This window comes from Borostomias antarcticus (assembly GCF_949987555.1).
Source record: "Borostomias antarcticus genome assembly, chromosome: 2".
Classification (NCBI taxonomy): Eukaryota; Metazoa; Chordata; class Actinopteri; order Stomiiformes; family Stomiidae; genus Borostomias; species Borostomias antarcticus.
Genome location: NC_140235.1, coordinates 33,573,135 through 33,638,678, shown reverse-complemented (window position 1 = coordinate 33,638,678; position 65,544 = coordinate 33,573,135). Strand labels below are relative to the sequence as shown.

At 42.9% G+C, this 65,544-nt stretch overlaps 3 protein-coding genes across 3 annotated transcripts; 2 read left to right on the top strand and 1 right to left on the bottom strand.

Moving 5' to 3' along the window:
* The first annotated feature begins 10,673 nt into the window (after nt 1-10,673).
* On the top strand, nt 10,674-11,455 carry uqcr10 (ubiquinol-cytochrome c reductase, complex III subunit X). Its single transcript, XM_084460911.1, has 2 exons — nt 10,674-10,859; nt 11,128-11,455. The coding sequence occupies exons 1-2, from the start codon at nt 10,719-10,721 to the stop codon at nt 11,176-11,178; spliced, it is 192 nt and encodes a 63-aa protein (XP_084317037.1). The 5' UTR covers nt 10,674-10,718; the 3' UTR covers nt 11,179-11,455.
* A 5,745-nt stretch (nt 11,456-17,200) lies between these two features.
* On the bottom strand, nt 17,201-23,060 carry LOC311319359 (scavenger receptor class F member 2-like; the record flags this gene model as incomplete). The annotated part of the gene is made up of 11 exons (XM_084450891.1): nt 22,938-23,060; nt 22,254-22,312; nt 22,004-22,105; nt 21,340-21,859; nt 20,819-21,037; nt 20,562-20,690; nt 20,330-20,433; nt 20,079-20,193; nt 19,827-19,930; nt 19,140-19,279; nt 17,201-18,313 (listed from the first exon to the last, which is right to left on the bottom strand). Exons 1-11 carry the CDS (start codon nt 23,042-23,044, stop codon nt 17,201-17,203), a joined length of 2,712 nt encoding a protein of 903 aa, XP_084307017.1. The 5' UTR covers nt 23,045-23,060.
* Nucleotides 23,061-24,705: 1,645 nt separating this feature from the next.
* prodha (proline dehydrogenase (oxidase) 1a) lies at nt 24,706-44,380 on the top strand. Its single transcript, XM_084461054.1, has 14 exons — nt 24,706-25,178; nt 25,549-25,757; nt 29,175-29,209; nt 31,142-31,291; nt 31,403-31,467; nt 32,382-32,498; nt 32,796-32,875; nt 33,066-33,147; nt 33,365-33,457; nt 36,573-36,719; nt 38,603-38,778; nt 38,994-39,092; nt 39,299-39,387; nt 42,668-44,380. The coding sequence occupies exons 1-14, from the start codon at nt 24,831-24,833 to the stop codon at nt 42,865-42,867; spliced, it is 1,890 nt and encodes a 629-aa protein (XP_084317180.1). The 5' UTR covers nt 24,706-24,830; the 3' UTR covers nt 42,868-44,380.
* The last annotated feature ends 21,164 nt before the right edge of the window (nt 44,381-65,544 follow it).

The following is a 65,544-nucleotide window of genomic DNA, read 5'->3' as shown; positions in this document are numbered from 1 at the left end:
CCTAATACGGTGAAGTTAGGTGCGTCTTCACGATTGAGCCGTCGCGCATCGACAAGATAAAATCCTGCCATAAGGTTAACTTGAATACTTATTGCTACTGCCTGAGCTACAGTACGCAGTTTCCACCTCCTTTCTCTATCATTCGAAGCGGCTGAGATACTACAGTACACAGCCCCTCCCTTCTCTCTCAGAGATGTTGAGCTTGTGTTCGCATACTTAACTTCCTGTCTCCAGTGAAAAGAAAACATTACTTGCCGAGCTGAGAGAAGAGGAGCCAGCAAAAGGAATCAAAGAAATACTCCCAGGGGGCGCTGTGGAGCAGTGACATGTAAAGACGTAGTTTTAACGATCTCCCGCTCAGGGCAATACAGATTTCATTAATTATTCTGTTTATTACATTTGGATCAAAGCCATGGATGTATTAATAGAATCATACTCCGTCGAAACATCAAGATTCTAGAACGGGGTTAGTCAATTTCAATCGATTACGCCGTTAAGCACCAGTTTGATCGCAGAAATTCAGAAAAACTAAATGGTCAAGAAGAAGGCCGCAGAAGCCCAGGACTCCCCTGAGGCCATGCAGTCCAGCGAGGGTACAACCGACCTAGTAATGCTAATGGCGGCTATCCAGAAATCAGAGGTCTCAGTAATTAAGAGACTTGATGAAAGTGCTGCTTCCCTGTCGAGCTCACTGAATGAGAAAATTGACTCCTCCTCCACTGACCTACTAACAAATTGAGCTGTCGGCAGCCATTGAGAAAGTTGCCCCGGATTGTGCAGCGCATGAGTCTTGCTTGAACAGTGTGGAAGAGGCGGCCAACGACTACTCGGACAGGGTCGTAATGTTGGAGGGAAAACTGACTCAACTCCCTTCTCAAGTCGCCAAACTCACAGCGAAAACGGAAGATTTGGAGTCCAGACAACAGAGATCTAATTGCCGTATTTTTGGGGTGAAGGAATCTGGTGCTTTTAACTCAGTGGCATCTGTAGCTAAACTGCTTCAAGATATACTGGGCCTGGATTACATGCCTACACTTGACCGGGTGCACAGAAGTCTCCAGCCAGAACCGAGAGACGGCGAACCGCCCAGACCCATCATTGTCAAGTTCCACTATTTCCAGCAGAAAGTGGAAGTGCTACAGAAGGCATCACGCGCCAGCCCCATTCTCCACAACGGCCAGAAGATCAGAATCTACCCGGACTACACAGCTTCGGTGATGAGGAAGAGAGCAGCCTTGAGAGGGCTTCTGCATCGCTGTCGGAACACCAAGTTTGACATCCTTTATCCAGCGATACTGAAAATGACCACCTCAGCCGGACTGGAGAAATCTTTCGACGACCCAGCCAAGGCAAAGGATTATATTCTCACGCACCTGCAGCCCTCGGGCTGATGGACTATGGTCCTCCGGTAAGGTAGACCTGCAGCCCTCGGGCTGATGGACCATGGTCCTCCAGTAAGGTAGACCTACAGCCCTCAGGCTGATGGACCATGGTCCTCCAGTAAGGTAGACCTACAGCCCTCGGGCTGATGGACCATGGTCCTCCGGTAAGGTAGACCTGCAGCCCTCGGGCTGACGGACCATGGTCCTCCGGTAAGGTAGACTGCCATTGCTGAGAAGTAGCCCACAATAGCCTATGAGCCCCGTCAAGCCGTAATATGTGCAGCTGGACTCATTTCCTTGTTCATATATTGAGAACTGCCCCATGTTCTTTGCAGCGCTGTTTGTTTTCTATAGTGTTGTTTGTTGGGCGTATAAAATAGGCGAGAGATTTGGCTTTTGGCAATCCTCACATGGACACGGTTTGAACCAGGGGACGGGACACGCATAGCGCTAACTGTTGCTCTTTAATAGCTCAATAGCCCATAATGTTCGGTCTAGCTATCGTCACACAGTACGTTACCAGACGGTGCATAATAACACTCAATGGCGAACAGAACGGTTGCGTTGTGAATGTAGTCTACACAATTTATTAAAATGCTCTGAGTGGAGTAGGCTAGTACTAAGGTTTAGCTTTATTTGACATGTTAGTATTAAGCTCTAGTTCGGAAGGGTTAGCTGCGGCCTCATATGTAGGCCGGCAGAACAGTTTGTTTGGTTTAGCCCATATGGCTTTTCATATGGAATTTTTTTTAATCAATTATTATCATTATTATTATTGTGGTTTTTTTCTATGCAAGCATCCAAATTCACCGACTCGTTGACCACTTCTATTTTCTACTATCTATTTCTGATTGTAATCACTATATCACTTTCCCTCAAATCAAGTTTTATTTGGATTTCTATGGGTAAGCCAGGATTACCCTGGCTTATAGGACCTATCGCCACTGGTAGGGGTACCAATAATTTGCAACACTTGGGACAATTTAATTGTTCCTATCAAAACGTAAACAACTATAATTCCGCACCAAAACGAAGTCCATTAGGCTACGACAACTCGTGCTCAAACACCACAACACCTTTTATCAAACTGAAATAGCCCTGCCAGTGCTAACCATCTCTGGGCTACTGTATTTAACATAATAACATTGCATTCATAAGCCATCGTTCTGACACCATAAGGGGAAGCTTGTCAACGACATGCGACAACAGGTCCTTATCTCTCACATACTGTAGCAGCAAATTCACACACATTGCCAACATGATCAATCTGAAATGCATACGGTTGCATGTTCACCGAGAAGCTGTATTTTAGGGCGCTATAGGGACGAGAAAATAACTTACCTGATATAAAATGGGCACCGCAAACACGGGCATTTCTGATTATGTCCTCAGTCCAGTCCGTAGGCTATGCTTAGCCACGGGCAACTCCATTTCTGAAAAGGCCGGTTTCCTCTTGAAACGAATAAAGTTTGTCATTAGAGCGCCGATTTGTAGCCTACACCCGTAGACGCAACAGCCAGACATATTGATGGTATATAAAATACTAGTCTTTGCACTAAAATACGGCTCGCTCTGAACTCGTCTGTCTCCACCTGCTTCTGTTTCAAGAATGCCCGCGCATACATAGCTGGGTCTATAATGAACAAATATGACCCAAGCTCTATTTTAACAAATGCTGGGTTCTGAAGCCTCGGCGCTACCAATAAATAACTTATTTAGACGCGTTCTGTCCGAGTGAAATTATTTTTCCGAGGTCTTCTTCTGTGGTGGTGGCGGTGCTTTGAAACTTCAACCCAGCATTTGTTAAAATAAGTAAGTTAAGTTTCATGTTTATCTGACACTTGTAGGCTAAATATGAGCGCCTCTCCTAACTAGGCCGACACCGATTTATTTTGACGGAAAAGTGAATGGACCAGCAAAGGACTGTTGTCTGGCATGAGCGAGCGGAATGCGACAACGGGACTGAGAAAGGCTACATTTCAACCAGACATTCCAGTGAAACCAGGTAGTCAAAATAACTTACCTGATATAAAATGGGCACCGCAAACGCAGGCATTTCTGATGATTTCCTCAGTCTAGTACGCTTAATAATGGCGATTTCGTCTGTCTTCCTCTGCTACTGTTTCAAGAATGTGCGCGCATAGGCTACTTGTGCTGACTAGGCTCTAAAAGGGTCTATAATTAACAAATATGCTCGTTACATAACTTCTACAACATCCAGTGAAAAAATATGTCATGGTACCTTGGTATGTCCACACCAAGGATTGAACTCACAACCTTCGTGGTGATAGGCAGCACACTATCCACTCGCACTATCCACTCGGCCACCGCTGACCTTGGAATTCTGTGGAGTCTTTTGGTTTTGATGTTCTGGGACCACTGCCTCTTGTGGTAGCAACAATGGAACTGCAGGTCAACAACACAACGGAAAGAGGAAGGGAGTGACAAATAGGATTCCCTCTTCTTGGTGTCGGCTTACAGCCAACACACAAAAATACACCCCGGCTAAATTTGTTTATTAACCCTCCTAGATGATGAATCCATTGAGAAACAGACCTTCGCTCTCCACGGTCACGGAAGTGCCACAGATGACCCAACTATTAAGCCGGGCACATCTTTACAGAGCCCCATTGTTAAATCATCCCTGAAAATTTGGTCTCAATTTAGGAAACATTTTGACCTCTGTCAAACCAGTACTTTTTCCCCATTGTCTTCTAATCATCTTTTCCCATCTTCACTAATTGATACAGCATTTAAATTATGGCATAGAAATGTCCTTGTCTTCTTTGGTGATCTTTTTATTGATGGTGTTTTTGCCTCTTTTGACACTCTAGGTAAAGATTACAATATCCCCAAATCTCATTTCTTAAGATACCTACAAGCCCGCAGTTTTGCCAGTAAACATTTCCCCTCATTCCCACAACGACCTACCAAGCAATTTAATTTTGTTTTGAAACTTAATCCCTCTCTTAAAGGTGCAGTCTCCAGAATGTATGGCATGATCCAAAATATAAACCCTCCATCATGGATGAAAACTAAATCTGCATGGGAACAGGACATTAGCTGTGACTTACCTGATGACACATGGCAGTGCAGTATAAGATGTATACATACTTCATCCTTCTGTATAAGGCATGGTCTCATTCAATTTAAAGTTCTTCATCGCCTTCATCTTTCCAATGAGAGATTGGCCAAAATATATCCATCAGTAGATCCCCAGTGTTTGCGATGTCACCAGAGCCCGGCTACTTTGTGTCACATGTTCTGGTCGTGTCCACGTCTGGTTGATTTTTGGACATCTGTTTTTGAGTGTTTTTCAATTATGTCTAATATTACTATTGATCCAAATCCAATCACAGCTATTTTTGGTGTCTGTCCTGTAGAAAGCGGGGATAGACAAATGCAATTGCTTTTGCCTCGCCATCTCATTCTTTTTGGTTGGAAGTCGGAAAAGCCTCCATCTTTCTTACAGTGGGTGAAAGAAGTTATGTTAAACTTGAATCTTAAGAAGCTGATATGCACCATGCATGGATCCTGTAAAAAAAATGTAACATGGATTGTTTAACATGCATTGAACAAGTATGGAGGCCCTCTATGGAATTTGTAGAGAAGCTATCCTTTGCATAACCACTGTCCTGATAAATTTCACATGGTATGGCCCTTCCTTATGGAGTTTGTAGAGAATAGAAAGCTATCCTTTGCATAACCACAGTCATGATTTTGTGATGATGTGATTGTACAAGTGACAACAACAGATATGGCATCTATTGGATGTTTTATTTTATTTAGGTGGGCTAGCTTGTAGCGATAGTGATATTCCCACTATTGAGTGGGAATATCGGAGTGATATTCCCACTATTTCTTTCTTTATTATTATTCTCCCCAGTTTTTGTCTCCTTTCTAACTTCTTCATACTTTGTGTTAGAAACTAAATTAAAATTTTTAAATGTTCACAATGTTTAGCTCTTTAACAGATGTATTGAGATTTTTTTTTATTTTTTATATAGATATAGTTTTTTTTAGCAATTTAACTTTTAGTAATTTTTGTGCCATTGAAACTGCTGGTGAAATGTTCAGTATCATTATGTTTTTAGAGTGGTGGCAGCTGTTGCTTTGAAAATATTCACACATTTTGTAAACTGCTGGCACTCCTACAGTTTTGAAAGCTCACACACATATTATACATCAAAACGTTCACACACCTGTGCTGATTCGTAGAATGTAAGTATCTAAGCTGTGTGACTTACAGTTTCTGAGGTATGACGATTTGTTTGGCAACTGTGCTCCCCATTGAAACGTATGGCAACGCACTAACTTTTGAGCTGCTAATTTTGCATTATTACTCTTTTTCTAATTTGTCGCAGTTTTAACAGCTCATACACATATTATATATTGAAATGTTCACACAACTGTGCTGATTTGTACAATGTAAGTATCTAAGCTGTGTGACTTATAATTTTCGCTGTATGACGATTTGTTCGGCAACTGCGCTCCCCATTGAAACGTATAGCGAGTGAGTCAGCAAATTCTGTGTCTTCTATGCTTTGGTGCTGTACAGCTGTGCTGCTGCTCTGTGGTTGCTATGGTGACAGTTCACAGGAGAGAGCCTGAAGCAATCAATATCCTGATTCATACAAGATCTAAGCTGTGAAATTTATAGTTTTTGCTTTATGACCATTTGTTTGAAGACCATGCTCACCATTCAAACTAATGGCACTCCACTCTAGCTTTTGAGTTGCTAATTTCTGAATTCCTACCTTTTTTCTAACCTGTCACCACTCCTACAGTTAAGCTAAATGGATATATTATACCTCAAAATGTTCAGCTGGTTCCCAGGATTCCTATGATGTAAACCTCTAAGTGTTGACATTTATACTTTCTGAGCTGGAGCTGTCTGAAGCTGGTCATTCTTTCCCCTTGCAAACAATTGATGGAATGTTCAAAATGTCAGTTGGGATTTGAATTTGGGTGCATGGGCAGCCTGTTTAAGGTACAGACACCCTTGGACCACACAACTCAGCCCGTGAGTGGGCTAGCGACACACGGTCTTCACTGGTGAAGGCAGGTGGGTGGCCCGGAGAGGGCTACACTGTCCATGACCTGCTATGCCATGAGGAGGTGGAGTCTCGCCACCACGCCACTATCCACGCCACAGGCCCCACAACTCAGCCCCTGAGTGGGCTAGAGACACACGGTCTTCGCCAGAGGGTGCATGGAGATTGCCTGGGGCCTCATTTATAAACATTGCGTAGAATCCACGTAACTAAGTTAGCTTAGCTAAGTGATTACTAAAATATACGCACAAAAAATCTCTGATTTATAAAACGCTGCGTATCACAACCCATGTTCACTCAGGCACGCCTACGCCAGCTGCCCTTTATAAATCACAATCAACACTTAACGAACGTGAACGCGCGTTCTGATCACACCCCAATTAACGCCCACAATTGCCTATAAATGGTCAGTGATACGCCTATACATATGCAACGACAATGTAGCCGAGTGCAAAAGGCAGAAAGAGAAAGATACATTTTACCGATGCGAGGTGGAGGTATTGGTCAACGAGGTAGAGACGCCGCAAAAGTATCTTTTCGGAACGATGATTTCACATGTGCACGACTGATAAGAGCATCTGTTAGGCCTGAGTGGTCTGTTAGATAATGAATTATCTATCATGCAGGCTATATTGGCATTCGTTTAGTGCGGTAGGCCTTATATAGGTGGCTGCTTATATCCAAACTGATAATCATTATAAGCCTATAGTGTTGTTGCATGGGTAATGGGGTTTGGATCTATATTGCACGTAATCTAATGCTTCACAGGGTGGCCCATGAATAAAATGCCTAACTTATCAACGTATAAACGGGTCAATTTACAATGACACCCATAACAATGCAAACATGTAGGCCTATAGTGACTACTTAAGGCAAGTATCCCCAATTTAACTGTACGACAGATCTGAGGGTTCTTTGCAGCAGCCAATTTGTGTATTTTCCGGGATATCATGCATTTCACATACTTTCTCAAAACATTCTGTAGGCATATAGAAGCTGCGTGTTCTAATGGATGTTGCGGGATAGCCAAGCACATATTAGAACATCTGCCAAGTACCGGCATATCCAAGGCCCCGTGCGTCATGGCCTACTATAATCCAGCTATATCAGTGCCTGTATCGAGGTCTTGTAAATATATGGGGTCCATGGATGAGTTTCATGTGATTCTATAAAGCGTAATTATAGCTACACACATTACGAATCGTCATTCAAATTAATAATTTGAATGGTCTTGCTAACTTGCTCCCTTGTGTTCTTACAACTTGGAGACGCATCACCTATGCGCTGTTTTGCGCACAGCTAATTCTACCAAAGCGGCATGTGAGCATTGGGATGACATGCGTTTTTAGGCCCACATTCCTCGTATGCCTGCTACATGACAATCATAAGACAATATGAGGATATATGATGATGTACAATATAGCCTAATGTAGCCTACAGTTGCCTCAAGTAGGACATTTCCATTCACCGCTCAACATCATTGTAATTGCGGCTTGCCTCAGTGGTCATTCGGGTTTACATAAAAGCCTAATCAAATATACATAAATACATTAACGAATGAATAGGTGGATAATTAAACATACGAATAATTAACTAAATAAATGATTAACTGAATAAATATACTTCAACGCCGAATGCAACATTTGTTTGGTGCGGTATAGGCCTTATAGTTGTAGGCTAACGACATACGGAATCATTACTATGATAAACTATAGGCTCGTGTCGTGTTGTGTTAACGTAATGTGGCTTTTATTCATAGGCTACTGCCCGTGATGCTTCTCGGGATAGCCTATAAATGAATAGGCCTACAACATAACATTATATTATGACACAAATGGGTAAATTCACAGACACATCCAAAGCAATGCCGACATTATTTCGTGATTAGGCTACGGTGGCGATTGATTCCGTTTAAACTGTGTGACACATTGGAGGGTTTCTTGCAGCGACCGATGTATTTATTATTCAATATGTCATGTGTTTCGCAGACTTTCCCGAGTTTCATCCCTCTGCCATCGGAGTCGCGTTTTCCCCTTTCTCCAGAAACGTGCTTATCGTAGTTAAAGGAGGGTCGAAGTGTGCGTAGAGTTACGCACACCTTCCGCCAACTTATCGCTCAGCTTGTTTTTTATAAATACCGAAAGTTGCGTAGAAAGTTGCTCAGCATGGGTTACGCACGCTTTTGTACTTACGCAACGTTTATAAATGAGGCCCCTGGTCTGTAGTAGTACTAGCAGTAGCTGTTACATACAGCTGCAGCAGCTAGCCCACCTCACATTTTCTCCAGGAAATGTACTTTCTAGTTTATCATTGTTATTATTTTTTCTACTAGCTTTGATTTGTATTTTTGTATATTTGAAAATCTGAAAATAAAGTACTTAAAAAAAGAAAAAAAGAAAAACTCTCGCCCCATACACTGGGAGACTAACAAAGCCAAGGAGAAGACAATATGTCCCAGCTAGACCAGAAAACCTTGAACGCTGGGCTGAGAAGGTGAAACATCCACGTGATGTAGAGATAGACAAGACATGGGATGAACTCAAAAAACTGCGGGGGGTTTATGACCTTGACCTCTTTGATGGCATATCCATTCCGAGTCACAGGATGACCGCGACAGACAGAAGCTCTAAAGGCAAAGATCACCACCTCCCTAGGTGAAGAGGGAGCTGATTTCCATGCTGGATGGAAGGATGGGCACGACTGGATACAGAACGGAGCCAAGGTAGCTGTAAGTTGGAACAAAGTGACACTCTGTTTCCAACACAAGACTGAGAGGTTCTCTGAATTTGAAAGGTGGAGGGTGACACTGCTGAGGCACGGGGGTCTTCGCATCATCGATGAGGAGACCCTGCCAGCCACCAGAGTCAAGGTGGTCACGCAAACGTTCGTCAGAGCGCTCACCCCAAGACTGAGAAATGCCCTGTCGTTTCACTAAGTAGTAAGTAGACTGCTCCCAGTCGTTTCTCTAAGTTAAAGTTTAAGTCCAACTGATTGTCACACCTGAGTGTGTGAAATTTGTTCTCCGAATTTGACCCATCCCCTGGGGGAGCGGTGAGCAGCAGCAGCACCGCGCTCGGGAATCATTTGGTGATCTAAGTAGTAAACAGCAGGTGACAAACCTGACTGGGCCGACATGAGTTACGAAGAACTGAGGGAGAAGTTGGCTCTTCTGGACCAGAACCTACTGTAGGTGTGGCCAAGGAAGAGAAGAATAACAAAAATGATGGCTCACCAGCTGCACAGGGAGAGAGGAAGAAGAGAACCGTGAGGTGCCATTACTTTGGCCGGCCTGCTCACTGGGAAACTGTGCAGGAAGAAGATGCATGATGTGAGAGTCAGAGGAGGTGCAGCTGTGGTCCAACCAGAGCCACCTGCAGTCCAGACGGCGCCAGCTGTTGACTTGGTTTATGCTCAGCAGGCTGCCCATGTCATGGCTCTCCCTCCGCAGCAACAAGCCATGCTCAATACTGCCAACTCCTCCCCAACACAGGCCTTCGCTACTGCTCCGCCTGCTGCTCACCCTTTTCAGTAAAGCCCTCGCTCCCTGCCCTTCAGGCCGCTGTCTCCCCAGAAAGCCTGTACATAACAGCGACTTTAAATGGGCACAAAGATGTGGATTTTCTGCTTGACACCGGAGCAGTGGCTACAGTGGTTCCTCACCATTACATCAATGGGACAGACGTTCAACTGTGCAGCAGACAAGACAGCATGTACGGAGCGGGGGGAGAACCAATACCCGTGACACAGACTCAACCTTTGTAGGTGTAGGGTTAGGGGTTAGGGTTAAGGTTCGCCAGTCTTCATCAGGGCAAGCCGTCAGTGTGTCCTTGATCAATCAGTTTGTGCGAGCTGAGATTGGGTCAGAGGATGTGTTTTCCCTCAGGGAGCACATTCAGGAAACACAGTATGGAATTGACAACCACCATTTTCTGCTCTTGTCAGTAGTTGTGTTTGTCTTCCACAAACTAAGGCTGCATCACATAGCAAAACTGAACAGTCTTAAACTACAGAGTGGCAGCTCCCGAAAAATGTTATGCAAAACAGTTCTGTTCCAAAGGTTTTAGCTTCGGAATCATGGATGTTTTAATAGAACTGTATTATTAGGAATGCACGTTTCAGCCCATACTCTTATTTTGAAAAGAAGCTCTAGCGCGTTCGGTGCCAAAACCGGATATGCCGTTGAGGCTCGAGCGTTTCCAACAGTCATCGTCATTTCCTGTTTCCCCGTTCTCTACTCGCCGCCCAGCAGCAACCATCATCAAAAATAATAGTGCTAGCCATCATGTCACTAGCAAGAGGCGTCTACAACTTGCTCTTCAGAAGAACATCTACTTTTGCCGTAACTATTATAGTCGGAGCCGTGTTCTTCGAGCGAATGTTTGACCAAGGAGGAGACGCTATATTCGAGCAAATGAATCGGGGGGTAAGCACCAAAGCCCCTTGTTGACCTTCTTAGCTAGCTATCATGTAGCACCTTGCTAACAGAGGACAACCGGCCTCTGACGCGCTAGCCTGCGGACTGCTCTTCCTGTGTTGATCATGAAGCTACAATATGGTCTTGATGCTAACCAGAAAAGTTGCCTGTTAAAAGGCCATTTTAGCATATTCTCCGAAACATTAAGTGATAAAAAAAAAAAAAAGTTTAATATATATTAGCTTGCTAATTTTCACAACCATGTTCTTATGCCTAGAAACTCTGGAAACACATCAAGCACAACTACGAGGAGAAGGACGAGGAATAGAAAGTGGATCAATGATGCGGCGGAAGGAGAGCCAACGCCACTTCAATGTCCCATTCCTCTGAGCCTCATCTTCTTCCTGATCCATCACCATGACATTGTTCTGAATGTCAAGCTGAAGTGGGCTGCTGGCAATTAGAAATCTATGGAAGTTAAAAGACTGATTAGAGCATCAAGGAATGGGGTTTCCTGTCAACTTGTCCATTGCCCCCATCACTGCTCCCTGTGCTATCCCTCATCACCTGTACATGTTTTGTTAATAAATTTAAGATAAACCCTACATGTTTTCATTTGGACGTTTCTTATAATTGACACTTGTATTGACGCTTGCTTCTCTGGTAGTCTTGATTCACGGGGAGGTCTCATCAACCAGTAGTCCTTTTGTATGAGATGACAAATAACTGTCAACAGACTACATGCTAGTCATAGCAGGTCTGTACACTTAGGATAAAGATTAATCCACACCATATTGCATATTGATGGAAGTGGACTTTGCTTAGGCCTTAAGGAGGGCAATTATAAGATATACCATCCATTTGTTTATTGTATTGTCTCCTTGCCACTTTGAAATTTAAACAATCTAGGACCTTACAAATGTGTGACTGAATGGTTACATTGGTTCTGGAATCAAGCAGTGTGTCAAATATTCTCTAATGTGTTTTGTTGTAGGATGTGATAGAACAATAGTTGCTCTTGCTTAGAAAAACATTTAAAACTTTATCAGTATGCATGGCCTGCATGGGTCAGAGATCACATCAAGATGATTATTGTTTTCCCTAGGAGTCCCCTACATCTCCAACTTCAACCTGTTCTGGGAGAGGCCTAGCCTACCTAAACATGATGGTCTCCACTCAAACCGGCTGGAGGCTCTCTGAGAACATGGCTTCTTCCCTCAGGTGCTGACATTGTGTTGTAAATTCTGCCGATCTTTCCCCTAGGTCCTGACCCTGCTGGGGAGTGTACATGAATGGACCTGGTGGGATTTTCGACATAACTACCTCTCATCGGTCAGTTTTTAGTGATCCTAGTGTCTCTAGTGGTAGGCCTATAAACACGATTGCACAATGACTTGCTTTTACAAGATCCTACAGAACCAGTCACAGACCAAATGGAGTATCCATAGACAATTTGATTTCTGTGCCTCTAACAAAGTGTAGCACGAGTCAGCCCCTCTATCCAGAGAATATATCAATGGCAATTCTGAACATCAGGTCCCTAGCTGGGAAAACATTCCTCATCAACGATCGTGTATGTGAACGTAAATTAGACGGCATGTTTCTAAATGAAACTTGGCTAAATGAGAATGTGTCAGCAGCCCTTATTGAAGCCTCTCCTCTAACTGTGGGTTCTTTCAGTCTACTAGAAGTGGAAACGAGGAGGAGGGACGGCCATCATAGCTACGGATGCTCTGAGCTGCAGAAGCACTTCCTTTGATGATTCTACCTCTTTTGAATATCATGCTGTAATTTTAAAGTGCCAGCCTCCAGTTCTGATAGTAACTGTGTATAGGCCACCCAAGCAATGTCCTTCTTAGCAGGTGTTTCTGAACTCCTGTCCATTATCCACACAAACTATGATAAGATTGTCATCACAGGCGATTGTAATCTGCATGTTGATAATGAGGGTGACTCGAAGGTCAGGGAATTTATAAACCTCTTGAACTCAGTGGACTTTAGTCAGCACGTCACTGGACCTACTCACAACCAAGGTCACACCCTTGACCTTGTGATCTCAAAGGGTCTCATGAATGTTGTATCCTCTATCAGTGACCTTGCCGTTTCTGACCACTTTTGTATTTTACTTTTTTTATAGCACTGATACCAAAAGTTGAGATTAGCACACTACAGCAGCCGATAACTTTGCAATAATGATGAACACAAATAGTGTAACAACCCCTGAAGTGGGGCTTTCACATGTAAATGATCTAGTGACCAATTGTAATGCCAAATTGAGCGCTGCCCTCGACTCTGTAGCACCTATGAAATTGAAAAATGTCACGGCCAAACAAAAAGCTCCATGGAGAAATGAGGGGATAAATCAATTTAAGAGAACATGTAGAAAAGCTGAGCGCACATGGAGGAAGACAAAGCTGCACGTTCACCATGATATCCTTAAAGAACATCTATGCCTTTAATAACACTATAAGAAATGCTAGGAGAGATCATTTCTCAAAATTGATCTCTAGAAAATCATAACAATCCCAGTGTGCTTATTTCAGTTGACAGCCTCATAAACCCTGCCCCCTACATACCTGTCAACATGTTCTCTACTTCCAAATGTGAGCAATTTGTAGCATATTATAAAGATAAAATAAATGACATTAGGATGAATATCAGCCAGGCAAGACCAAATGTTTTGCTTGATGACCCTCCTCCAGTGAACAGTGGGAGGAGCTTGTTTGCACTGGTTGACACAGAAATGCTGAGCAAAGTTGTGTCACAACTTAAGTCATCTACATGCCCTCTCGATCATATTCCCACCACGTTATTTAAGACTATGTTTAACTCTGTGTCGGATGACACTTTAGCTATTGTTAACTGTTCCCTCAGTACAGGTCTTTTCTTATCTTCTTAAAACTGCCCTGGTGAAACCCCTCCTGAAGAAAAGTAAACTAGACTCCTCAGTAATTTTTGACCGATTTCCAACCTCCCACTTTTAGGTAAAATTCTAGAAAAAATTGTATTCAAACAGTTAAATGACTTCCTAGATGCAAATTGCATCTTTGATACTTTTCTGTCTGGTTTTCACCCTCATCATAGCACAGAGACAGCACTGGTCAAGGTTGTAAATTACCTCAGAATCAATGCTGATGTGAAAAACCTCTCTGTCCTCGACAAGAGCACAGCTTTCGACACTGTAGATCATGACATCCTTATTGGAAGACTTGAGAACTGGACCTCTCTGGTCCAGTCCTTGACTGGTTCAGGAGCTACATAATTGGCCAAGAGTTTTTTGTCACCCTTGGTAATAATAATAATAATGTAGTTGAAGGCGGCACGGAACAGGTGCGTTTTTAGACTAGATTTAAATGCAGTGAGTGATGTCATTAGGAGGCACAATATTAGCTACCACAGCTACGCAGATGACACCCAGCTCTATATTTCTGTGACACCCGATAACTAGAGCTCAGTTGACCACTTGGTAGAATGCATTGCTGATATAACTGCAGGATGTCGCAGAATTTCCTTCAGTTAAACCAGGATAAACCTGTTGTGCTGATCATTAGTGAAAAAGTTCAAAGGGAGAGACTATCTGGGCACTTAAAAACACTGAACACCAAATGCCAAGTCAGAAACCTAGGTGTCATGTTTGATTCAGATTTCATATTTGGAGGCCCATATTAAGAATGTGACTAGAACATCTTTTTATCACTTGAGAAATATTGCTAAGGTGAAACCTTTTCTCTCCCAGGCCGACACTGAAAAACTAATGCATGCTTTTATCAGTAGCAGGTTGGATTACTGTAACGCTCTCCAATCTGGTCTACCAAAGAGAGCTATTAGACAACTTCAAGTAGTACAAAATGCTGCAGCACATGTCCTCACTAAGACCAGAAGGAGGGCACACATCACACCAGTTTTAAAATCACTGCACTGGTTACCTGTCAATTTTAGAATATATTTTAAAATTATTTTATAAGTCATTACATACTGTAATCAAGCACCTAAATACATATCAGATATGCTTTTAAAATATATATCCAGTAGGTCCCTCAGGTCCTCTGGCACTGAGCTTTTACTGGTCCCTAGAGTCAGGACTAAGAGGCAGGGGGAGGCAGCTTCTAGTTCTTATGCCCCCAGCCTTTGGAACACCCTGCCAGAGGACTTGATAATGTCTGAGACTGTGGTAATTTTTAAGCGAGATCTTAAAACATACCTTTTTAACATTGCTTTTACCACATAGTTTTACTTGTTTTAATATCTTAGTGTTCTTAATTTGCATTCTGTTTCAGTTTTTATTCTATTTTACTATGTGCTACATTGATTTGTATGAACGGTGCTATATAAATAAAATGCCATTGCCATTGATGTTACTCATGTTTTGTTTTGTTTTTAAAAGCAAGATTCCAAAATCAACAGAGGACTGCTTAAGCCTTGCCTTGCAACCCCCATGACTCACCTCAACTGACCTTAAGCAGTGAAGACCTGACTGCTGCATGTTGGGAAAAGTATGGTGTCTGGAGTCCAGCAGATGGAGCCATAGATGCTTGCAAAGCAACACCAAACTGAATCACCCAAGTCATTACAATATATTTGGAACATAACCTAATTATGATTCATGACACACTCTGCTGACCAACAAGAAAAAGCTGTACTGTGTGAGAACTCATTGCTGAACACCATTATTGAGTATGACAATGAAATAGTTTGTTTTCCCCCCATGTAATTTCTACACCATTTATGGACACAAGGCCCCTAAAAAGGTTAATTACTCTGAACATATATCACATTTTTGACCAGCTTCCTTTCTATAATTGACAGAAATTATATTGTACGTGCAAGTACAATATTGCTGTTAACATAAATAAAACATTAAATATAATAATAATTAAACTAAACCAATGAGCAATGGTTATTCTGACACAGATTTCAAACTAGGTTATTGGAATGTTTACAAATGTTATATCACTCACTAGGTTTTCTGCTTTGCTTTGCAGAAATGTTTACTTTTCCCCTCAACTCAAAGTCCCCCCCCCAGCAATAGCTACCAGATGTTAAGGCTTTCATAGGGTGTCACTATGGTAACCACTGTCTCCCATGAGGGTTGTGGGACAGGATTGAGTTGGTGGTTGTTCCTCAAGGCCTGGCATTCAGTTACAGACCGGGCTCCAGGGATATGTTTAAACTGGCAGTCAAAAAGCCATTCTAGTCCCCTTCTCACCACTAGGCCTCATCCATTTTCCACACAGCATTTCAGTAAAATGTTTAGATGAGCTATACACTACACACTTATTATAGCACTGGAGACAAGATTGTTCACAGTACCAGATGACTATTCCATGCATCTACACTTACTGCTACCTTGCATTACACATCATACTGTTTGTAGGCTATTTGAATGTTTGTTTGCACCACACTGTTTTGAAGTAGTCCTACAGTATAATGTTTTTATATGTTTTTAAGTTTCATTATCATCTGTCATTCTTGGACTTTGAGATGAAATAAACACCTCTTTCACGTCGTTCAGTTCTTTCTGTTCTTCAGTTCTTTCTGTGGCTTGTCTGAGCTGCGTGAGAGACGTTCCGTGTCTGAGCAGGTCAAAACGTAGCATCAGCACAGCCGGCTCCAACAGAGCGTCTGGATTCAATTAAACACCGTGTGATTGTAGGCTTTTCCGTTGCCTCAAAAAAACTGCTCTCACAGCTCGAGCAACACACATGTCAGCCACACGGTCCTCAACACAGATCCCAGACTGTTCCACCATGAAAAGCCCCCTTGTCTCCGTCTGAGGCCCTGTGGTGGCTTCATAGTTCTGGTTACTACAAGTCAGTCTAATTATGTCAACATGAGGTTCAAAATATTCTCTTTATGAAAATGAAGACTGGAGAACTTGCAAAAGTGTCTGACATCTAAGATTTCAACCCTGATGAAGGGTGAAAAGCATTGGTTATATTAAAGTGATTTTATATTTGACATCAATTGCCCTCCAAGCGCAGCTGAATAGCACTGTCTACCAAGATTTTTCAATGCTCTTGACACTAAAGTGCTAAACGAAACTCAATTGAATACACAAAAAATACAATCATAAACAACATTAGGTTATGAGCTTATCAAAGTGAGATGAGTCTTATCAATGGTAATCGGGGATCTCTAGCATATACAATGAGATTTATTGCAATTACTAAGTAATGGAATACAGTATGAATACAAAGTACACTTAATTGTATTATAAAAATGTGTTAGTTCTGTCAAAAAAACATCAAGGGGAAACACCTTGTGAAACAAATGTATCCAGTACATTGTATAAGACCTCTCAAACAAAATATATATAAAAATGATTGAAATGTAGCTTTAGGAAGGGGCCACTAGTTTACCACCTGAGGTGGCACCACTGCTACCTTTGGCTCAGTCTTTGTTTTCGAGTCTGAATTTCCATCCTTGCCCTTCTTTCTTGGAGGCTTTTTAATGGGGGTCTTCTTGACTGTGGGATCTCCCTTCTCTGGACTTTCACAGTCCTGTTTTTCAAGAGTTTTGTCCTCCTTGGATGGGCCGTCTGACACAGGCCTCTGGTGGCTGCTGGAGGTGGGGAGAGGGGTCTTTCCAGACCCATGAAGGCTGCTTGTGGAGGTCTTCTGCGGTGGAGTGGGCTTCTTTCTCTGGCCCTGGGCGTGAGACAGGCTGCTTTCCTCACAGTTCTTGCCTTCACTCCTGCTGAGGCTCTGAGTCTTCTCCTTCAGCTGAGCCGCTAACAGAGACGCTGCCTCTGAGTTTATGTGTGGTTGTATAACCTCTCTGTTGTGGGAAGAGATGGGATTCTTTGGTGGTGACTCTGTTGGATTTGCAGCCATCTTATTGACACGAAAACTGTTCATTTTCCTCAGGACACTCTGCACTGCCCCATTTATGTGCTCTAGCTGCACCACACCTGGTCTGCTTTTCTGTGGGCTTTTCACACCAGAGGCGTTGCCCTTGTCTGGACCAGTAGCCTCCTGAGGGCTTACAGACGTGTGTTTGCTGGCTCTTTTTCTATAGCTCTTATGCTCTGCCATGACAGTCTCTTCCTGACTTATCTGATTCTGATTGGAACCAGTGGCTCCATGGATCCAGGAGACTTTGGGCTTTGTGGAAGGGTCTGGGGGCCTTGGTTTAATCCTCTCAGTAGATGCAGACCTCCCGTTTTCTTGAGCTTTGTTAGTCCCCCTCCTGTTGCCGTGTTGCTTGTTGGCTTGTTGGGGGGGCTGAGGAGCAGGGGGTTTGAGCGAGACGCTAACAGACTCTGAGCCGCTGCAGGACCCCTCACTCTCAGATGACTTCTGACATGGAGGCTCGCTGGCATTGGCTGAGGCCTGCTCAGTTGTATCCATGTCCTCAGGCAAGGTCTCCACCTCAGAGATGCCATCCACATCATCATCCTCAGTCAGGACCGTTGTCTCTGTTGCATTGGTTCTATCTGCCTTCTTTTTGTTCTCCTCGCCAGACTCTGGAAGGACAGAACAATAAGTCAGTTTTATGGCTGTCAATATGAATTCCTTAAAGATGTGATATCAGTCATATGATATCGGTCAAGTTTAATTGACTCTCCTATAAAAACGGCATGTTTCAAAAGAGGTAGTCATTGTTTGGCTGAGAGTTTCCTGTTATTGTTACTCATGCAATTGGAATTTTAATGGTATAAGATATTCCCTGATGAGGCCAAGTGAATGTTCAATTATGAGTTATATAAGTGCTGTAGAGTAAGCAAATACATCCTCTAGATCTCAATGAAGATTCAGATCATGCATTTATTCCTCCGCTCTCAAGACAGGATATGACTATGTTGCAGCTGTTTAAACAAACATTATGATTGACATGACATTATGTACTTAATCACTAGGGAAAGTTATAAAGACAATATCACACCAAAGAAACATCCTGTATGCTCCACCGCTTATGTTTTAAGATCACAAAATGTATGTCTCTTCTTTTTGAAATGACACTGCTAGTTAATCAGCTAAATTTGGAAAATGTAACCTTCATTCACATAGTTCATTCATGACAAAAATAATCAATTTGATCTCAACTTCTCATTGCCAGGCTGAATATGCAGGCAATATTATAGTGTACCTTTACTCTCCTTGTACCTTATACTTTGCCCCAAAAAACAGCCAGCGCACTAACAAGTTTTCAATTGGGAATCTCTTGAGTTTCAAACACTTAACACCGGCCCACCATGGAATATTGAGCTGGCTACTGAGGTTTCAGAGTAATCAGACAGACTCAGGCCAGATAAAGGAGATTGTAATGTCACCCACCGTCATGTGGTACATAGTTGACAGGGCTGTTCTCTGTGGTCTCTATGGAGGTGAAGGACCCTCTGGATGACGAGGGGGGGGAGGGATGCTCCACACCAGATGGCGGCTCAATGAAACTACAGTTGAATGTGTTTTCAGGGTCGTGGTGTGATACTGTGAGGAACAGACGACACAAACTCTTATAAAGCTTTTTTCTGTGTATAGTGTTCTGTTCACGTCTAACATCCTTACTTCTACATGGAACTTGTGTATTCTACCACGTCAGCCTAACCTGGCCCCTCTTCCCCTTCCACCCACACACTTTCACTACCCTCGTTCCAGGACAGAGAAATTGCAGGCTGGGCTAATTTCTGCCACTTCCTGTCAGTAGTCCAGAGAGGCCCTTTTTGGAATGAAGGGAAATGGGGGTGGAGAGAGGAGGACGAGCAGAGCTGCAGACAAGCACACTGACCTCACCACCGTACACATTCATTATGAAACCCACTAAACACGGAGGAAGGGTTGGATAATGATCCTGACCACTGACCCCTAACTGTTTTCCTGGCACATATAGAGGGGTCAGAGTCTGTTCTAATGCTCTTTAATCCATGACCCTTTTCAAGTCCCCTTTCACTTAATCTAGGGACTTTCCCTCTTAAACAGCTGTAGAGAACAATTTGCACTGATCTCCATAAATTAGATTTGTTCAGTCAAAGCATACCAACAACTTTGGGGAGTTTCTGCCGCCTCAGTGGGATTCGAGGCAGCTTGGAGCTTATTCTTGTAAATCCTCCACACAGTCGTGTTTTGTTTTTGTTCTCTGGGCTATAAGGAATGAATGAAAGCAAAATGTGAGTTCCCCAACTGAAGGCAATCTAACATTCTAAAAAGGGTATTTGAGAACTATGACATGAAAAAAAATACAGCTGTCTTGCCTATGAATTTACAGTACATAAATGAATGTTATGCTTACTCATTGAGATTCTTCTGTCTGCAGAGACAGCAGCAGCAAAGCAGAAAGAGGAGCACCAGGAGGAGGGAGGAGACCAGCACCCCTGCTGCCATCACACCCATTCTTTGGTTCGGCTCTGAAACAACAACACAAATATACATCGTATTTTTAATAATGCCATATTAGTATTACTATGTAATTGCACAGTAATAGTTTAGTGTGGTGTAGTTTTTCTATAATGAATGAACTGAGGCAACATGTGAGGCTCTTACGTAGGTTGCATGCTCCAGACAGCGGGCTGCAGGTGTTATCATGACAGGAGCAGGTCTGGGCACAGTTCACCCCATATTGGCCAGCTGAACAGCTCACATTACAACTGCATAGCGTAGAGAGGCCAATTACACAGCTGGAAATGTTCAAAATCGTGCAGCCTGGTCCGGTATGTTGTATTATTTTGATTAGTGTTTCATTCACACTTTCCACTGAACAATGTTTTGAACTCACTAGGCTCCATAAAATCCAGGGTCACAGAGACACTCTCCTGTGACGAAGTGGCACCTCCCGTTGAAGCAGTCCTTACATTCATAAGCACAGTTCTCTCCATAAGTTCCATTTGGGCACTTGATCTCACACCTGTTAGTATGTAATTTAGAAAACTGAGATTCAATAACTGAACACAGAATATCATCTTTTGAAATGATTAGTTATTTGAGGACTATTATGATAATTTACTATTGTGTAATTAAAGCTCATTTTCATACCGATCACCCATCCAGCCAGGGTTACAGTGGGGGCAGTTGCCGTCAATGCGGTTGCAGAAGTGCCCGTCTTTGCATGGCGTGCAAACGTCCTGGCAGTTTTCACCGAAGAAACCCGGGGCACACATCTGGTCACACCTGGTGCCGTTCCAGCCTCGCTCACACGTGACGCAGCGGCCCTCCGTCACCTTACAGGGCTGCTGGCCTTTACAGTGGCCACACCTGCAGGAACAAAGGGCTCTGAGACTCAGCCTGAACCTGGCAGACAGCAAACACTGCTTCACATTTGTTAAAAGGAATGTTCCCTTGTAGCTGAGGGTCAGGTGTTTACAATGATTTTATGTTATTGTTGTGTTATGGGGAAAAGCCATTGGCACCAGGTGGTGTGATACTGCATTAGATCTTACAACTGTGTCACTTGTGTATGTCAAAAGTAGAAACAGATCATGTGAATGCAGATGGTGGATCATTGTGGCTGGGAAGTGGCAGGCATGTCAACTTTGTCGCGCACAGTTATCACTCACCTGTTTCTGCAGTTCTGCCCATAGAAGCCAGCTGGACATGGCTCCCTGCAGAACTTCCCCCTGAATCCTGGCCTGCAAGTGCAGGTTCCGTCGACCTGGTTGCAGCGTCCATTGACACACTGGCATGTACGCTCACAGTGAGTGCTCCAGAGACGCTCTCGACACTTACAGCGGCCCGTGAGCTGCTCACATGGAGAGCCATTACAGGAACACTGGGCATTACACACTTGTCCATACCAGCCGGGGTTGCAATGGCACTGGCCTGTGACCAGATCACACATGGAGTTGACACTGCAGTAACACTTGTTGGAGCACTTGTCTCCCCAGAAGCCCTGGTAGCATGTGCACACGCCTGTCTCCTGGTCACACGTGCCCTTCTGACAGCCACAGGGCAGCTCACAGGTTGGGCCCCAGCGATTGGGGTTACAAGTGCAAGCCCCTGTGACATCATCACACTGCCCGCTGGGGTGGCAGGTGCATTTACCCTTACAGTCCGGCCCCCAGAACTGGGAGGGACATTCTGCAGGAAGGATGGAGGAAATGTTATTAGTAGACTACTAAACAATTAACACATCATATTGAACTCCATTATTTCTTTGCAATGAATAATCTCATATATGCAGAATTAAAGCAATATTTAGTTTAACCAGAACAAGACACTTACTCATATCACAGGTAGCTCCAAAATAACCATGACGGCATCGGCATTCATTGGGACGAACACAAACTTCATTCTCCTTGCAGGTGAAGTTACCTTCACAAAGAGCTATAGAGAAACCATTGGACAAGTTAGCTCTCTGGGAAGTATGACTAAGAACTGAATGATCAGAGTGAGAAAGAATACAACACGTGGAGCTATTATCTCCCTGTAATATAATCCATGTTTACAAGGGTAATAAAGTTGTCATACATACGTATTAAGCATTCGTCCCCTTGCTGTGCCCAACCACTGCAGCATTGAGCACTTTCAGATCTGGTGAGAAAAGCAATAGTTTCTCTGTAAATATCACAGGTTAGTAATCCTACATCATAGTGGCTACAGCCCTACATCATAGTACTAAGCCCTACATAAAGTACTAAGCCCTACATCATAGTACTCAGCCCTACATCATAGTACTAAGCCCTACATCATAGTACTCAGCCCTACATCATAGTACTAAGCCCTACATAAAGTACTCAGCCCTACATCATACTACTAAGCCCTACATAAAGTACTCAGCCCTACATCATAGTACTAAGCCCTACATAAAGTACTCAGCCCTACATCATAGTACTCAGCCCTACATCATAGTACTCAGCCCTACATCATACCGTAGCACCAGCAAGGCCACAGAAGACAAAATAAGATATGATTGCAGTATCTATTTGTTAGATAGGTTAGACAGGTAAGCTACTATTTGTTAGATTTTGGATATGCAGACATTGTAAAACAGCAATCTCAAAATATCGAATGACTGACATTCAAATATCTCATCAAACAATTCTAGTTTTTATTTGACTCCGTTGATGATGGTGAAGTATCTGGAATAGGCACACTGTGCTTCAGTTCAAAAGTTTTTTAATTTGTTCTAACTGTGTGGTCCATAAAGATATCTTACCCAGACTCGCATACATTTCTGCCTCTGGAATTGAGTCCTTGGCTTTGACTCCCACAGAAAAGGATACTCAGAAGAAACACAATAACCGTTACATTCCTTGTTCCCATTTTGCTAAGTACAGCATCACTGAGTGTCTCCCAGGAAAAATAGGTCAGGTTTTCTTCCAAGCTTCACAAACACCCCCTGTTCTGTGGTGAGCATACGGTATACCCATACAGCCTGTAGTGTTATAGCACAGAGGCTTCTCTGGGTTGGAATATGAAAGAAATGACGAAAAGCAGTAAACCTTGCAAATCCCCCAAACCTTCAGTCTACACAGAAACTCCCTCCCCTCTGTAAAACAACACCAGCCAATGACAGGATCATATAAGCCTGAGACATTCTTTCAGTCATCCTTGAACATCAAGCAACTGACCATGGTTCTTTTATTTCAGTGTAGCTGCATTCTTGTGCCTTCGGGTTGTACATACATACATTGAGAACATAAGCTCAATTAATTGAATTATTTCTGTGAATCAAACTATACTAATATATATATACTAATATCTGCATTCCAATTGTCTTACTTTTAAAAACCACAACATGCATTTATAGCCTACCATTTGAATCTATGGCATGGGCATTTAGCTGCAGAGATTACTCATCCATGTAAACAAATGAGTAGGCCTCTATTTGCCATAGTCAGGATGTTGGAATATAGCCCGTGAGACCATACTGATTTCACGAGCTCATCTGGCGCGTCAGGTTAGTTGGAGTAGGCTATAAAAACTCACAAGTCATTTAACTTGGTCAATGGCTCCCTCTGCTGCTGAAAAGTAGCGTCTCACTCTCACGCAAGAAGATTCAATAGATGATGGCCTCGGCTGCCCCAAAGTCTGAAAGATCATACCCTGCGTCTTTAACAGAGGTAAAGTTGGTTTCGTATTGGACATTCAACAGACATATGGCCGGGTTTCCCGATAAAGAACCTTCTTAAGGAACCCTTCTTAAGCAACTCTTTGCATGGGAGTTAAGAAGTACTTTGGAGTTAAGTGCTTCTTAACTCGTTCGAGAAACCCGGCCATTCACGTTCGGCATTTTAGTGACTGGTCTAAAAGTAGCCTATCATAAATCTCTATTTTTGTGTAATTTGGGCATTTTCGGGCATGAAGGAGTTAATATCTGAAAATGATCAAGGGATATCACCGAGCACCCTCTTGTATTTTGAAGAGGTACCCCCAAGCTACAAGAAACAGCAAAGAAAAAAATTCCACCCGACAAAACAATGTTCACCTATAAATCGGGCTATGGCTCCCGGACTAATAGGGGACTGACATGCGGTTAATGATAGATTTTCCGTCGTAATTTTTCTAGCCAGTAAGATGAGCAACCTGTAGGACCGCGTGACATTTGTTTACATGTGTTGGTTCGATTACACAAATGACCTTGTGACCTAGTGAACCCAAAAAAACTGCAATGTTGCAACTTCACTCATTTGGTCTGGTCCTTGGTTCGGACTTTCTGGTGTGATCGCAACCTTAGGTTACTGCCAATGTGGGATCACTCCCACCTGATGATAGGGCTTGACATGCCTCCCTGGATCTATGTTTGGCTTCTGTGGCGATCAGCAGAATGCGTTCTGCGCAGAGGCACGTTTTTCACGTGCAAGCGGCGGCGTGCTCCATGTTGTGCGCAATATTTTGAGATGTGCGCGCTTGTAGTTCCTGAAAAAAATCATCCATTGCGTCAGAGTGGGCGAAGACCAATCGTTATAGGCGGTGCCCTTAGGTTTTATAACCGATAACCTGCTACTGTCTTTACACACACTGCGGAAGTTCTCCATCATCGCGCGTAGCTTACTTTTACGTCTAGGTAACTTTAACAAAGCAACCTCTCCACCAACACATCTTGCTGATGTCGTACACTAAATTAGCACCAGCTCTGATCAGGGCACATTCGGAAAATATCAAGAGAATACACATCTCTTCCGGGAGGTTTCGGTCAACTGTCTCATCCACGCAGCGCAAGGATATTGGGGAGAAAGAGCCACGAATTTATGATGATTGTACGGTGGTGAAACCTGCTCAAATTGACCTCATAAGACAAACAAAAAATGCTGCAGATGCTGCGAAACACACGATCGCAATTGACTTTGAGAACACTCATGAAGCTTACAAAAGTAAAGACAACATTGAGTTGCTCAGAAGTTTGCTGGTCTTCAAGCTTTGTACATTCGACTTCCTCGTTGACAAGAATAAGGAGGTAAGACCTTAGGTTACCCATCATTTTTACAAGACTCATCTAATTTTAAAGGCAGTATATGTAAGTAGACCTTACTTGTTTGTGCAATTAAATCATCAAGTCAAATGAATTGTCGTCTGACAATTGGTGACAACTGGCGTTGGGACGATTCCAAGGGGGGGCCCATATGCCACTATTATTATTATTATTATCATGAGGTCTAAGTATGGGGGGGGCAAGTATTAGATTGTTTCATAGGGCCCAAAATGTCTAGTGGCGCCCCTGCCCATGGTCTGAAATTGCCCAGATGCATCAAAATGTAAAATTATTGTTCAAAACTTAAGATAGATTTGTAAATACACTATCTCTATTCACTTCTCTCTCTTTACAGTTGATGGATCTGAGCAGAAGGGTCTTTGGCCAGCGGCTGTTTGAGCGGCTGATGAAGATGACCTTCTACGGGCAGTTTGTAGCAGGGGAGGACCACAACTCCATCAAGCCCCTGATAAAGAAGAACCAGTCCTTTGGTGTCGGGGCCGTGCTGGACTACAGTGTGGAGGAAGACATGACCCAAGAGGAGGCAGAGAAAAAGGAGATGGAGTAAGTTCCTTGGTAAACCTTGTGACTTTAGCACTAAATTATGCTCTTAGTCACTTGTTTAGAAGGGGGATGCGCTGAGTTCTGGCGAGTTGTACTGTAGTGCACTATACCTACATTAAATGCAGTTATTCTAAGTCGCTTTGGATAAAAGTGTCTGCTAAATGACTTATGTAATGTAATGTATGTACATGTACACTACAGCTCTACTGAAAAGCACAGGTGCTCAGTATCACTGCACGGCTGTGTGCGATTGAATAGAAGATGTTATATAATAGAATGCGTTATTCAATGGAATGTGTGGTCAGCATAGTCGTTTCAGCCACCACATTTCAAAAGGATCCACCCAACTTTCTATTTTGGTAAGATATGCACTGAAGTGATGTGCTTATATGGAAATTGTTGGGGCTTTTTCCTCAATATATTCTGTATCCTTCAGACAAAACTGACCTATAGTGAAAGAAAACGGTCAAGACCACCAAGCTTGTGTTTAGCAAAAATTCCAATAAATATCCTTGTTGTATTGGACTGTAAGGGGCAGGCTGTAGAGCTAAGGCTCTCTACTGGTATGCTATTTCATGTTTTCATAAAGGCTTGGACTTACTGTATACAAGCCTGTGAATGCAAACATCCTTTCGTTTCATTTTCTCTAGCTCAAGCAGAATGTAAACAAGGCCTACTGTTCATTGCTTGAAATGCCCTGCCATATCCAGCCTCCATTGGTCAGTCCGGGCAGACCCCTTATGCCTGATTGGTTGACTTCCTCCCTTTCCCAACTCCCTGTGAGAATGCCGTCACATGCGATGGCACAAGGCCACTCTGCTGAGGAACCAGACACCCTTTCAGGGAAGCCTGGGGTGTTATGTAATGAGCTGGGGTAGAAAGCCGTCCCTCTATTTTGAGAGGTTTTCTGACAGGCTGTGCACATACGCTGTCATAACAAATAATAGCAAAGACTGTAGAGATCAACCAAGACTGGTTCCAATTAAGAGAGTTGCTTTTACTGCCATGTTTACATTTAGAGTAAACATATTGAAAACATACAAAATAGTGAAATAATATCAACAATTATTTTGACTTCAAATGAACTTTATATCCTTTAGAACCTTTACTAATGTCAGTCTTGCAAAGTCAAGGTTCGTTGTAAAACATGTTATTTGAGCAGTGTAATCCATCTCAATAAGAGGTCAAGTAACTGTAGGAAATGTCAGTGACTAAATTGAGAGGTAGTTTCTAGATCATTGTTAGTTTAGTTTAGTTTAGTTTAGTTTTATTTTATTTTATTTTATTTTATTTTATTTTATTTTATTTTATTTTATTTTATTTTATTTTATTTTATTTTATTTTATTTTATTTTATTTTATTTTATTTTATTTTATTTTATTTTATTTTATTTTATTTTATTTTATTTTATTTTATTTTATTTTATTTTATTTTATTTTATTTAGTCCTTTCAGGAAATTCATCTTTACAGTCAGTGCATAAACGTCAAAGTGCAGTACAGACAACAAGTGCAATAGAAACATCAGACAGTTGCATGACATGACAGGAACATGACATGACAGGACATAACATTACATTACATACTACAGGACATACAGACACACCGTCGGCTGGACCATAGACAGATGGTATTCAAGTATTTAGGGCACGGATAGCAGCAGGAATTAAGCTTTTGCTGAACTTGGCTTTTTTACAACGAGGAAGCCTGTACAGTACCTGCGGCAGGAGGGGAGGGGAATGAAATACTGATGGAGTGGGTGGAAAGGGTCCTGTGTGATTCTGAGTGCTTTACGGGTCATAGCAGAGGTGACACTGTCGGATAGGTTAGGGGTAGTTAAGACAATAATTTAGCTTGCCAGATGAGTTATTTTCAGGAGTTTTTTTCTGTTAACAACTGTGAGCATGGGGAAGAAGCAGATGGCACCATACAACAGAACCGGTTCAACAATACTACGGTACAGAAGGAGGAGGAGGTGGAGTTGAACACATAGATACCTGAGTTTACTTATGGCTGTGAATCTCTGTTGGCAGTTATTAATGGAACCCCGAGGCAGACATTACACAGTGTACGAAGTGGCTCCATATTTCAGGTTACACATCAGCTCCCTCCACCCTCACCCTGTTCCGTATGTTAGGATTTGGTTCATAAATTTGATACAGTATAAATATTTTACTTGACAATACAGTAGTTCATATGTTGCCTAGGTGCTGAGTCCATGTAGCAAAGTTCATGTGAGTTTTTCAAATCAAGGTCAGGAAAAGACAAACTTTACTGTTTCTGTACTTTCTAACCTACAACATTCAACAAACGAGTACACAAACATCAATTCCGATAAGTAGCGTGAACAAACAACTTCGATAACCCAGAGCAGGACAGATACTGAAACAACCAGCAGCTTTAAAAAAAGTTAGTGATTCAACTGTGGTTCCAAACCAGATCTTACTGGAGGAATATCTCTATGATGCACACAGCTTTTGAAACGTCCCCCTTGTGACTTAGTCAGAACCCTTGTAGACTCCAAGAGTCCACGTTAGTGTGGAACAGATCACATAGCAGAACATGTGCTCGTGTGTGTAGTGGCATGCTTCCTGAGCAATCATATATTTAGAACAGTGCAACTTACTGGCGCCCACTTTGGAAAGGTTGGGAAACGCATAGCTGGGACTTGTACAGCGGCTGCCATGAAACGTGATTAGCTTCTAGCTGAAGCACACCGCCTTGAATGGCTATAACACATCTTGACCCCCCCCCCCCTGTAGTTGATAAAAATGAAGTATTTGCCAAAGCCCAGGTTCGCTCAAAAATAGGTTGTCAGATTTATTAAGAAAACAATACGATTGCAAACGGACCTCAAAGTAAAACACAGAGTGGTTCCAACAGAAGAAGTAAATCAGCTCGCCAAATCTTCTCCTTATATCTGCTCAAACCAGCAGCCGACATTTGATTGGCTGAGTCGTCTATACGTCATCGTAAGGTGACGGATATCACACAGTGGTCGGGGGATGAAAACTCACTTTGAATATGGACAAAGAAAACAAAAGGTCTGAGCCAGGACGGGAAGGACAGAAGGTGTGGCCCTTCTGATTTAAACAAAGAGAGGAGGAAGAGCGAGGTAGAGGAGGTGTTTACAATTACAAAAGAGAGAGAGAAACAAAAGGTTGAGGTGTTTACAATAGCAAAAGGCAGGGGACTGGATGAATAGGTATTGAAAGAAAAGATATGAATCTGAATAGTCTTGAGACTATGTGTAAAATTCCATGACACCCCCCCCCCCCCCCCTTACATGATACTGCACTGCATGTGCCGGTATGATAGCAGGCTACTGTATTAATAGAGTTAATGCATTACTCATTGTTACTCATCGTTACTCATCCCTCTCCCATTTTCCCTTTCTCTTTCATTCCCTGTTCTTTCAGTTCATGTGTTTCTGAAGCTGAGAAAGAAAGTCCAGGTTTGTATTATTTTTAAATCATTAAATCAACATATTTGGGCTTTTTTACGTTCTGTGTCATCATTGATTGATCAAATGTTCTCATTTAAAAAAAACAAAAAAACAACAACTTTACAAACAAAAACAGAACAACAGATGTTAACATTGATTGATCTAATAATCTACTGTATGTTTTGCAGTGTCAGTTACAGAGCACATCGTACCACAGCAGCATGGCCACAGTAAATGTTGTTTGATTGAAATGTAGAGCATGGTATCTGATAATGGGGCAGAAGGGCTTCTTTCACATGCAGCATATCAGTGTGCCAGGGAGAGCAACCTTGCCAATATGGCTCTGTGACATCAGCACAGTGTGAATTTGTGTCACCTGACTCTCTGCCATCTGCCCTGGAAGGACACAGAGTCAGGCTGACGTGGTTTCCATGGCTGGATCTGGTTCTATCTGGCTCTCTGGTGGAAGCTGGCTGGGACACAGGGCTAATGAGCGCAGACCGGTGTGTGTGTTTAGAATGCAGATGACATGATGAGGGGCTTGCATGGTCTGGGCTAAATATTAACAGTTACCCTTTCCCCTTAAAGGACCATAACAGTGTCAGTATGATTTGATATCCTTAAACTAGTCACCCAACGTATATCACATTACTGCATTCAATTTTCCAAAGCAAAGCTCACGTTAAAAGATATTTGCATTTTCACGTTGTACTTACATTTCAAAAGTTGAACGTGATGGCTTTAAAATGTTCCCTTGTTCCCTTGTTGCGCTGCCAAATTCGCCCCAGTTAGTTTCAAATAATTTTTAGTAGAGTAGCTTTGTTCAAATCTGTTGAACTCCTGCGCTATATTCTCTCATCCATCTACATTAGATTCTCTACCCAGCATTCCTAGCAATGGCTACCATGTAAGAAATGACAGACTGTTGGCGTAGCTGCTCAAAGAGGGTTAAAACGAAAATAATAACTACTGAAATTATTTGAAACTAACACACGTAAAACACGAAAATGCTAATATCTTTTAAAATGAGCTTTACTTCGGAAAATGGATTGCGGTAATGTGATATACGTTGGGTGACTAGTTTTAGGAGATCACATCATATTTAGACCGGTATGGTCCTTTAAACCAATACATAGCGATATTTGGACCTTTACAAACATGTCTGGTGCTAATTCTCCAATTAGATTTACTAAAAGTAAGCTGAATCGTCCAAACAGTCTACTCAGAAAGATAATACATTGACATTTATTACCTTTTAAAACTCGTGCCCCCGGGACGCAGCATTCAGTCAAAGTGTGCCAGTGCAACGTTGTGCTTAAACAACACAGTAGTAGCTAACTATTCCAGCGTCTATGGATATCATGCGTTTTTTTTAGCTCAATGATCATGGCGGAGGTGAGAAAACCAAAGCGAAACATCACAGAGGAAGCCAGAAAAAGAAAAAGACAATCTGATAACGTTACAACAGTACGACAGTGCACTTACTCGCAGAGCCTGTGGGGGCGCAGTTCCGAGAAAACCGGAGAAAACGCTATGTATTGCTTTAAGGTTCTGAATCTGGTACAAGATATCTAGAGATTGGTCCATTTATATATTGCATTTCTTTCTATACTTCACTTGAAATTATGTAATCAATTTGGAAACTTTTTTTTCTAAATGGTGCTTTCTGGTACCTCTTTCAATCAATACGTAAATGTTTATCTGCTATCTCTACTTGTTTTATTGGTTTGTTGGTTCCAGAGGCACATGCTTGACACATGTGTCTCAGTCTGTGAAGAGTGAGATCTCCAGGTATCTGTGCCAGATCATCCATGTTATTTAGGTGGTGAAGTTTTTCTCCCCAAGGACAGATCTGTTTGTGTCCCCCGGTGGTTTGTGTTGGTCATTAGCAGGGTCTTGTTGCCTAGGGGGGTGTCTTATGTTGTTGACCTCTGTCTCCAGGCAATGACCACCGTGAGAAGAAATACAAGGCTCACCGTCAGTTTGGTGACCGGCGTGGTGGTGTGATCAGTGCCAGGACCTACTTCTATGCCGATGAAACCAAGTGTGACAACCAGATGGAGACCTTCCTCAACTGCATCAAAGCCTCTGGTAGGTTGATATTGTAGTCTGCCACATAGAACAGTGTGCTAGGTCTGTTCACTGAAGTTATACAGCATTCTAACAATCTTACTATATCTGGCTGATACGTGTGCTTCTCAGGGGGAAGCTCTGTAGATGGATTCTCTGCCATTAAGATGACTGCCCTGGGACGCCCACAGTTCCTGGTAAGTTTGACTCTGCGGTGGTTTCCATATTTCGGGAACCGACCACCTTTCCGAAGGTTCCCCATTCCGATGATTGAACTCCATTCATCGGAATGGCAGCCCTTTCTCTTTATTGGAAAGGGTCCACTATTCCAAAAATTGAAAAAGGTCTGCCACTCCGAAAACTGAGTCGCCTATGTCCCAGAGACCTGACAGTATGGCGAGCCTAAAAAAGACGTATTTCCCATGTACCTATGTCAGTGATTTTCACCGGGGACACAATAGCCTAATTCCGGCTGAAATTACTGTTTTTCCAGTGAACTCCGAGGTCCTCTGGTAGGCTAATTTTATTAATAGCTATTCGGATCGACATGTCAGATATTTGAATACCAATTACATAATTTGCGGCGGGACATTACACTTTATTTCCAGCTTTGTATTGCATGTTGTGAGTGGGATAATAGGCCTATTTGTGCATACAGTGAGCATTCGTCAGGAGCAGTCTGCAAAACAATGGCAGCGAAACAGTGTGGTCCATAGATGTTATATGGCATAATTCACCACAATACGTATGTTCTATGTAAGGCTACTTTCCCAGATATACATATATATTTCCTCACATCAGGTAGCCTATGAACAGCTAAAGGATGGCGCTCAACCCGTCTGCGGCAGGCCTATTACACAATTTATTTATTTTTTGCCATGACAGATAGCCTATATATTATTAATTATATTATTATTAATATATACAATTAACCTATTTATTATTATTATTATTATTATTATTATTATTATTGTAGTTGTAATTTTCGGAATGGCGGACCTTTGGAGTGCAGAGTGGTGCCATGTCACGCCATATTTCAGAGAAATAGTTATGCATTACCAACTTATTGATAGTTTCTTCCCCCTGACTCTCTCTACTCTCCTCTCCCCAGCTCCAGTTCTCAGAGGTGCTGGTAAAATGGCGGCGGTTCTTTAACCTCCTTGCAGCACAGCAAGGTAAATCTGATATGGCAGCGCTGGAGCAGAAGCTGGAGTTGGAGCAGCTGAAGGTGGGGATTCCCCAGAGCAAAATCATTTGAATGTCATGCATGTAATTGATGCTAATTCCAAACATGACATGACATGTCCACCCTCGAGCAAACTAGCTCAGTCTCTGTGAAAACTGTCACCATAACAGTAATAGAAATACTTGCAAAGAATGTCACACAACTTTCCTTTTATTCAAAAGCAAAAACAAAGCATCACACATTTTCCAGGTGTTCATCCCTTACATTTTAAATATTCTGTTGTACCGCAACATTAAGTTATATTAATTTTTAATTAAATGTTTTCCCATTTCCCTCCAGGAGAGTTTGACAAAGCTGGGTGTTGGAGCTAAAGATGACATTGAGAACTGGTTCACTGGAGAGAAACTAGGCTCCTCTGGGTAAGAGGCCTACATCACCTGACGACCACATACACACTCAGATCTGTCAGTCATTTTCATTATTCTATAAATGTATAAAGCAGCAATGTATTATTATTATTATTATTATTATTATTATTATTATAATTTTTGCTATTGTAATGCAATACTGTATGTAGTTAGGTAATGTTTTCTACTATCCCATCTCCAGGACGATAGACCTTCTGGACTGGAATAGTCTGATCAATGACAGAACAGAGATGTCTAAGCTGCTTATGGTTCCAAACCTTGAGGTGAGGGTCCCTGGTGGATGATACATGCATGCATTCACAGGCATATACTGCTCTGTATGCAATACACGGCATCCATCATGACTGATTAACATCTTGTTCTGAGATTGTCCATGCTGGTGTACATACAGTATGGTATTTCCATACAACCGTCTACAGGACTGCAGGTCAAAGTTGACAAGATGAAGGGATGTGTGTGTTTGTTTCCTCTGATCTGTAGACCGGCCAGCTGGAGCCTCTGCTGAACAGGTTCACAGCTGAGGAGGAGAAGCAGATGAGGAGGATGCTACAGAGAGTGGATGTTCTGGCCAAGGTAGCGTTACTGTTCAGGCTCATCAGGCATGAACAAGGCTTTTCTCTTATAGCTATAACTGGTCCCAGTACCTCATAACAAGTACCTTATGTTCTTCTCATCTTCTGTTCTTGTCTCTGCTGAAACTGTGCCTGTTAGGTACTTCCCCTATAACAAGGTAAGGAGGCTGTAGAACTTATATTATCTAAACTAATATTAACTCTACTTTTAGACTAATCTAAAGGGGCTGGTCACCTCACCAGGGCCCTGTACTACGAAGCTAGTTAAACAAATCCAGGATAACTTTTCACTAGCTCGCTCACTTGAGTAAACCAAACAACCGCAATCACGGATAAACGGTACCACGCCAGTGGATATCAACTCGTTAAGTCTACCCAGCTGGTCCAATCTAGCTTTGAGCGCGTTCACAGTAAAGGGGGAGGCATTTGCACAAAGTGCAACCTTAGTATGGGTATTTGAACAGGGCCATACTCCAAGCTCCATCCACTGCAATATTTTAGAAATATGAACTATATTATCCAGGCGCAACACAGTCACTACTGTCATAGGCAGGAAGGAAAGTTGACAAAATATTACTTATGGTGTAAATGTGTTTTTCTCAATATCCTCATGAACACGAGTAGGCTATCTATAATATGGCCAAATATGTTTATGCCGTGTCAAGCAATTGTAGCCTATTCTTTCAGCGGCAACCCTGGCAGCAAGGGACGCTTAAATAAAGCAAGAAGGCTGTAATTTATTTGATTAGTTTCAGGTTGGAGCAGACAGTGTGATGTCTCTAAACAAGAGGAGTTTAGAACTCTATATTAAGATACAAAATATTAAGATGGAAAAAGTGAAGCTAAAGGTGGAGAAGTAGGCTAAACTACAAAAAGAAGGCTATGTAATGTATTGCCAGGCAGACAGCCAGGCATCAATTCCACTAAAATGTAGGCTACTTTTGTTCCTAGGAATGGTAAGCTTGTCTAATACTAATCACAATACTTGAAAATGGAATAAAAAATGTAAGCTAGCCTAGGCCACTTGGTTCTCCGCATCACCCACAGCAGAGCCTATATGAAACTGTAGCCATTAAAATGCAAGTGCATAGCTTACAGTCTGCGTGACTTTAAACGGACAAGTTTGGGCAAAATATCAGCTGACAAAGCCATTTCACAACCTTTCATGTGATATCAGAAAAGGCCCAAGAGTGGTTTGTTGGTCTGTAAAAGAACCTCTCACTGTTCACGCACTGAGATTACCATATGGGATCTTAATGTCCAATGCCATTTTCCAAGTGAACTGATCAGTCAGCGGGCAGTGCTTCATATGTTTTGATCCGTAATCTGGAACCTAACCTGTCCCGGGGCAGGTTAGATTGGCAGCATGAGTTACCATGGCGATATAGCACAGTGAAAAGTGATCCACCTTGTTGATACGGATGAACCAGGCTTGAACCTGAAGTTACTGCGCTAAGCCCGTAGTCCTGTTTCTTCGTACAGGATCATGGTGGCCCTAGGGGGAGGGCATGGGTGTGTTATGTACATGCTATAGGGGGTAAGGTATATTGACATTTGCATTTGCATGTGGTTAGGGTTATTATGTTGTGTACACTGTACACAGGTTGTTATGTACACTAGATATTCTATGTGCACTAGATGTTGTAGATAGAGTCGTTCAGGAGCCGGATGGCCTGGGGGAAGAAGCTCTTCCTGAGCCTCTATGCTCGCCATGTGAGCGCGCTATCTCTTCCTTGATCGTAGCAAGGGCCGTTCAGCTGACCTTACCACTCTCTGTAGGGCCGTTCAGCTGACCTTACCACTCTCTGTAGGGCCTTGCAATCCTGAGAGCTGCTGTTCCCTTACCGGATGATGATATTCCCAGTTAGGATGCTCTCGATCGTGCATGAGTAGAAGTCAAATCTGGTGTGAAGCTCTGAATTTCCTCAGTTGTTTGAAGTGGTACAGTCTCTGACAAGCTTTCCTCACCACAGTGTCTGTGTGTTGACCATGTCAGGTCCTTGGTGATCTGCACGCCAAGGTACTTGAAGCTGTCTACTCTCTCTACAAGGGTCCCGTTGATGATTAGAGGGGTGTAGTTCCTTTCCTACTTCCTCCCAGTGTCCACCAGCATCTCCTGTTAGCTACATGAGATTTTTCTGGTTGGCAGTACCTATGCCTGTCCACACTGAAGTCCATGGACAAAGAGAGTGAAAAGCGTATGTGCAGAATTATTACTTTAGCAGCGTCCAAAGATGATGTCTTCACTTACACCCAATAACAATCCAATTATAGAAAAACAACAAACCAATACGATTAAATAATAAGATACCCATTGGATCATTTTATACTAAATTTAATGACTCTAAGCCAACTAATTACAATAACATTTGAGCCTTCATAACACCCCCGTTCCTCATGGTAAAAACTCAGAAAGTGGCGTGGTTATATAACATTTTTATTGATTTGGTTCAGATTTCAGCAAACCTTGTTTTATTGTTGGCATACTCTTAAAGGAGCCATGGAGAGGTACATACTCTTAAAGGATCCATGGAGAGGTACATAGTGCATCCAAAAGCTTGTTTACTCTGAAAGTGTTTCGGTCGACTGAAGTCTCTAGAGATTGCAGCAGCCAGGCCCGGCAGTAAGGCAAAACAAAGTAGCTCTAACAAAATAACCTCAGGGTTCCAGGAAACGGAAGATAGGGCCCGTCCTACCAGCTGCCATCAAGCTGCTCAGTGTATTCCCTGACTGGCTGGAGGCCCTGGACCTGAGCCAGCTACAGTATGAGGGAGCTAAGACACTTTGTTCTTGCTGCCCAGGCTTTTCTTGGACAGGACAGTTTACAATTAATTTCTTATTTATTAACATGAACACACTCCTTATTTGATTTGACTGACACTGTAGCTATTGCACTCTTGTACAGCTTCAGTCAATAGACTTTATTATCTGTCTGTCTGTCTGTCTGTCTGTCTATCTGTCTGTCTATCTATCTGTCTGTCTGTCTGTCTGTCTGTCTGTCTGTCTGTCTGTCTATCTATCTAATAACTCAGCTTTTGGAGCAAGACCTCAGGTTCTGGTGTAGGTCCTGTAACCTTAGCAAAGATGAAGTGACAGCTGTGTGCCTCTGTGTCCAGCATGCAGTAGAGAATGGTGTGAGGCTCATGGTGGACGCAGAGCAGACATACTTCCAGCCAGCCATCAGCAGACTGACTCTGGAGATGCAGAGGATCTTCAACAGAGAGAAACCTGTCATCTTCAACACCTACCAGTGCTACCTAAAGGTAAGGCCTTGTCACTACCCCCGACACCTCCCACTGGGCCCATGTGCATACTGCCTGCAGATATTGAGCATAAGTTTGTGCCTACAGTAGTGGTAGGGAGGTTCATACAATATAAGGAAGGTTACACCTTTTGTGGCAGCAATGCTGCTATTTCTACAGCAAGAACATTTTATTTTATATGCTTCTGTGTGATTACTGATTCATGTCTGTTTACTGTACAAATGAGAATTGTGTTTACTGTACATCTGACAAGATGTCTGATATTGAAGATGAATAGCAGATAGAGAAATATATGGATAGTCACTTGACGGTGTAATACAGATACACATATTATATTAGGCCTGGGTCTGCACAGAGATTGTACAGAGCATACAATAGCATGTAGTCAGATATAAAAGGGTGGGGTACCTTGAAGAGCTATTTATACTGTGATGTGGGCAGGACACAGGAACATATTGTACAGATGATGTAATTCTTGGAAGAAGGGCTTACTCAAAAAACAGATAAACATTCCAGGAACAGGGCAAAACAGCCTCAGAACAGAACGTAAGAGCGCTTTCCTGAACATGGCTGTTGATTAGGATGTTAATTAGGGTCCACGCAGCGCAGCTGCCATGCCTCTTGTTATTGCCTCGTTTCTCCTTCTTCCTGGGGAATCTGTCTGTCAAGACAACTGGTATATTGGGCCAATACTGTAGTCCTGATGGTGGCACTACAGCAATCGTCTAACTTTAAAACTTTGAAAATTCCTAACAAGTCAGCCACATGCTATCACATTGCAACCACCACCAAAATGTACGCCCAAAATGTAGTTTTGCAGTTTTGCAGTTTTTTTTTTTTTTAAACGAATTAAAGGAGTAGTAAAGGAAAATGCATGTTTAGCCCTGTTTTAAGGTGACTTATGATCATATACAATGGTTCAGATCAAAACGTTGACAAAACTAGCATTTTTGAGAAAGTTGAGAATTGCTCTACCACCGTTTTGGTCATACAATGGATGTGGATGGGCATCTTGAAAAATCATTCAAAAACATGTTAAACTCTCGATTTCAAAGACAAGAAGCTCACCCAGGGTGTAATTAGTGTCCGTTGGTGTTCTGACATCAAATTGCTGTCGATGGAGAACAAATACACTACCCACAATCCTATAGTGCAGCAGCGACATCTCATTCCATGGCAACAGTGAGCTCCACCAGTTGATGTCTCTGTTGGCAACTCTGCCCAAAGTGGCCGACAATAGGACTACAACCAGCCAAATTGACACCAACATTGTCTCTGATTGAGCACACCTGCACGCAATGTGCAAAGCAAGACAAGCCAAAAAAAGAAATTCAAACCCCAGCCAGTTTGTCACATATGGAACTAGACAGACAGACAGACAGACAGACAGGCAGATAGATAGATAGATCATGCCACATGTGTAATTTAAGTTTGTTTGCCAGCTTTCTTTTGTAGAACCTAAATGAAAGTTTAATTAGAAGACCAAGCAAAGGCCAAACTTCCAGCTCCTCACTTGGAAGGGAGATCATGACTTTCCCCTGTTGTGAGTTCAACCCTGGGTGATGCAGAATAAACATGGGAATGCTTTGCATTGTCTGGATTTCAGACACATGATTTTGAAAGACAGTTTTAATTTAAGAAGTTTTAAATAATTCGAGTCCGGGCAGAGACACTCATGTATGTGTCATTTAGCTCCTCCTCTTCCTCTTCTTCCTCTGAACGACGCCCGGTCCCGGCCCACTGCTGCGCAGCACTTAGAATTACAACACTGCAACTGAAGATCAGGAAGAACTCAATGCAATCACAAATCCATGTGACTTACTGTGAATGAAAAGGTGTGTGTCTGTCTGCTGACTGTGTGACCGGTCGTCTGTCCTTCCCAGGATGCGTATGATACCGTGTGTGTGGACGTGGAGCTGTCCCGGAGGGAGGACTGGTACTTTGCGGCTAAGCTGGTCCGTGGGGCGTATATGTACCAGGAGAGATCCAGGGCCCTGGAGATTGGTTATGAGGACCCCATCAACCCGGACTATGAAGCCACCAACAGGATGTACCACAGGTACTAGGTTAGGCCCGGTCAGCAGCGTGACTCTGGCCCTCCAACCCTTGTGAATATTGCTCCACTATGTGATGCAGGGTCTCTTGCAGGTCTCTCTTGTAAATGAGATTTTGTATCTCCATGAGACTACCTGTGTAAATAAAGCTTTTTATTTTTAATTTTTAAAGGGTAATCCAATGGTTAACTTGCTCCCTGCTCTCCCCATTCCTCCTAAGGTGTTTGGAGTTTGTGCTGGAGGAGATTGACATCAACAGGAAGGCCAATATCATGGTGGCATCTCACAACGAGGACACAGTGAAGTTCACCTTAGAAAAGTGAGACCGGCCCCAGTGACCCAGGGCAACGTTATAAACTAAACACAGGCAGTTAGGCTGGTTTGGGTTATTTGCTTTGCAAAGCACCCAATGTAACTGACTTGTCCGCTAAGCAAGGAAACAAGAAACCATGAGTTAGGGAACTTGTTATGAAAGTGAATTCATGTCTTACATAATAACATTATATTTGTGTTTTCTCACACCAGGATGAATGAAATGGGTCTATCACCAACTGAGAACAAGGTCTACTTTGGACAGCTGCTTGGCATGTGTGACCAGATCAGCTTCCCACTAGGTATAGAATTTGTACATATTCTCAGTTAACAGTGGTTACAGTATGTAATATTGTGAGCCCTGTGGCTTTTTGGTCAGACGGGAAGCTCTACCAGCCCATTAGAATTTGAAAGAGATTTTAAGGAAAACGACTCATGCGCGACCCAGTCTCTAGACTACATGTTTTGGACGCGTTGCTGACTGTTTGCGCATCTGGCCGTTGCTGACTGTTTGCGCCTGGCCCTCCGTATGAATGCCAGCTCCCGTTCGTTCTTCGCCTGCTGGACAGTTTGACTTTTCGATGTTCGATTTTCCCTCTGCCAACCCGGGTCTGGGTGTCGCGCCCCTGCGTAGCACGTTCTCCCGGCTGGGCGTTCCTCTGTCCGATGGGAACCGGTCGGCCCGCGCAATAGGGTGGAGTTCCTCGGTGTCTTCTTGGATGGCGCTACTATAAAATTATAGGAATGACAAATCAATGTATAAATGAATAAGTAGATAAATAAAATAAATGAAGAAAAGGAAAAAGAAAAAAGACATGCGGGCTCTCTGCCCCTCAACGCTGGATCGGATTCGGGGTGTTATGCGCGGCGCGCAGGGGCGTTTGGTTATTTCTGGAAGGGAGCTGCTCTCCTCGCTCGGGCGTCTGAACTTTGCCATGCGTGTCGTGCCTCCGGGCCGCTCTTCGTTTCCCGGCTGCCCGCGCTGCCCGGTCCGTCGAGCGCTGCGGGACCTGGTCTGCTCGGGCGTGTGCTGTCATTTGGACCTCCGTTGGTCCCCGTCGTGTGACGGGTGGACCGGCGTTTCTGTTTCTTCCGCGTCGGCTGTGACTCGTCCGTGTCCCTCCGGCATTTATTGATGCCGCGGCCTCGGTGGTTTTAGGGGATATGTTCGGTAACCGATTTTCTAGCGCTTGGCCTACCGAACTGACCTTGCCGCCTACCAAGTTAGTTTCACGGCGCATGGAGTATCTCTGTCGTCGCTAATATTTTGCGGGGCCCTCAGTGGTCTAGGAAACGCTTTCTCTTCTGCGATAACGAACCACCATGAATATTATCAACTATGATCGTTCGAACATTCTATTCATTAATAAATTATGCGCTGCCTCACATGGCTGTCCGGGCAGGGGAACTTAATTTTCCACGCGTCTTCGTCCCTGGCCTCAACAATCAAATCGCTGACTCGCTGTCCCTGTTTGATTTACAAAAGTTTCGCAGACTGTGCCCGGCTGCGGCCCCGTCCGGCCTGGTCTGCCCTCCTTCGGCAGACGATTCTGGACCAAACGATGCCTTCGTGCCCTCCTGTAATCCGCTGCCCGATACATGAGAGCTGGTCTAGCCAAGACCACATTAACCAATACGACGGCATGGTCTCATTTCACTGCGTTCTGCTCCACATTTGATGTACCTTCATACCCGTTAACATTTCGGTTTTATCAGCATTTATAGTCCATCGTGTTGAGTCCAGACGGCTGCGGCCTCAGTCAGTTAAAGTGTCGTAGCAGGTGTACAATTTCACATGCGCTGCCTGGACCCCTTCATCGGCATATGAACGCTACCTCGGGCCCGGCGTGCAGGCCGTTTTGGATGCTCAAGAAGCGATGAGCGGACCGTAACCAAGTTGTGTTGTGTCACTGCGGACTTCACGTGGTTTGTGCGGATATAGCCTTATTTAAAATGCATAGTGTAATTGCTCATGAAACTATTAATTAATAAACGTATTAGTAAATTAATAATCAATACATTTATTAATAAAATTATAATTAATATTGGCTAATAATTATAATTAACTATTATTAATAAACTTCTATTATACATCCATGGTGAAACGGCACGTTTGTTGGTTAAGAGCTCCCCCTGCTGGCTATTCAGGTTCTTACAGGCTGCAATTGGCTTACCCATCCTAGTCAGAGTGCTCCGCCGACCCCTTCGTGTAACACGTGGGCCTCGGAGCTGCCTGCGCATTCATTTAAATTATCGCCTAAAATTATCGAGTGGAAGCTAGTGTTTCCACTCGGAGCTGCCGGTGTGGTTGTTGGGGGGTATTGCTGAATTCTTCTGGTATTCCACTAGCGTCGCCTAGTGGAAGCCGGGGAATTACACTGGCTTAGTCTCTGTGGCGCTCTGTGGTGATCGTGGGCCGAAACATCTCCGAAGGGCCATCCTGCGGTCCCTCCGGTCACCATGGAGGCAGACACACTAGGCTGTACCTCCTTCGGACACCACGAAGCGCTGGCCTGTGGAGGCCAGGGACTATAATGTACAGCAGTCCCCCTGTGGCAGCAGTCCCCCTCTTTGACGGTCTTAGTGGGCTGAGTTACCTCCGAGCGTCTTCCCGATCACGGCCCACTCTGATCGTCATAGAGGCAGGGGGCTAGATGCCGTTCCCTCTCCCGGCCCGGCACTCTGGGCCAAGCGGCCCAGAGGGGGGGAACATCTAGATTGCCGCTTTCCACATGAGTGGAAGGCAGGGGGCCCCCCGAACAGATCACACCGCCAAAATTCATATGCGTAAAAAATTAATATGCCGTATATATTGTTGCATGCTAATAAATGGGTCAATTTTGACTAAAGTGATCTCGACTGAAATATATATATATATATATATATATATATATATATTTTTTTTTACTTTGACAGTTTAAGCAGTAGCAAACAAACATAGACCCTATACATTGTCAAATTGGGTTTTGTAGTGGAAATTAATCTGGTCAAAAGTAAAAAGGATTTGCCAAGGTTCGCTCAAAAGGTTGAGTCTGATTTATTTAGAAAACATACGAGCGCAAGGACTTCAGGATAATGCACGTGAGTGGTTCATCCGACAGAAGTGAAGTAGAAAGGTGTTGCCTGGTCTTATATCCAAGCAATACACAGGTATGACGCTTCCAGAGATGTGATTGGCTAACCCATCTGTACACGTCATAATAAATGGCAGACATCATCAACAATGGTCAAGAGTTCAGACACGTGATCTTAGAAAGGGCGGTAAATCTTGAATAGGTTTCAGGTAGGGACAATAGAACAATGGACGGTTACTGTAGGCCAGACAAAGTCTGGGGTGTGTCGACCTCCTGGAGAGGTCATCCTGTTATAAATTAGGTTAGCACAGCTAGGGGTTTTGCATGTGAAAAGTTGAGGGAGGTAGAGTGAAACTGGGACAAGGCTGATGATAACAATTTCTATGACAGTTTCCATGTTTGTTTGTTGTTTTTTAAGTCACGTCCACGTGACCTGTTTTACCAACATTTACTGGGGAGCCTATTCCTCCTTAATGTGTGTCTCTATTCTGCTGTCTTGTGTGAACAGGTCAGGCTGGTTTCCCTGTGTATAAGTATGTGCCCTATGGCCCTGTGAATGAGGTCATCCCCTACCTCTCACGACGTGCTCAAGAGAACCGCGGCCTCATGAAAGGCTCCCAGAGAGAACGCAGCCTGCTGTGGAAGGAGCTCAGACGCAGACTGCTCAGTGGCCAGGTCTTCTACACACCAGCTGTAGGCAGCCAGTGAGTTCAGCTAGCAGCCTGATGCCTCACACAAACATTCCACTGCCCCACATCTACACGACTTATGCACACAACCAGACATGTCTACTGTAGGTAGACTTTCTTCCCTGCTCTGTATTATAATCCACAGTGCCTTCATCTTGAATGTATCTATCTATCTATCTATCTATCTATCTGCATCTAAATATTGGGGCAAAATAAAGTTAAAGGTGCATTTTATTCTACCTCATATAGGATAAACCCACTATTTAAGCAGTTATAGAGGCTTTTAATACATACTTTTTGTTCTTTCAAACTTTCAACTCATACATCATTGGAAGTGCCTTGACCATTTTAAGGGCATGCAGTTTGATTTCTGTATATATTTTTTGTAGACACTCTTAACTGGCTTTCTTTTGTGGTCAACCGATTTAGCATGTTGAATAAGTTATTTGGGAAATATATGCAAGTCCATAAAATGTGTACACTGACGGTAGCAAATTCACAGTAGTGTGCAAGTGCTTCTGTCTGCCTGAAAACCTTCTTACAGTACAGTCTGTTTTGGGTACCTATTTGTACTTATTTATTAGCTTTGTTAAAGTTCCCCTTTTATGCTCCTTTTCAACGAGTTAATATAGTTCTCTGGGGTTCATATTCTTGCTGAAAATAGCACTCAAGATGAAACATGCGTTTAGTCCTGTTCTTGACGGGCATTTCTGTGTCTCTACTGTAGCTTTAAATGCAAATGAGCTGCTGCTCTCCACTTCCACTAATGAGTTGGCAAATCTGAATGGCTTGTTGATGGCTGCCCCCAAAACAATGACTGGGTATTCTTATTTCAGTCTGTGTTAGTAGGCACATCAGAGACTCAAATGTATATGCACAAGCACTGAAAAATAGATTTTCATAGGAAACCTTTAAAATGTTATTTGCCTGTTGATTAACAGTTGTCTTCCAATTAGGGGTGTCACATATACTGGTTTTGCGATAATCGTGGTATTTTAAAAGTGAAAATAGTAATATCATGTAAATAATCCAGCCATGATATATTTAACAACAACAATAACAACAACAGCAATGAAATAGTAATGTAAATAAAAAATGAATGATTAAATTCACTGTTATCGCTTTTCAGTTTTTGAAGAGAAAACAAACATTGGAGCAAAATAAAGTTAAAGGTGAATTTTATTATTATTATTATTATTATTAATAAACATAATAATAATAATAATAATTATTTTCATTTATAAAATGAAAATGAATGAAATCTCTAAAGTGCTGAATAGTGTTTAGCTAATGTTGCCTAAATTTAAGTGAACACATTATTTGTTAAATGATTGCTATAGATATCCTGATAATATTATCGTGATATTTTTGCCATGATAATCGTATTGTGAAATGTTGATATTGTGACAGCCCTATTTCCAATATGTAAATATATTGATTGATATTGTGAATCAGAAGTGTCTTTAATGTTGTTTAATTGTAGTACAAAGCTCAAATGGATGTATGATTATCCCATTTGTTTTTGTTGATGTTGTGCATTTGATGAATTAAATAAACAACACCATTTGAATATGGCTTATATTATATATAGTATATATTTCATTGCACATTTCATTGAGCATTTATTTCATTTAGCATTTATTGTAGATGGTACCTGTATCCTCTACATGCCAAATGACAAATGAACATCCTTGAAAACAGCTGTGAGAGGGTCAGTACAGGGACCCTAGCTAGAGCACAATATGATCCAATATGCTCCCTGCTTGTGTCCAGTACACACAGTAATGTCATGTTTCTGGGTGTCTGAAACATATTGTAGTCATCCCCCTCAACACAAGGACGCGGGGTAATATTCAAGGTCACTGGTGAGTACCTGTAATGTAATGTCAAGTGATGTGCACTGCCTCTCTCATAAACCTCTACTGGATGGTACATTAGCCCCCCCCTCAAACACCAACACATACAGTACACACACAAACAACCATATAGTATATACAATTATACACATTCATCCCTTTGAAATCACTATTGTTTAGTGTAATAGTACAGGTGTTTTTCCAGCCACTTAGTAGAGATCATTATGTACAAGAATGCTTCCAATACAAGAATGCTTAGAATGCAATTATGCTCTGTAACCTATTAGTGGTTCTCCCTATTTCAGTGCACTTGCTTCTGGCATCCATGAAAACAAGTATCTATGTTGGACTTTGATTTCATGTCAATGGCATTGACTAGACTCAATAGGGGACTATGATTATGGCAAAGAAAAGAAAGAAAAGTGTTAATCTATTCATTGGGTCTCCAAATGTAGGCTGTTCATCACCCTGCCATTGCCATGTAGCATATGATGCCACCCTGAGGTTAGACACATCACCATCGTTCTACTCCACAGAATAAAATAAATGAAGAATAAATAAAGGCCCTCACCCAATTTGCAGTGCAAGACCACCACAATGTAGCACGTGTTTATTTGTATAGGAGATTAAAAGATCACGAGCGAAAGCGGTTGCACAAGTGTCTGGCCTTGTTAGATAATAGGAACAAGTCAGGTTTTCTCATTACAAGTTTTTTTCCAAAGTCTCTAGCCACAGTCTCTCCTAGCCTCTAGACATCACCGTGACAACGCGCAGACCTGGTGCAGAGTCGGTGTCTTCTGAGCAAACAAGACAACAGCAGGGCAGCAGATGGTCGAATACAATACAGGCAGTAATTTGTTATTCTGCTGTTTGACATAACTGAATGTTCCAGGGCTTTTAACCATTGTTTTAACTGCTCGAATTCACAGGCAACAACAAACCCCAACCACTCGCACAGGCACAGACCGATAGGTTCAGCTGGGCTCATGATGGCTTCACTCACTGCACAATAAATCACAGCCATTTTATTTAGAGAAGACTGTGGATGTGTAAGTGCTTTCACTGCCTCTGTATTCTGATAACGTGAGACATGGAGGAAAATGATATATGCACAATAGATTATACACTAATGTAGCTCACAACACTAAATTAGAGCAACGTTTCGACCACACAGGCTGTGAGAAGACCCTGTGTGAAGACCCTGTGTGCAGACCCTGTGTGAAGACCCTGTGAGAAGACCCTGTGAGAAGACCCTGTGAGAAGACCCTGTGTGAAGACCCTGTGTGCAGACCCTGTGTGAAGACCCTGTGAGAAGACCCTGTGAGAAGACCCTGTGTGAAGACCCTGTGTGAAGACCCTGTGAGAAGACCCTGTGAGAAGACCCTGTGTGAAGACCCTGTGTGAAGACCCTGTGTGCAGACCCTGTGTGAAGACCCTGTGAGAAGACCCTGTGAGAAGACCCTGTGTGCAGACCCTGTGTGAAGACCCTGTGAGAAGACCCTGTGAGAAGACCCTGTGTGAAGACCCTGTGAGAAGACCCTGTGAGAAGACCCTGTGTGAAGACCCTGTGAGAAGACCCTGTGAGAAGACCCTGTGTGAAGACCCTGTGTGAAGACCCTGTGAGAAGACCCTGTGAGAAGACCCTGTGTGAAGACCCTGTGTGAAGACCCTGTGTGGTCGAAACATTGCTCTAATAAAGTGTTGGGAACTATAATCCAGTGTGTGGATCCTTTTCCACTTATAGATTAACATTTTTATCCTGCACCTGGCCTTAAGTACAGGTTGGATATGTACACAGCTATTCCACTTTAATATTCAAACAAGCCATTATTGCCAGATGTGGGACAGCATTGCTCAGTAACGGATTCAGCTGAATTTCATGCTGTGCCCAAAGAGAACACAGACTCTCTTCCTGGACATTATGGTGCACAGTGTGTGCTAGCTAATTTAAACAAGCACATACACACAAACACAGCTATAGTTCTGTAACACATAAGAACAACAAAGACGGCAGAGAAAGGAAAAGAGTTGAAGGCCGACAGAGAAATCTTATTGGAACGATTTGCATTTAATATTCTTGCTGACATCTTTCTTGGCTGCAGTGAGATAATTTCTGTCAGGATGGAGACACTCCTGTATGATCCAGCAGCATGATGAAGCATATTGTGCAAAATACAGATGGTCCATTGTACTCCTTGTATCAAGTCTGATATTAACACTATTGTTCTTCACAAAGTGCTGTACAATATGAAGTGATCTAGTAGGTTTAATGTATGTTGAACTGTAATTGTGACCAGGACTGGTTCTACACTGATTCTAGCAATGCCATCAAGCACATTTCACATGTCAAGGCTCTTTCCTTTATTAAACCTTTATTTAACCAGCTGATATTCAGCACCTCCTTTACAACCTGCAAGACATACAGTACCATACTGTCTGTAGAAGAGATGGCTCTTCAATATCTATTACTTAACCTCAATCAAGGAGGAAATTGCATAATTTCTGCTTATCTGTCTGTACACTCGATGCAGGAAATACTACCACAAGATGGCAGACTAGTCATATCCAGGTCGATGTATCAACTGGGACCTTCCCCCAAGAGTCTTGTGCTTTTGACATGAGAACATAACCACTTTTGCTAAGCACACAGTTACGGTAAGTGCAGCAATCACATGAAGACACACACACACACTCATCTAAATGTCAAGCAGCAGGGGTATTTATCAGTGCAAGTAAAAGCAAAAAGGAGCTGCTGCATATGAATGAACCCTTCAGTCACAAACGCTGCTCAGATACAGACTCACATCTCCCTCACATAGACTCACATCTTCCTCACATACAGACGCACATCTCCCTCACATAGACTCACATCTCCCTCACATACAGACTCACATCTACCTCACATAGACTCACATCTCCCTCATATACAGACTCACATCTCCCTCACATACAAACTCACATCTCCCTCACATACAGACTCACATAGACTCACATCTACCTCACATACAGACTCACATCTCCCTCACATAGACTCACATCTCCCTCATATACATTCTCACATCTCCCTCACATACAGACTCACATCTCCCTCACATACAGACTCACATAGACTCACATCTACCTCACATACAGACTCACATCTCCCTCACATACAGACTCACATCTCCCTCACATACAGACTCACATCTCCCTCACATAGACTCACATCTCCCTCACATACAGACTCACATCTCCCTCACATACAGACTCACATCTCCCTCACATAGACTCACATCTCCCTCACATACAGACTCACATCTCCCTCACATAGACTCACATCTCCCTCACATACAGACTCACATCTCCCTCACATACAGACTCACATCTCCCTCACATACAGACTCACATCTCCCTCACATACAGACTCACATCTCCCTCACATACAGACTCACATCTCCCTCACATAGACTCACATCTCCCTCACATAGACTCACATCTCCCTCACATACAGACTCACATCTCCCTCACATACAGACTCACATCTCCCTCACATAGACTCACATCTCCCTCACATACAGACTCACATCTCCCTCACATACAGACTCACATCTCACTCACATAGACTCACATCTCCCTCACATACAGACTCACATCTCACTCACATAGACTCACATCTCACTCACATACAGACTCACATCTCCCTCACATACAGACTCACATCTCCCTCACATACAGACTCACATCTACCTCACATACAGACTCACATCTCCCTCACATACAGACTCACATCTCACTCACATAGACTCACATCTCCCTCACATACAGACTCACATCTCACTCACATAGACTCACATCTCCCTCACATACAGTCTCACATCTCACCGTCTAGTTGATGCTTCTAATATTTGGTTATATCCACCAGAGTCAGAGGGACAGAGAGGGAGTCATGTCCACCAGAGTCAGAGGGACAGAGAGGGAGTCATGTCCACCACAGTCAGAGGGACAGAGGGAGTCATGTCCACCACAGTCAGAGGGACAGAGAGGGAGTCATGTCCACCAGAGTCAGAGGGACAGAGAGGGAGTCATGTCCACCAGAGTCAGAGGGACAGAGAGGGAGTCATGTCCACCACAGTCAGAGGGACAGAGAGGGAGTCATGTCCACCAGAGTCAGAGGGACAGAGAGGGAGTCATGTCCACCACAGTCAGAGGGACAGAGGGAGTCTTGTCCACCACAGTCAGAGGGACAGAGGGAGTCATGTCCACCACAGTCAGAGGGACAGAGGGAGTCATGTCCACCAGAGTCAGAAGGACAGAGAGGGAGTCATGTCCACCAGAGTCAGAGGGACAGAGATGGAGTCATGTCCACCAGAGTCAGAGGGACAGAGAGGGAGTCATGTCCACCAGAGTCAGAGGGACAGAGGGAGTCATGTCCACCAGAGTCAGAAGGACAGAGAGGGAGTCATGTCCACCAGAGTCAGAGGGACAGAGAGGGAGTCATGTCCACCAGAGTCAGAGGGACAGAGGGAGTCATGTCCACCAGAGTCAGAAGGACAGAGAGGGAGTCATGTCCACCAGAGTCAGAGGGACAGAGAGGGAGTCATGTCCACCAGAGTCAGAGGGACAGAGGGAGTCATGGCCACCACAGTCAGAGGGACAGAGAAGGAGATGGGAGGCTTACAGCTATAGAAACAACTGTCCCAAGGTAACACTGCTGGACTGGCCTCTGCATCATCCCAGTCTGATGACTGCTCTATTATGCTCTCTTCTACAAGAGGATGCAGACCCTAGACAAGGACTATAGCAATGACGCCTGTGATGAAAAAGTTGGATCACCATATAATTACCCCTTTAGATTATTTATTTGGGCACCAAGAGCCATTTAGAGGTTCCAGCTACAGAACATCTCCAAACATTTAAAAGCCTGGGAGACCATTAGTGATTGGGAGTAACTCCTGCTTTATTTTATGTTCCATTTGGGGCTTGGGCTCAGCCTAATTGCTATGGAATGGAGATCAGAATTGCTTTGCATTGCCTTGTTTGTCTGCAAACAAAACAATTGTTAATTGTTAAAGTGTTAATTCTTCACACAAAGTAAATCATTAGTGTTGGAGAAAGGTGTGTAGAGAATCTGAAATGCTGATGATGCATGCATGAACAACTTTAGCCTAATTGATAATTGATGGAAAGTTTGATAGAAGGATCATCTCCTCATTATTGTGTTTACATGATAATTAGTGTTAGTTAAGACACCTTGTGATATTCGTTTTACTTTGACTTTGTAAATGTTCTCACAATACATTTTGTTTGTTTATGATAATGTAGCATCATCATCATAACAGAGGCCTATTCTGTCCCTTCCTCCTCACCAGACCTGTGGCTCCAAAATCCACCCTGAGGAAATGTTCACCAGCTCGGCTCTGCAGAAAAGGTCCATCAAGAGAAGGAACTACTGACGATAATGAGACTTGACATCAGTATAGTTTACTATGCAAACGAGGGGGAGATTCATTTTCACTCTTAACAGGGGAGAAGACAGGGATGAGGTCTATATTGGCGTAACAGATACAAATAGGCTGATAATCCCCTTAGTGCAGGAAGACTGATCATGGCCGTCTGGGAGTCAGAGACGTCATGTGACATAGGTGTCGTCCCCCACCATGATGCATGTCATCAGCAGTTGTTGAATGTGTAACTGGGGTTTTACATTTAATAAACTTAAAATAGTTAATATAAAAATAACTTAAAACTTAAAATCTAAAAAATAACTTTCTGTAGGACAGAAGATACATAATGCAACAATGTTTTTTTTTTATTATTACAAAAAACAGTGAAAACAGGCCATGCAATAAGAAAGTATGATAATCTACTGATAGTATGATAATCTACTGATAATCTACTGTTTATTTGGTATATGCCTCCCTCTGTTGTGCATATAGTGTTACTGTGCCATAGTGGATCTGTTCAATGCATTCTACATACTACAGGGTCTGACTAAGAATAAGCACCAAAACAGGTCGGAAGCAGCGAGCAATGGAGTAGACCGAAGTCCCAGAGCATGTATTTTTCTTTAATTACGACGCCTTTTATGGTGAAATATTACCTATTTTAATACCATACTAAGTATTGAACGAGAGGTCATACTCATAGCGTAGAGCCGTATTTCCCATGAATTCAGGAAAGTGAATTTGTGCATAAAGAACCGAATGGCGAAAAGTTATAGCTAGCTAGCTAAAATGGCAGATGAGACACAGCTCTCTTTTGGAACATTGAGATCTGAGTTATGCGTATCATGGCAAGCTTCTCTGGAAGAATTTAAAGCCGAAATCGCCTCCCTTCGTCAAGATTTGAGGAGGGGCATAGAAGCTCTTCGGACGGAGACAATGTCCAACACTCAAAAGCTACACCATGATTTGGAGGGCGAATTCGGGAAACTACACCGGGGCCATAAAGATGTGACTGTGGAGCAAGCTAGTCTCAACGATGCACTTGAGCAGATTGTACATCTGGAATGAGTCGCAGTTACACTGCACTTACACTGTTGCACTTACACTGCTTACACACCTTCAATTAGAAAAACTTAGGTTCACCTTACGAGGTTCTATTCAGAAGTTTCATAAGACCTGGCAACCCTTTCTGGATTATGTAGAAGCTAGGCAAGTACTCTTGTAACACTATCATTATCACAATGTAAGATGTCAGTGATCGCCATGTACAGCAGTTTTGAAAACTTTCATGTATATTTTGTATGTACTTGTCTTTGTTTGTTTGGTAATTCTGTACTCTTTGTAACATTTTATTTTGCATACAGTGTTTAATGTGTAAATGAAAATGCCAATAAGCAGACTTTAAAAAAAGAAAAAAGAAAAAGCACCAAAACAGCTATTAAATACATGTGAATTTAGAAAGTAAGCGGACTTCTGAGTAGAATAGAATAGAATAGACTTTTACTCAGACACTAAGCAGTTTTATATGTACAGTACCATGCAAAATGTACTTGCGGATCGTAAAAAATGAATTGTGGTAATCGCCCCCTAGTGTTGGGCTCTGGTACATGTGTGGCGGATACATGTATGTACCACATAGCGCACACACTAACCTACTGGGGCCAATAATGTCTTTCCCCTTCAACATTGCTGGGTGAGGGACAATGATGGATGGGAACACTGAACGCCTGTGTGTGAGAAAGACTGGATCTGAACACAGGGACGGACAGGATACATGATATGAGATACCAGCCCTGAGGCAAAGATGGACACCCCCTTCTCACATCACCATACCCACCCACAGTAGTGACAGCTGCACTAGATAGTAGTGCATTGAACTTCCCAAAACAAAAGGATTCTTGCACCAGGCTGTCGTACTGATCTCATTACTTTACTCTGTGCTGTGCAGCATTCCCCCCCATAACTTATCCCGTTGTTAATTATGCATCATTCTCACCAGACTTGGATTTTGCAATCATACCTGCCTACTCTGTGGCTGGAGAACTAAGAGGAGGCAGCAAATGCAGCGTTTCTCAGGTCTCCTGTGGGGAGATTGTACAGTAGCAGCCTGCCAGCTGATTCATGATCTTCTGTGGCTCTATTAGTAATCTTCAGTCTCCACCATTTCTCTGCTCTATACATTTTGTTTCTCTATGTAGGGCAGAAGAAAGAAAGCATGGCTTCACATACTTTCCTCCAAAACACTGTTCTCACTGTTCTGCTATAACTGTTCTGTTTAGAATGTTCTGCTATGAATATTCTGTTCTGACTGTAATATTCCTTTCTGTTCTGACTGTTCTATTCTGTTCTGACTGTTCTATTCTGTTCTGAGTGTTCTATTCTGTCTGACTGTTCTATTCTGTTCTGACTGTTCTATTCTGTTCTGACTGTCCTGCTGTATCGGGGGTGGACTCGTGTGGATCAAGACTGGAGCAGCTTTTTCACATTCTCAGCAGGAAACCAGGAAAAATGGATTTGAATTCACCAGCAAATCAATGAAACAGCACATCGAGGTGGTACAGGACAACATACTGATGTTTAACCAACGTATCCAAATATGAAATGGTGCTTTTAATGTCAGCCAAGTAGTCCTTATACTATAGTCAATCGTGTGATGTTGTGAAGGCATCATTACATGATGCATTGTTCAGTATCATTACATGATGCATTGTTGGCTTGTTGCATAGTAGTGAAATCATCCTTCATATTTCATGGAGAGGCTTTTTGTTCTGATCATCCCTACAGCTTTGTGGTATTGTATGTTAAACTGAGAAGATATAATATCTAAAGATTCTTCACCCTTTTCTGTTTACGGTGCTTACGGGTTTCAATTTGTGTGTATTTTGAGCCTCAAGTACAAGTAATGGGTCACGAGGGAACTGAAACACTGTCTTCAACTGTCAGCATAACATCACAGCGCAGCCTCGCTGATAAACAGAGCGAATGAGATGTGAAAGTCCCTGAGTTGAGTTGTGCTTGGGGTGTGTTCTATGTGAGGAGGATTATGTCCTCACTCACCTTGGCTGGACTCAGAAAACATGGGGGCAAATAGTCAAGTGCATTATTGATATTCTTTCTCTCTTCAAAAGTATCTTTCACTTCAGTTGTACAGAAACATTTGTGCATAGCTTTTGAAATGTTCATGAATGTGACAGGCACTTCAAAGTGTATTACACCAATTAGAGAGAATGAGATTAAGAGATAAGATAATGAGCGAATGTGGTGCCACCATGACTCACCACAGTAGCCCAGGCTTCTTAAGGAATCTGAGGAGGTTGAGGAGCCTGCCGTGGTTAACGTGAACCTTTAGATACACTCAGTTCCAACATGGGAAAGTGACAATGGATCAATAGTGTTGATTAATTAACTTCTAATGAGCTCCTGTGGGTGTAAAGGGCTTGGGATCAGGGTATGTCCTGTGTTCTCAGCTCCACTGTGACAGGGCCGAGGGATCAGGGTATGTCCTGTGTTCTCAGCTCCACTGTGACAGGGCCGAGGGATCAGGGTATGTCCTGTGTTCTCAGCTCCACTGTGACAGGGCCGAGGGATCAGGGTATGTCCTGTGTTCTCAGCTCCACTGTGACAGGGCCGAGGGATCAGGGTATGTCCTGTGTTCTCAGCTCCACTGTGACAGGGCCGAGGGATCAGGGTATGTCCTGTGTTCTCAGCCCTCCTCAGTCCTCGCTAGGTGCACGGTCAGCACGTCCTGGTGTTAAAGACTCTTCATACTGTACTGTAGGTACAATCAATAAAGTCATATTCTTGTTCGCAACCTCACTCTTATACAGGATTATAAGCAAAAACAACATCTTTCCTCAACACCAGTTCATCAAAAGTAAACTTTGCACTGGAGTTTGATCAGTTCTGCTGGAGTCAGCAGAAAGACAGAGTGTATGCTCTCTCTCCAGTCTGAATTTTTTGCCATTAATAATTCTGAGATTCCAAAAATGAGTAAGATACAGTATTTTCCGCCTTTGAGTAAATAAAGTCTCTCTGGAAATTACAGAGACATGTTTTATATGGTTGGGAGATTCTCTACACTACCAGGCCAGCCATGCTGTATAAATAAACAGAATGTGTGTGTAATGTAGAATGTCTCTGTATATTCATGCATTAGTTTGAGTGTGACAATCATCACTGTGTTACTATTTTGCAGTCATTTGCACTGTCTTAGTAAGTAAGTAAGTAAGCTTCATTTATATAGCGCTCTTCACAGCATGGATGCACAGAGTGCTTTACAGTAATAAATTAAAATCAAAGGCAATACAACACAAGACAAAATTAAAACGACACAAAACAGAAAAAACAACATTCCGAGCAGCAAGGAGTTATAGATGGCCGAAGGCCTGTCTGAACATGTGTGTCTTAAGAAGTTTTAAGAAGTTAAGAAGTATTGTCCATGCACTTGGTCTACTGTTGTCTATTCATTAGTGTTATACACCAACAGTCCAGAACAAATTCTTGGTATGTGTGAAAACCTACCTGCCAAATATAAATCAGATTCTGAAGATGACAATGAGCTGTCTCTCCTACAACAGACGAGGAAATGTTGCCTGGTTTGATGATCAACAGAACGACCATTAGGCCCATTCAGGAGAGGAGAGGATGCAAGCAGCAATTACATTTGGATTAAGTAGATTCATGTGCATGGAGGCCCTCTGGGACACACATCAATTTACCAAAGCAGGAGAGGGCTTTAGAGCCCGAGCAGAAGGGATTGCGCTGGTTTTAGCATATCTACCCGTCTTGGATTAGATGAATATCAATTACAGATGGGATCAAATATTCGTGGCGTGAAACACTCACCAGCCAAGCCGCTTCACCAGTTTGCTGACAGAAACCTGACACGTTATTTGGAGGTGTGTGTGTGAGTGTGTGTGTGTGAATGAGTGCAATTGTACAATTTGACCTGGATGAAGAAGACCGTGGACTCTTGTAGACATTTTGTGCATGGTAATGAGGCCATGTTTATCTATCTCTTTTCAAAGATTAATAGTTAATCTTTGGACAGTTAAAATGTCATATTAAACCTGTTGTGCAGAGATTTGAGCGCATTCCCCAGTGCTGATAAGCGGCAGCAGGATCTCCAGCCCTGGCTCCTGCCCTCTAGAATGTTAACACAACAGTTGCTTGTTTACAGATCACTGGTCTTTCACAGCAAACCAGAGAGAAGGTAATGATTTGAACACTGATGCTTCTGCATCCCCCAGATCTCAACATATCTGTCAGACCTTTGACAGTCTGCTTGTTCAGAAAACAACAGCACATTGTTAAGACCAGAGGCTTCAGTTACCATCACCTGCTGCATGCGATATAGTACACCATGAATACATATGGGGGGATTGGCAGAAGGAGCATGGACACAGATTGAAGATGACTGAGAATGGGGAGTATATTGCTATATTTAGGGCCCAAGCACTGGCGGTGGGAGGCCCTTGTAAGGATTATTATTTATTCTCCTACCTTCTCCTTCTCCTACCTTCTTCTCCCCAAACAAATGCCTTTTTGGCGGCCTAAACATCGATGAAAATGCATGAAACTTTGCAGATACATCAGTCCTGGTGAAAAATTTGATATTTCATGAGTGACGGAAATGGGCGTGGCAGAACGGCTCAAGAGTGCCCCCTGGAAAATTTAAAATGGCGAGCCCCACCTTTCAGTTTGATGTAGGCGAACTAAATTCGGTGGGCATATGTAGTTCATCGAGACACACTAAAATGTCTCTTGGAGCTATACCCAACATCCAACCGGAAGTCAGTCATTTTGCTCTTAATGTGCCATTTTTTCCTTGTTTTTATTATTTCCATGCCTCGTACTTTAACAAACTCCTCCTACAGATTTCATCCGATCAACTTCATATTCGGTCAGCTTCATCTTAAGACCTTTGTGATGCAAAGTCATTTAAAAAATTGAGTTTTCACCAAACATCCTTGCCGTGGCGCCCCCGCCAAATTCTGACATTTCGCCATAAAACAGGAAGTCCTCATAACTCCTATATACATTATCCAATTTGTCCGATATATCTCACGCTTCATGAAGGTTCTGTCATGAACACATCTATGTTTTCACTATTGCATCATACTTATAGCGCCACCTATTGGTGAAACAGGAAGTCCTCAAAACTCCTACATACATTATCAGATTTTCACCAAATTGCTGACGCTTCATGAAGGTCGCATTCTCAACACATCTATACGTCGGTATTGAGTCACACTTACAGCACCACCTACTTGTGAAACAGGAAGTACTCATAACTCCTACATATGTTATCCGATTTACTCCAAATTGCTCAGGGTTGATGAAGGTCGCATCCTAAACACATCTGTGCGTCAGCATTGAGTCATACTTATAGCACCACCTACGGCTTACAGGAAGTCCTCATAACTCCTACATACGTTATCCCATTTACCCCAAATTGCTCACACTTGATGAAGGTCGCGTCCTGAACACATCTGTAGGTCAGTATTGAGTCATATTTATAGTGCCGCCTACAGGTCAAGCAGGAAGTCATCATAACTCCTACATACATTGTTCCATTTACACAACATTTCTCACGCTTCATCAAGGTACCGTCCTGAACACATCTATGCGTCGGTATTGAGTCACACTTAGAGCGTCACCTACTGGTGACAGGAAGTTTCGCTCAGTACTGGACACCGAAATAGCACACCCTTTAACGGCGCCGCACCCCGACACGCATGGGGTGCGAGGGCCCGCTCACTGCTGCTCGCAGCCCTAGTGCTGTTATTGTTATTGTAGTCCTCTTGTTTGTTCACTGCTCATTTCATGTCTCAGTCTGTTCCTGGTTCATTCCATATCATATCATCCATATCATCTTTATGAAGTCCGAAAACCAACCCCATAACTGACCAGGGTGAATTAGTAGATGGGAGAAGGAGGGAAACTGTTAAATGCATTTGTTAAATTTATGAAATATTCCGTCAAAGCCACAGTGAATCAGAGTTTAAAAAGCAGAACTCTCAGACAGGACTATCACTTTTCTGTCTCCTCGAATGTACAATGCTGTAGGAAAGGTCGGTCAACATATGTAGACAAAGTACCTTCACAAAGGTAATGTGCAGTGAAAAAGGCCCATGCTGGGTCATACGTCAGTGTCGGCTCTATGTCAGGATTGAGATATTGCTGAACTTCACATTGCCCTTTCTTCTGGCCCATGGAATGGATTACAACAAAACACATGCAGTTACACTTTGATTTAACTTGATCAAATGCACTCTATTAATTCACACTTCTCCCAATGTGCCTTGTCTGTTGGATGCGCTTCTGAGTCCTGCTGATAGCAGTCTGATGAGGAGAACAGATGTGACCTCTGTAGTTCTGTCGGCAGCAGATGGCAAGATCTCCTTTGTTTTGAGTTCTGGGCCATTGGTGTCTTCCACCCATACTGGAGGTCCCCCCACGTCAAACATGAATGTGTTCCTTCCAGCACCGTAGTAATGAATTACTATATACAACATAGTTCCCCTGCTTATGTGATTAAGAATAATTTATTACTCATATTGACTCTTTTTTTCCTTGGCTAAGTTCACTCTCTGAACAGTGTCTGTAGAATATACTGTAAATCGCCGCACATGCAAAACAGAGATTTTACATCACTCAGTCCCTGAACAGCTAAAATCAGATCACTAACTGTTGCTGGTGGTGCATCATGGCTCCATTTCCAATGAGCCGTGGGCCTAAAAAAAAAACTCACCACGGCACTGTGGCACTCCATCAACACAGAGACTGACATGAGAGGACTTGTGTCTCTAAAGCTACCACTGATGCCTGCTGTCCTACAGTACCTCCCTTTCAACATCCGCCATCTAAGGAGTGGAACTTTTCTTGAGTGCAGCATAATTTCAAAGACAAATCTTCCTTCAGTACAAAGAGCTCTCCTTTCCAAAGTCCAGACAGGATGAATAAGTCCACAGAGCATAAAACAAATGACTACAGCATAAGCAGTCTCACACGCACTTCACAAGGTCTGAATCTGAACAACTTCCTGTTTTGTGTTCTCCCCAGATAGCTGAAACACCCACAGTGCTTTGCCTCGTCAACCACAACAATGTATTATTGGGAATGAGTGGGAGATGGATCGAATAAACCAATGTTTTTTTGCATGTTATATTGGATACTCATACTTATTTCACTGTAACTTGAATGTGTGTTCATCAGTCATTTCATGCAAATTTCAACAAACTGGTTGAGTATATAAATATAAAATTCTTAACTCACTCCATACAACTCACTCCATACAACACAGTCCATACAACACAGTCCCTACAACACTGTTCATACAACACAGTCCATAACACAGTCCCTACAACACAGTCCATAACATAGTCCCTACAACACAGTTCATACAACACAGTTCATACAACACAGTCCAGAACACAGTCCATACCAGCAGCTGTTCAAGCTGAGCCCAGTTGTATATGACCCACAGCATCAATGTCACAGAGGTCACTGTGTCGCTCGTCAGTATTGCTGCCACCCTCACTTGCCCACGCTGGGTTCAATCATGGGTCCTCTGACTTGCCAACGTACATGGCAACCTTACATACTCTAAACACCGCTTTAGCCAGCTACACCACCGAAAAGGTAGCATTTATACTGAGGAGTGAGTTTAACCAATTCAACCAAGTTATGAATACAGGTGAATTGGTAAATGTTTGTGACAATCCCTCCTTCCTGCCATTTATAGCCTACATCAAAACGAGAAGAATTCTTTCACATGCTTCATAACAAGTCCTCAGACAGATGAGGCAACGTGCTTAATTTATGAAGACATTATTAATTCATGCAGCAGAAAATGGACCTGGCAAAGGCTGTTGTTTACTGATGCTGAGCATGATGGGCGAGTCAGGGGGGTGGAACAACAACAGCAAATATCTTCTATCACACACGCATGCACGTGCGCGCAGGAACGCACACACACACAGAATGGTGCCGACCTTTTATTTGGAGTGAGGTTCAGACTGACTGAAGAAGCAATGAATTGTCCTCAACAACATGTATTTTGTTCTCTTTTGCTTCTCCATTGCTGATTGGTTAAGTTTAGTTAAGTCTAAATCGCATTAGGCCATGACGATGATGGATTACAGGCATTGTTTATCTAACTATAGGGAATAGGCTACTCAGGGAAGCTGATCGTATGCAGAGCTACAATCACATGGTGAAGCGGCATGACTGCTGTGGCCTAGGCTACTCTGGGGACTGCAGGGTCACTTCCCGCGAGCTCTCCGTGGTGCTGAATTTTAACGCGAAGGTTCGACCAGCGTCCCCGAGGCTCGTGCACAGCACATGTTTCAAATGGCTCGATACAGGTATTGGTGGCTTCAAAAACAAACAAAACCCCATTGAATTAAAAGTTTATATTGATTAGATTGGTCTCTGATGCTGAATGATACCGAGAAAAATGTTGTTTTCCTTTCCTAGCCCTATCTATCATCATCCACAAACCATGGGAAATAAGGGTCTTGGGCCGCATGCCGTCACGTGACTTGCAATACCGAGCTTGGCCTGAAAGCCCATGGTGGCTTCAATGCGCCAAGCTGATCCTGGGGGCTTGGTCATCCTACATAAATGGATGCAGGTGGCTCCAGGTACTGCACTTCAACCGCCTGGTGCGTTACACGTGTCGAAGAGTGTTACCTAATTCAGAGAGCCAACTGCAACCTACAGCCTACAATCTATAGGACCTACATTTAATTTGTAGCCTATGATATATATTGTTTCATTCTAGGAGGTGGAATTTATTTATGAATTATTTATTTAACCTTTATTTACCCAGGCAAGCTATTAAGAACAAATTCTTATATACAAAAGCAGCCTTAATAAGCCCGCCTGAACAGTGTCAATTGCTTTTTTCTTTTTTTAAACAACCCATTTGGAAAGACACTGAAAGGTTCTGCCCCATCGCGATTATAACCGCAAGGACTACCCATAGTTTTTTATTCCTCTTCCTGCTTGCTTAGTAGAGGGTCCAATTCGTGTATTCTGTGAGGAAGAACTCATAAGTTCACCCCCCACCCCGCACTCACAGACAGTGACCCTGGTGGAGACACGCGCGGCATAAACTAGGCTACTGGCACCCCCACCCTCGCACGCCTATCTGCAGTGCACTCACACAGGATAACTCCGTGTTGGACAACGAGGGAGGGATGGATCTATACCTTCAGTTACAGCGGATTGCGTTGTTATTGTTTTTTATCTAGAGGATTGCTGCCACGTCTGATTTGATGCTGTCTGTTTGGAGCCGTTCTCTTGGGTTGCCTGTATTCGGATGTAAATAGCAGGTTGTTCTGTGCAGATCCTCTCAAATGACTGAGCGCGGAATGAAAGGGAGACCGCGTTCTCCAGTTCGCTTCAAGGTAAAAACATTCGGCTAAACTTTTCATGAACGCTGTCCTGGACGTGTCGCCGCCTCGCCTCTGACCTACAGCAGGTCGTGGATTTCAAGTAGAGACCAGTGTTATTTTCCTACGCACACAAGGGGTGCCTTCTTTTTGGATTATACTTCCAAAATGAAGTCCATGTTTACCCGCGGTAGGTAACAGATGGAACTGATTGCTGTGCATCAAATGTAATGTGCCTATGCAAATGGGGATACAGGAAATAGTGTAGTTAGCGTTTGGTTGGTTATTCCAGAAGTAGGCTAGGCTATTTCACTGACCAGTTAGGCTACTGTGATAGGATACGTTTCATTATGCTGTCGCTAATAACGTCATAGAGAAATAGCCTTATAGCCTAGGCTACAAATATTCAATAATAACACAGTATAGGTTATCAAACAGTATTTGGAGTAAAGGTCAATGCAATAATAATAGCCTACACAGAATAACATAAGTTACAACTTTTCTGATTGGGTTTCCATAACTCAGTTCCAAAGGAATTTAATGTGAATATTGTGCAACACAAAGTGAATGTATTTTTCCGAAGTAGGCCTTTTATGGGAGAGAGAAAAAACAGCTTCAGAAAATCTATCCCATGTTTCCCGTTCAAGTTGCATCGAGCCGCGCAACCGGGAGCTGGGGATTGGGCGGGGTAATTGTTTACTGACACAACAATGCAGACCTCGCTTGCTGTGGAGACGTGTATGTGATCAGTAGGCCTATGTCATATGCGTTGAATTGGTAATTCCATATAGGAGCCTATAGGGCTAAGTCCTCTAGGCCTAGAAACAGCAGGCTACGATTTATTCGACCAAAGGAAAAAATCCTGTCTGTATATGCTGTATTTTGTCACTATGTATGTTTCAATTTTTGTTTTGTTTTTGGCAAAGCATGAATAAATCTTACATCTTTAATCCCGTCTATCACACTAGGTGGGAGAGAACAGCCCTGAATAATTAAGAATAATCCCACCCAAATGCTCCGCATTGAAAATACATCAAACGAACCACAGCTCAAAGGAAGGGGAGAGGGAGGGATAGCCTATGGAGAGAGAGAGAGAGAGATAGAGAGAGAGATGCGGTACAGTTGTGTGAAAGGCTAGAAGATGAGGAGTGTGCTAAAACAGTTGGAGACAGAGCATTGGGCGTGAAGTGATTCTGTCTCTCTCTCTCTCTCTCTCTCTCTGTCTCTGTCTCTCTCTCTCTGTGCGGGTATTGTCCATGCTTAACAGTAACACACTTCCAAGGATCTACTGAAGAGGTCAGTCTATCTCCGGCCAATAGAGCCAAATAGTCACACAGTAGCTCTCCTCTCCTCTTGGCACCCCTCTGAGAAACAACCACTGACAGCTCCCCCTGCTCCTTCACTTAAACCTCTCTCCATCCACACCTTAGAACACGTAAATCACTGTCCCAATCATCTGAGATGGCCACCCTCCTTTATTGAAATCCATTAGCTTTGCCTTTGGCCTCAGATTAGCTGTGTGAGTGCCCTGTGGGTGGGCCCCTTTCATTCGCTTGGTCTGCGGGAGGCTGTAATGGTTCCATCAGATATGGGCACAGAGTGTGTGTGTGTGTGTGTGTGTGTGTTTTGAGGGGGTAGGGGTGGGGTCTAGGAGGTATACAGAAAGTAATGTCAAGTCAAATTTATTTATATATCACATTTCATATGGCAAGCATAGACTCAATGTGCTTTAAAGTAAAAACAGAAAATGCAAAGGCAATAACAGTAGATAAGACAACATAAAAAGTGAATAACAATAAAATAACAGTACAAAAAAGGAAATAAAATAAGAAAATAGATAGGTTTTAGTCTGCTCTGAAAATAAGATACAGTTGTAGCAGTGGGCATGTCAGAAACATAGGGAGGAGCTAAGCCATTCATAGATTTAAAAACAATAAGTAGCACTTAAAATTAATTCTTTGTTTCACTGGGAGCCAGTGAAGAGACAATAAAATAAGAGTGATGTGTTCAGACTTTTTGGTTTAGTTAAAACCCTAGCAGCAGCATTCTGAACAAGATGGAGTTTATGTAACACCTGCCTTATCAGTCCAGCAAAGGAGAGGCATATGCTGGCCATGTATGCTGGATCGACCAACAGGACTGGACTGGTTCAAGCCCACAGGAAGTAGTACTGCATGCTGGCATGCCCTCTGTCTCCTGCATTTACACGGAACTCCTGAACAATTCCCTAGATTCCAGCACACAGCCTTGAATAGCTTACTTACAAGGCCACCCTCACACATCTCACTGCTCCCCTGAATTCAATTGAGTCACACCTGCATGGGAAACCTTCACTCTGTATACAGTGTGTAGAGACTCAGGGCCAAACATTTTGCACAAACCAGTCACTGTAGCTGTACTGTAGGTATATCTGCCCGTCACAATGGCTGTTGAGATGCATATCTCCCTCCAGGCGCTGTGTAGAAACATCAAGCCCATCTCAGGCCAGTGCTGGTGTCCTAGTGGGAGAGCGAACAAGTGGCACATCTGTTCTTTCTATCTTCTAGCATCACTGAGAGCCTCATCCTCTCAGTGGTCCAATGGGCGGAGCTGTATTCCACCAGCCTAGCTGATTGTTGTGTGGAAAATATTCATAAGAACGATGATGATAATGAACTGGTAATCAAAGCTCCAATTAATGACTTATAAGACATTGAGACAAGCTTATAAGACATTGAGACAAGCTTATAAGACATTGAGACAAGCTTATAAGACATTGAGACAAGCTTATAAGACATTGAGACAAGCTTATAAGACATTGAGACAAGCTTATGAGCATTTCTGCATGAATGAGGAATCACTGGAGCACACAAGGCGTTTGAGGTCATTTATTAGGTGCAGATAAACACGACTAACATTTCCATCTTCATCAGAATCATAGTGAGAACAAAGGCTGGGTGGTACTTATAGGTTCTGGGCTGGTCACCTGGGCAGGTGAGTGGGTGGGGCAGTGTATACAATCAGCCAATGTCTCTATTCCACCAATGAAGTGGCTGATCTCACTCTCCAGTCCCTTCCTGAGAAGCACTGGGCTGTCCTTCACAAGCTGACATGCAACGAGGATACCCTTTTGTTTCACAAGTGCAAAGTATACTTTCAATCATACTAATTCCACCATTCGATATCCACAGCAAATACTGTAGAGGCTATTCAATCTTTATGGAACTGAAGTACTTGAGCATGTCAATTGTAGTTGAGATTGTATTTTATAGATGTTCTCCAGTATTGATTGGTAGAGACGATGCAGGATTTCAGCAATATTTCAGAGTTTTTTTTACCTTTGTTTTTCTTCTGAAAACGTGCCACTTTGGAGACGCAACGTTTTCACCCGACAGAAACGATATTCATCAGCTCCTGGCTGGAAAAAATAACCAAAATAGTAAAAATCACACCCAGGTGGTGAAGTAAGCGGTGTTTTGAGCAATCTCCACTGGACTCTGCTGGTGTGCCACAGCAGTGGCGTGCACAGACATTTTGGGGGGCAGGTGCTCAGTGAAAAATGAGGGCACCTTGCGCGACGAGATGTTGACGGGGGGGACTTGGTTATGATTACTACATAATACTAAATATTCAGCTTAAGTATACTGATAGCCTCACATGTTGTAGGCTACCAACAACAAATTCTACCGACATTGGTCGTGTGGTGGTCATCATTACGTTAAATCCATTAATTGATTATGACTAGCGTCTAATAATAGCCTAATAATAATAATCTTTATTTATAGAGCACATTTCAGACACAACGTGCCTCTCAATGTGCTTTACACAATATAATAAATACAAAATGCAAATACAATAGACTTGTTAAGCAGGTGGGCAGTCAGCTAATTTAGGCTCAGTTTGGCGCGGTATGAGACTTACTTCACAACAGAGACAAATAAATGCAAGTTATAGTTTGGCAACTGAGGCTTAGGTGGCGAACAATACACTTGTTGCATTTATGTGTTACCTGGCTGGTTAGCTGTCATCACTCGGGCACTCTGGATGGGAAAAGGGCAGGGTAGGAGATGCGTGTGCTGTGTGCAGCTGCTGCAACGCGCCTCCGTTTGTGTCCGCTTTTTGCGTTTACCGTTGACAAAGGAAGAGAGGGATGGGAGGGGCACGGGTGTGTGTGCGGGGGGGGGGGGCAATTACAACGCATTTTGGGGCATTATTATTACACGCTTTTAATCGAGAATTGATCGATGTCACCATGGGCCACATACAGTAGGCCTACACTGTAAAAAGATAATTTAAAAAGTAACTTTCAAAAGGGCACTTGCCTTGTCCAGAAGGCAAAGGGCAGGTGCTCTAGCACCACCTCGTGTCTATCTGTGCATGTCCCTGTGCCACAGTATTGGCAACTCCTGATTGGTCTAAATCTCACGCTATGAACGGACACACACTCGGAGACACACACACACACATACACACACGAGTGGACGGACACATCACGTATGGAAGCAGCTGCACCACTTATTATTATTATTTTTTTATACTTTATTTTTTATAAAAGAACAGGAATAAAAAATTGTGGTCATCCATGCATTCTTAAATACATCATGAACATTAATGATAAATACACGTCAGTTCAGAGTCATCAATCAAAATGATTCACAAGCCTGGTACACAATCCATTTTTCCCAGTATTTCCAATATACATGAGCTCTTAGGTTAAGAAAGAAGGTAATTATCTCCATGCTCCGAATACTCTGAACAATCTCTATCCAATCGGCCTTTGTTGGAGGATGAGGCTGCATCCATCTCCGTGTTATAGCTTTCTTGCTGGCTGCAAATAATATCTTCAATAAATATTTGTCATGTGCCGGGAAATCGTCAGCAATGTTGTCCAGATAGATAGTGGCAAAGGAACAATCAATACCGTCCCCAAACATGGTCTGCACTGCTTGTGCCATCTCCTGCCAGTACGACTAAATGACCGAGCAGCACCAGAATACATGGAAGTGATCTGCCATCAGTTCTCTGCATTTCCTCCAGC

What these genes read in the sequence shown, in the direction of transcription:
- uqcr10 (XM_084460911.1), top strand. Translation starts at nt 10,719, where the DNA reads ATGTCACTAGCAAGAGGCGTCTACAACTTGCTCTTCAGAAGAACATCT. An exon ending in TCGAGCAAATGAATCGGGGG is followed by an intron (nt 10,860 to 11,127) that starts GTAAGCACCAAA and finishes TCTTATGCCTAG; the next exon opens with AAACTCTGGAAACACATCAA.
- prodha (XM_084461054.1), top strand. Translation starts at nt 24,831, where the DNA reads ATGTCGTACACTAAATTAGCACCAGCTCTGATCAGGGCACATTCGGAA. An exon ending in GCAGAGAAAAAGGAGATGGA is followed by an intron (nt 25,758 to 29,174) that starts GTAAGTTCCTTG and finishes CTGTTCTTTCAG; the next exon opens with TTCATGTGTTTCTGAAGCTG. An exon ending in TTATGGTTCCAAACCTTGAG is followed by an intron (nt 33,148 to 33,364) that starts GTGAGGGTCCCT and finishes TCTGATCTGTAG; the next exon opens with ACCGGCCAGCTGGAGCCTCT.